Below are 72,089 nucleotides of genomic sequence, written 5' to 3'. Positions count from 1 at the left end.
GCTCACTTTATATTTATTTTCAATTACAAATATTTGCGCTGTAAAAAACAAAAGAAATAGTATTTTTAATTCACCTAATACAAGTACTGTAGTGCAATCTCTTTATCGTGAAAGTTGAACTTACAAATGTAGAATTATGTACAAAAAATAACTGCATTCAAAAACAATCGCTCAGACAAACAAGTTTGTTTACATTTGCAGAAGATAATGCTGCCTGCTTCTTGTTCACGTCACCTGAAAGGTCAATTGGTAGTTTGTTTAACAGTGCAATTAAAACTGTGATTAATCACAACTAATTTTTTTAATCACGATTAATTTTTTTGCATTAATCGCATGAGTTAACTGCAATTAATTGACAGCCCTAGTAATAATATATTTAGTTTTGGAGAGGTGGGAAGTAATGCTACAATCTGAGTTAGATCAATATTTAACAATTTTGTGGTTAATATTAATTGGCTTCAATTCTCCATATGGTTGGGAAAGGCTCAATTGTGGTACTTTTACTATGTAAGAATTATGATTTGACATTTCAAAAACTGGTGAAATGAAGGCAGGTGTGTTTGTGTGTCCAGTGCTGCGCTCCTCCTCTCCCCTCCCCCCAGTTTTCACACTCTTTCCATCCTAGAAACCTGGTCATATCTTTTAAAATAAGCAGTATTCTTTAGGTAAATAAAGTAGGCATGGTAAGAGAATCTGAGCTGGCTTGCTCTTACGCTGGGCGAGGGGAGATTCTGAAAGGCACAAAGGGTAGTACAGACATCCAAATCTTATTGAAAGTCAGTGGAAGTTGGCTGCCTAATACCTATTTATACCATTGAAAATTTCCTCCTGAGTATCTAGTATTTCCACTTATTCAACCTGCTGATTAAGTTCCCAACCGGGGAAATTGGGCTAAAATAAATTCCTCTATACCCATAACATTTTGCTTAATAAATTAGTTTTCTTATTTAAATTATATAAAAGAAAAATGCTTCCCCTGAATATCTTTTCTGTACCTTCTGAATATTTGTTTGAATTGGTTTGCTGTTGTGTGCTTTACAAATCCAGCTATGTAGGGTAAGTTTTTGGGAGCTTGCCAATGAACTAAACCCCATAGCTTAGCTTAGTTTAGCTTTGAAATCAATTTTCTTTTTGGACATGAAGTCATTCAAGATCAGCTCCATGGCCTCTTTCTCAAGATGACTAATGATGTCAGAGATATAGGCCTCTTTGTAGATGGTATCACGCTTAAGACCCCTTATATGAAACATTATTCCCCTTCCATAGAAGAAATGCCCTTGATATAGGCATGGAACCTTGTATTTACAGGTAGCAAAGTACAAAAGCAGACAATTTCCATAAAGTCTTACAAGGAAACTTTTCTCTTCTAGGTGAAACAGAAGGGAAGTTATCTATCCTCAGCTTATGGTTATGGACATAGGCATGGTTATGCTTGTGGATTTGGCCAGAGAGGTTTCTGTTGCTCAGCAACTTTCTTCCACCCTTTAGAAACATATCAGCAAAGTGGAAAAAAGAAGAATAGAGGCTTTAATATTTACTTGCCATTTTTGAGACATTCATGATTGATGTCCTCAGCTTTCAAGAGAACAAATTCATTTCACTAGACAAAGGGTTACAATTTGAACTGATGCACTTAAGAGTCCCCAGGCAAGAATATGACATTTTCAGACATCTAGTCTTACTGAGGAGCATGAAACCACAACGTACCCTCAGGCTTTTTGATAATTCATAGGTAGAATGGTTATTACCTAAGTTTACATCACCTCCACCTGATTAAAAAGTGAAAGTTTAAGTCATACACCTAACTGTATTTCTGGCATCTCAGATTTTCAACAAGACTATCTGCATTCCATCAGTGTGTGGCTTCTTACACACAGACAATTTGGATCAGTTCATGTCACTGACTCCAGGTTTAACATGACAATAGTCAGAATCTGAGAGAATAGTGGAATTATATTTAAACCTGTTGGGAAGCAACCTGTATAGGTTGGATAAGCATAAATCTTGTGGTACAAATCTCAGTCAATCAGGCACAGGTTGCTTGATATATATTTCCATTCTTATTTTATTAGCAAACTGTAGTACAGATATAGGCATGAACATCTCTAAAGCTTACTATATCCTGGGATGATGGATGGACTGTGGTTATTAGCAACCAATTTAGAATGGAAAAAAACTTGACTTGTAAATATCACACTTCTATGTCAATCATTAGAAGATTCTGTTAGTTATCTGCATCTTAATTTTCACATGATCTGTCAAAGAGACAAAACGGGCTTCCCCAGAACACGTGATTTCAGCCTATATTAGATAACTAACTTTTAACCAATAAGAGATAATATGCATCTAGGTCACTAGCTAAATAATTTTCTTTTCCTATTCGAGATTCACACAAGAAATTCCTTAAATTCTGCATTGGAACTGATGAGCATCAGTACAATATAGGTCCCTTTGCCTATGCTTGAGTCTTCATGAAATGCATGTCTATTGTGGAAGTATTGCTTGCACTGGTATTTCAAAGAATAAATGGCTACCGCCTGGATTATTGTGGGCAGGATAGTAGAAGAAATGGCAAATTCTCTCTCAGGGCTCACCTTCCAGTGACCCTCTCAGGTTTGTTCTGTGCTGCAGGCAGCGTGGTGGAATCCAGCACCTGCTGCAAGAGAGAGGATTCTAAATAAATAACCTAACCCTGAAGAAGCAGTTTGTCTCCTGCCTGGAATTGCCACTGTGCCCGCCCCACCCCCCCAATTTTGTATCCCTGCAAGATGGGTCAGGTGGTGCTGACATTGCCACAGACCCTGGGAATCTGGCCTGGCCCTCCCATCCAGAGGGTGCAGAAGGAGAGGTTTGTGCCCTATACACTCCAGCTGCCACTACCACTGGATTGGAAGGGTTTCACTTTGGCCAGGAGCTGGTTTCCCAGGAGTTCTCCACCAATGGGCAATCTGACAGGCTGCGAATGTCCTGAAGAATGGCAGGAAAATGAAGGGAGCCCTTCAGCAGCCAGAGGTGGTTACATCAAGGGGCAGTGGCTTGGCATGGGGAAGCCATAAATGGCACTGGCTAAATCCACCAAAAGCATAGCAAAGAGCAGCCGGTGAGACCGTTTTGGGTGTGTGCCCTCCTGCAACTCAGGTCTCATCATTTTCCCCCTCCCTCCTTCCTTCCCTCATATTGGGCAATTCAATCTTGTTTCTCTGAGCCCCAGAGGAAGTCAGGAATTCTGCATGGAGGGGAGAAGAAGGGAATCTCCCCTCAGGAATAAAGTCCCTCTTGAGCTAGGAAGCTCTTGGATTTGGTGTGAAAACCACCTTTACCTTGGAGGCTACAGTCTAGGGAGTTACATGCAGCAGCTCAGAGGCTTTCTATCCATTCTCAAAGCAGCAAATATAAAGGGATGTCTGTTAGAAGAGATTGCAGAAGAGATTCGTAGAACTTGTCATCTGACTCAATCTCCCCATAGGAGTAAAATTTTAAAAAGGGTTCAAGAAATTACCTTGGAAATGTAGGAAAAAGACTGGCCTATGCTATCCTCAGAAGACGTTCATCTGACTTCTCACCAGGGGGTGCCAGACCTAAAGGCTCTGCTCACAAGGTTTTCATAGATGGAAAGAAAAAGCTTAATAAAAGGAATAGAATTGAGTCTGCTGGTTCTTCATCTTCCTCATCACATTGCCGTTGTGTCTCTGGAAAAAATAATTAAGACCAAATGGGAAACACCAGCAAAGTCTATGAGATTGACTGGATGTTCCAAAAAATTCTGCAACATACACCATAGCAAAGAAGATTTTGTGTCTCTTCTCAAAGTGGACAGGGCAGTTTCATCACTAGTCAGATTCTGCTATCCCACTGGAAGGGGACTTTCTCCTCAAAGAAACCAATGACCACTCAATGGCAGTATCACTGAGCTGAATGTTTCTGAGGCTGCTGCTTCACCGCACTAGAAGCCCTCAGAGGAAGGTGTTTGGCAAGAGCAGTACTAACCTGGACTGACAATTTGGCAGCCAGACTGCCAAAAAAGGCTAAGAAATCATTGAAGTTAGGTTCAGTGTTAAAGGAAATCTTTATGGCTCTAGCATTCAGAGCTGATGCAATCAGAGGTGCTTTCTTGTTTTCAGCACATGTCATGGCCTCCAGTGTGGTGACCAGATGGCACTTCTGGTTACAAGCCTAGAAGATGATTTTAGGACCATACAGAAAAGGGCATAGCATTTGCTACAAACATGTAAAATTGTTTTCTTAGCGGGAATGATATTCAGGTTCAGAGTGGGCTCTTAACATGAAGAAAATTTCTTTATCTACAGCACGATGAAGATTGAAATAATAAGCTTAGTTTCTTTAGTGAACGTGCCTAGCCCTAAATGTATTGGCATCCTTTCTCTCTGTGCCCCTCCATAACTTTTCCCTAACCCTTCCTCAGCCTCTCCATCTCTCTCGTTTTACTTCTTTGTTAGAATTGGGGCACTTGTCTTCTGGCTGGCTAGCCTCCTACAGCCTGTGTTCCGGAGTTTGGGAGACCGGAACGCATAGTCCTCTGCCCAAATGGTCTCTTAATGGAGTTTCATGCTGTTGGTGGCCTCCTTATATTTGGATGAGGGTTCTTCTGCATTTTGACAGGTTTCAGAGTGGTAGCTGTCTGTATCAGCAAAAACAACGAGGAGTCCTTGTGGCACCTTAGAGACTAACAAATTTATTTGGGCATAAGCTTTCAGGGGATAGAACCCACTTCATCAGATGCATGGAGTGGAAAATACAGGAGCAAGTATAAATACATGAAAAGATGTGAGTTGCCTTACCAGTGTGAGGTCAGTCTAATGAGACAAATCAATTAACAGCAGGATCCCAAGGGAGGAAAAATAACTTTTGAAGTGGTAATGAGAGTGGCCCATTTCAGACAGTTGACAAGAAGGTGTGAGTAACAGCAGGGGGAAATTAGTATTGGGGAAATTAGGCTCAGGTTTTGTAATGACCCAACCACTCCCAGTCTTTATTCAGGCCTAATCTGATGGTGTCCAATTTGCAAGTTAATTCCAGTTCTGCAGTTTCACGTTGGAGTCTGTTTTTGAAGTTTTCTTTGTTGAAGAATTGCCACTTTTAGGTCTGTTATTGAGTGACCAGGGAAACTGAAGTGTTCTTCTGCTGGTTTTTGAATGGTATGATTCCTGATGTCAGATTTGTGTCCATTTATTTTTTTGCATAGAGACTGTCCGGTTTGGCCAATGAACATGGCAGAGGGGCATTGCTGCACTCTGTGCCACAGTAATGGTGCTGCCCATGAAATATGGCACCCTCTATGTTATCACAGCCTCCCTGTTAACCAAATTATACCTTTTGATTTTCCATTGTAAACATCATTACCCTGGAAGCATTGGCTATCCACCATTTTCATATCTTCCCCCTTGCCCATTTTCCTCACTTCATCACATTGTCTTTCTTCATGAGGAACCTCTACTTTTGCCAATTTATTGAAATTGGTATGCATTTTCAGAAAAGAATACTGAATTTTAAAGATTGTAATTGGTGCAGTTATAGCTTTAAAATTCAGTAACGTACATACTAAACAAGGAGTGTACCAATACCTGATGAGCCAAGAACAATCACATTACAAATCTTCTCACAGGGATGGCCAGGGAAGAGCACTGTGCAATAAAAGCAAGCGAGTCATGACTCATGACAGTTTGCAGGCCTCTGACATATGAGCAACACATTAGAACTACAGTGGAAATTCACTGATACAACACATACAGAAAAAACATAGGCAGTTTAGGCTGTGAGAAAGCTAACAAAAAGGGAAATTCTCAGTTGCTCATGTCTACCAAGGCACAATGGGGTACAGCCAGAGGTGAAAGTAAGCCGGTATGCCCCAATACGGTGTACCAGTAAGGGCTGGTGCGCCGTACCAGGACCGGCTTTCAGAGAGGGCAATTTAAAGCCCTGGGGTAGCGGCGGCGGGGCTGCGGTGGGGATGTAAAGGGCCCCGGAGCTCCAGCCGTTGCTACCCCCCCCCGGGGCCCTTTAAATCCCCGCCTGAGCCCTGCTGCCCAAGCCCGGGGTAGCGGTGGCAGCCGGGAGCCCCCAGGGCTTCTCAGTGATTTAAAGGGCCCAGGGCTCTGCTGAGGTAGCGGCAGCTGGAGCCCTGGGCCCTTTAAATCACCCCGAGCCCCGGGGCTCCCAGCCGCCTCTGCAGCTGGTAGCTCGGGGGTGATTTAAAGGGCCCCGGGCTCCCAGCCGCCACTACCGCAGCTGGAGCCCTGGCCCTTTAAATCAAGCTTTAAAGGGCCTGGGGATTTAAGGCCACACCTCTTCCGGTTGAGGCCACGCCTCTTCCGGTTGAGACCACGCCCCCTGCTCAGGACTCCGGCGTACTGGTAAGTCCTCTAACTTACCTTCACCCCTGGGTACGCTTTAACTGTTTCACTGATGAACCCCTTTGTACCCTTTTTTCAGATGTAAGTCATAACTGCCAAGTTCCTAGTTTATATTAGACTCTCTCAAATAGTTATGTGCTGTCAAGATGTCTGCAAATTTGCATAACGTGACATTTGCAGTGGGGAGAGAAATTATTTATATATATTTTTGATTTTTTTTAAGTGCAGAAGAAGAACAAATTTTGCACATAACTATCCTGATTTAGATGCAGTGAGGGAATCTTAACTGAAAGCTAGCTTCAGAAATAAGGATAACACTCTTTTCAAGTGGTCACTAGCTAACGTTAAATTACAGCTGAATTCCTATGATAATAAATGTGACATCCAAATGATTATATGGTGAATTAATACTATTACTCAGAATCCTAAGTGAATTTGTGTTGATGTGACTGTTTCTACAGTACTCCAATACTGTCTATAAATCCATATATGTAATGGAGGCGTGTGAAAAGTTTCGTACATACAACAAATCCTGTTGGTTAAGAAAAGGAGAACAATTTATTTCCCCCAAACATTCTAGTCATCGGCTAAAGCAAGTTTCAATAACAAAACAGCTTTGATTTCACTACCTCGGAGTGAAAGGCTCTGTGGAATTCCTGGACTGCTGGACCAGAGCTGATGTCAAAGCATGGTCATTTTGTGGGATGCACTTATAACTACCCTGCTGTAAGGCTAATCACAGACCTCTTTTGCGTACATCCCTCAGCTTCCTCTGCAACGGAGTAGGAATGACTTCATGACCTCTTTGCTGGAACGGGGTTGGTCACAGAATGCACAGGGTATGTCGACGCAACCTGTGGTAGTGAGCCTCCCTGCCGGGGTTGACAGACTCAGGCTCACTGGATTCATGCTACCACACTAAAAATTGCAGTTCAAGCTGGAGCTCAGGCTCTGAAGCTAGGAAGGAGGTGGATGTCAGGGTCCAAGCCCTAGCCTGAGCCGCAACTTCAAAGAGCTATTTACACAGCTATTTTTAGAACACTAGTGTGAGCCCTGCAACCCTGAGTCCATCAGCCCAGTTTCAAAGATGTAGGCTATGCAGACATACCCTCTGCCTATGATGTGCCGGCTTCATCTAATCTAACTTGCTGCAGGGTCAAAGCTGCTGTGAGGTGCCTTCTTCAGTCACCTCACCTCATAGTCCTTGAAATGCTGGCCTCATCCACTTTTATCTTGCTGCAGGACCAGTGTAAGGGACTGATGCTGTCTGGGGTGACTGCTTCATCCACTTTTTTTTCCTACACCAGGGCAGATGTTAGGACAAAAATCCTCTGTGATGTGCTTGCCTTGCGTACCTCTACCCCAACATTGCCAACCCCAGTTATTCAAATTCATATGAGACTTGGAACAACATTGGGAAAAAAACAAAAATGAATTGCATTATTTTTTACTTGCCTTCTGATATTTAGCCTTTAGTAGGAAGCTACCAACCCCCAATTTATGTGTGATTAACAGTATTGCCAACCCCAAATGTCCAAAAGTCATGACTCAGACCTCAAAAAACCATGAAATTGGCTTTAAAATTATGAGATTAAAAATAACAATTTTGAGGGTTGATATTATTTCTTTTCTGGTTTCTGAGCCTTTAAGGTCCACTTGTTTCACGAGTTCAAGCTTTGCTTTGCAATTATGAAGGCTAGAAACTTTATTTTTTAAATGAAAGCAAATATCCATATGCGATTTCCTGATTCCAGCAGCTGGGGCTTTAGGAAAAGCAACTAATAGTGTGAGACTGTGGATAAAAGGGGGAGGGGCGACATCACTGGAGTATTTCACGTTAAAAAAAAAAATCAGTGTTAAATGCGTTCATAAAAAATGTGGCCTCTCTGCAGCCTGCTGGAGGAGAATTTGTTTAACCTCTCCTAATCATTGAACTGGAAGCTGCCATTCTGTCCATCCTCTCTGTTTTCTTACCTCATTCTCTTCTTAGCTACCTCACTGTACAATTAAGTTTCCTGACTCTCATGCCCCCTTCATCTCAGTTTTATGCTTCCCACTTGCAAGTCCACATTAATTTGTGCTTCTTGTAGTCTTTTTCACTACATTTTCTCTGCCCCTTTCCCCTCATTTCCCCCTCTTTTTTTGCCCCTCAGCCTTGCTAATGCATCCCTTCAGTCTTTCTTACACCCCACATTCACCTGTTCATGCAGACTCCCTCCTGCATTCCAGGTTCCCCTGGTATCTCCCCTCAGTCTCCAACCTGCACCCAAGCAACATTTTCTTGTCCTTTCAGAGTTTCCAGTCCCATTTCCAAACCACAGAGCCATTTTCCCTGAGAACGGTTGGGCTTCACTCACTTTGGAAACAATGGGAGATGGTGGCCTTCTTTAATAGGAGAAACATTACTCCCTCATTAAAGGGTGGAAGAAAATGGCAGCCCCCTTAGCTGAGGATAGCCTTACTTCACTCTTTAATGGGAGATGGTGACCATTTTGAATGATGGCAAAATTTCACGAAATTGCTGCAAAAGATCATGAGCAACAACAACAAAATCTCCACCTCATTCAAGATCATCAATAAAATGATGATGAGAAAATTTTTATTTTTGTGTAGGTGCGTGTGAGAGGATTGGGAAACATTCCCTTCCCGCCCCCCCCCCCCATCCAACATTTTTCTTTCCCCTTATTGTGAATGGAATACTTAGACGCATTTGCGCACACAGTCCCCTTAACTCTTTTAATTGTCATCACATATTGGGGATTGAGCGGGAATGGAGGCTTGCAGCATTCCAAGGGCTGGCTATGTTAGTTGCAGCATGAATGCAATGTGTATTATTTTAGCTTTGGGATTAACAGTCTTTCAGCCTGCGCTGGGCAGAATTTGAAGTGAGCATAGTGATCCTCATGGTGAAGGAGAGACGGGTTGGTTATAATGAACACAAAGGAGAAACTTCACTGAGGTTACTAGACACCGACATGGTTTCTGACTTCCAGACTAATTAAATACGATTTGTGTTGCTGGGGATTAGCACACAAGCATAACAATAGCCACTGGAGTCTCTGAATGCTGATCCTTGCAACACGATAGAGCATTAATCTTTTGTAACATAATCTGTGTCAGGTGATTGGGGCCAGGTAATAAAGTTCAGTTTCTCTTGCGCATGTTTGTGTGTGTTATGTTTATTACGGTTTTTGCTTTCAAAAAGGGCAGTTTGGTATCTTATCTTTCTCTGATCCTGCAGCAAGTCTAACATTTTCTCTTATGTGCCAGTTTTATGGAAAACAGTAGAATCTGGAACTAAATGATTGGAGTATGAATGTGAGAGAACATGCCACTCTAAAAAGACTTTTTCATTCAAATTAATCAACATGGCTATTTTCTGTCTTTGGATATGTGTGTGGAAAGGGCAACTTTCTGAAGCCTTCATTCCTATTTATTATGTTTCCTTTTATATTTGTATGTTTTTCTCTGTGTACTCCTGAATGCGTATAAATAAAATATGCAGGAGGAGAAAGAGGTCAAAGCAATCAATAAAGAGAGTTATTAGTAACATGATACACATTATTTTATTACAGCTATATTTTCAGACAAAAGAAGTCCTTTTATAAGCAGTCCAAGAGAAGAATATAAATATCTAGCACAACTTCAATCATTCCTTTAAAAAAACAAACAAACAAACATGATCTAGAAATGTCCATGAAGCCTGAACATTAGGTATGATGGTGTGAAGGAAGCAACCATTGTAGATTTTAGAGAGGACTGTGTGTGTAAAGCAGAGGAACCTGATGTACATGGGGAATTAATGTAATATTTTCCAAATGTGGATATCCATCTTAGAGAATAAAATAGCGAAATGGATATAAAAGTCTGAGTGCTTGATCTTCAAAAGCGCTCAGTACCCATATCTGGGGCCAGATTTTCAGAGTCCACCGCCTATTTAGGCACCTTAATGAAGTACCCAGATTTACAACGGTACTCCAAACCCAGCAATCCCTATTGAGGTGGGTGCTGAGCTCTTTGGAAAATCTGTCCTTTACTCTGTTCTACTGCTTAGTCCATTAGTGGACCCGTGAGAGATTTTCAAAAACCGCTGTGCATTGGCCTGACTTTGCTCCCGTTGATGTCAAAAGGCATTTTACCATTGATTTCAATGGAAACAGCATTAGGCCAATGCTGAGCACTTCTTAAAATTCCACCAATATGATCTGTAATAACGGTGTTACCCTCAGCGTGAATTTCCTTTATTTATTTTATGTTAGAATCTGTTTCCTAATAGTTTGTGGAGGGACGACCCCAAACATATTGATGGCTATTTTTTTCTGCTTTAATTAATCTTTTTTTTTTTTTTTTTTAAATTGACAGACCTATCTTGAAGGGTTACCACATCCAAGAAGTGATTGCAACCAGAAAGCATCCATTTGTTTTTCAAATACTCAGTAGTTCCAGAATTTAGGCTAAAATGTAGTTTAAATTAGCAAAGCTAATGGAGTACTCCAGATTTGGGTCTTAAACATCGCTGCACAGAATGAACAGAGCTGTACTTAAACTCTAGGGTAAGAGCTAATTGAAAAGAAACACAAAGAGCAGAAAATGCTGAGTTTGAGCCAAGAGTTTATGCTGACTCCTCCATCAGAACACAGTACAGGTGATATTTATTCACTCTGAAAGGTAAAATATATATGGGAATATAAAAGGTCCCAGGATTAATGAGTTTGTCTAGTCCAAAAATGTTGTGCTTATCCTTGAAAATGAAGAGATAAATAGATCACGCCACAAGAACCTCTATTATGTTGTTTAGTAACAACATACATACTTCGGGTTTTTTCCATTAAAGGGTTCAGCTATGTTAAGAAATTCAGTAAATACAAGGTGTTTCATAGTTGCCATTTTATCTCATTCTAAGAGGCAAAATGATTGTAGTTAGATCAAAGTACAGTCCATGTGTTCTAAAAATTAAATTCAAGCATTTTAAAGTGTACAGATAATATAATAGCTGACAATACTTCAAGGCAAGTTATAATGCTGCACAGATTTTCAATGCGCTTGCAGAAAGAAAAGTTATTTTACAGTGATGAGTGCAATATAAAAGCCTACATACACAGAGAGAGCATAGAATTTTGAAAAATCTTAGCACTAAAAGCATTAAAATCCTTGTATCAATCAGTGTAATTGCTTCTGTCATCCTCCAGTTTAAGTAGTATCATTTTACAAAATCAAACATTTCAGACATTTCCTGATGTCAGTCTAGTCATTCTGCATTTGACGATACACCTTCTGTATGAAATGTAATGTTTTAAATAGCAAATTAGCTCAACTATTCATAGTAGCTTGCCTTGGTATCTTACATAAGGAATAAGCTTTCTTGTGACTACAATTTTTTTGTGGTACATTCACATTTCTTCAAGATGGATTATTAGAGAACTGGTTGAAAAATGTTTTTGTAGAAAATGTTGACTTTTTCTAGGGGAGAAAAGACCCTTTTCTGCTAAAATGTTTTTGATGAAAACTCAAAATGTTCTGGGGAAAGTAATCACCTTTTTGTGGGAAAAAATAGTTTGTTTAGTTGAAGTCAAATGCAATTTTCTTTTGAAAAATATTTTTGATGGAAATTTTTGTGATCAGTCTTAATTATTAGTGAAAGTTTATCACCTCCCCTATCTTAACCTGTTTAAGTAAAATGAATGATACATTGTATGACATTCTGGTCCCATTAAAGTCAATGGGAGTTTGTCTTTGGCTTCGATGCAGCCAGAATTTCACCCATAGGATACAATTCTGCATCCAGTATGCACTCAGATCTTCCACTGAAAGAATGAAAGCTAAAGTGTGCAGAAATGCAGGATTGGGCTCCTTGTGGTTAAGAAATTATATGTGAAACGGGGGCTTTTGGAACTTTTCATAGCACGGACCATGCCTTAACAGAGAGCCCCACAGCCAATCTCACATCCCATTCAAGATTGTATGACACCCTATACTAACTACAGCAATTGCTTACGTGGAAAAACAACTCTTATAATCAGTGCTTGAAGTGGTCTGAAAAAAGTGGGAGGTCTTTCATAATCACATTCCAAGTAAATGTTTATGCACTTGATACACACAGTGCAAAATTTCTTTTAATGCATTTATGTAATATATGTATTTTTAGCTCAAAAAGCTATTTATATTTATGCTGTTTTTTTTTTAAATCAGGCAACAGGTCTCATGCAAATATTAAAATACATCCTGTGAGTTTGGGAGAAAGGGCTATGGGGAGTGCAGTGAGATTCTGTGAGGTTTGGAGGATCTCTATGGGGGTACAGGGTTAGGGGTACATTTGGGATTGGGATCTCTCTGGGAATGAGGGTCCAATGAAATTCAGTTAGGATTGGGGCTTCTTAAATTTGCATGGATCTCTCTGGGGCTGGGGGTTGGGGTACAGTGAGATTCAATGGTGCGTGGGGGGTGTTTCTGTGGTTGGGGGGTGCAGTGACATTTGGTGCAGTTGGGGGGTCTCTGGGGACAGCGGCCTGGGTGTGCAATGAGTTTCAATGGGCTGTTTGGTCTTTTGGGGGTGTTTGGGAGTGCAAGGACATTCAGTGTGGTTGCAGGTCTTTCTGGGCACTGTGGTTCAGTGAGATTCACTGGGGTTTGGAATCTCTAGTGTTAAGGGTCTGGGCGTAGGGTGAGATGCACTGCATTTTGTGGGATCTCTGGGATTTAGGCTTTCTGCAGTTTAAAGGGTTTATCTGGAGATACAGGGCTGGGGGTTCAGGGAGATTCAGTGAGGATGGGGCTCTCTGGGGTTGATGGCTGTGAAGTGAGATTTGGTCAGGCTTGGGGCCTCTCTTGGGGTTAGGGGTAAAATGACAGTCATTGGGGATGGGAACTTTGTGGCTGGGTAAAGCGACAGTCAGTGATCTTGAGAGTCTCTTTGGGAATGAGGGTGCGGTGACATTGGGAATCTGGGGTTCTCTCTGAATCCTTGGGGCCTTTGCCGGGGGTGGTGCCTCTACTCTCCGACCCCACCAAGTGTTCCCCACCTCTGCTGCTGCTCCCCATTCTATCCCATTCCTCTGTGCTGGCATGGCAGCAAGCTTGTCCCTACATGGTGCTGGGCAGCTGGTGGAGCAGGGTCAATATCCCTTGCAGCTTACCCCATTCCCTCCACAGCTTCTAGGCTCCATTGCATGTTCTCCTCCCACCCCCCTTCACTCCCTTCCTCCAGGGACACAGGCCACCTCTGGGTGCAACAGACGGGCAGACAAGGCAGTGAATAGGGAATGGCTGCCAATGGGCCCATGCCCTCTGGCAGAAGCTCTACTCTCCACAGCGATCGTCCTCAAGCTTCATAAATATCTTGTGGGAGTGTGGGGGGTCTGTGAGTGACACAGCCCCCTTCCCCCCCCCCCCCCCGCGCACACACTAAGCACTGCTGTTAGTACAATTTGGTAATGGGAAATAAGGAAGACCCAGCACTTTGTGGCTAGCAAGTGCTCTTTGAGTTACAGTTTGAGAACCACTGTTCCAGAGTTGCTATTACAAAAATAGTTATAACAATGGTATAACTTAAAACAAGCAGAAAAGAAGCAATGTCATAGACCCATTTAAAAAGTGATATTTTCAGCTATCAAGTTTTACTTCTGTCTTGTTTGTTTTTAATAGACTTCATGTATTTTTAAATATTGAATTGTTGATCTTGATTACCTGTTACATTCAGATAATATCTACAAGTTCATAAAATGTGGAGCAAACAAAGTTATTTTGAGTATTTTAGTTTTTCTCTTGAATTCCAATTGTGTACATGTCTCTGTCATTCTGGATGGTTCCTATGGAGATGCCCTATGAATTAAAGAAAACGGTGTGCACATATATGGAATGATAGTTTGGTGTTATGAAGGTTTAATCAGCATTTGTTTGGGATGCTCGCATTACTCTTGAGTGGTGAAACCATTTATGAGTTAGGCAGGTCATCTGAAATTAGCTTCACAACTTTTATAGCGTGCTATACCATCATATAATCTGAATATAGCATGTCTTTTACAGAATTTTTTTCTAGAAAACTAAGTTTTGTTATTACTATTTTTCATAACCCTCTGGAAAAGGTAGGCCAGTTTGGTAGCAAGATTGAGATTCTTGGCTTTGGAAAAGAAAATGGTAATATATTATCACCCTCTAAAAATTTGACCCATGTTGTTCCATGAATAAATCTGTGATTTTAATGTCCAGTATTTCAAAGCCTTCTAGGATTAAAAGCAAATCCTGTGTTCCCAACTAGGTGGTTGGAAATTTCTCCACTCCAGTGACATAAAGTTCCCATTTCTACCCCTCCCTGAATGGTTATAGGATAATGGAACTTAAGTTTGGTGGTGGACCATGGTTAAATGTTGCCCATAGTGCAGTTCAAACGAGTAATTTTAGGTGGAAATTCCATATTTGGGAGTAAATGTTTTCAGGTCTTTCTTTCCAACTATCAGGGCTAGACACTTTAAAAAAAAAAATTCAGATTTTCATGCAGTCTGTTGCTTCTGGACGCTGAGGTGTTGAGACAATAAAAACACCAAATCTGTTGAGATTCATGATCAGATTGCTGGAATTGGCAACACTGTGCATAACACTTGGTCCAATTGTTTGAAATGATTTAATAGAAAGTAGCTATTGCAGCCTCTTTATGATCCTGTGTTTCTAGAAGGGGATGAAGATACTGGTGTTGCTAAAAGCAGTAATCAGTGCATTAGCAAAAAAATTTTCCCTGGGGATTTTTTTCATTTTATAAACAATGTAGCTTGCTTGTTTCTAGCACTGTCATGCAAAATGTGGAAATTATTCACAGAACTAAATATAACTTGCATGCAAAGCTAAATGCAAACAGGCCTAGAGTGGAAGGAAAGATTCAGTATTATTCATTTTAAATGCAAATGACTAAACCTGAGCAATGTAAAGAAGGGTTTTTTTTCCCCCAGGTCAGAGAAATAGTATCCTGTTGACTAGGAGTCATAGGAAGTAATTAATTTTAAAAATCCAGGCAGGCAAATTATTCTAATAATAATTTTATTTAATTGTTCTGAAAGACATTGGACTATACATGATGCACCTACAGCCTGATCTAGGGCTTGTATAAGTTAATGTCAGCTTTTCCAATGACTTCAGTAGGCATCGGATGAGGTCTACTAATGTATACAAAAAACAACTTACAATTTGGAGATTCCTGTAGAAGTGTGTTAGATAGAGCATATCGACAGACATGGAATATAACTGAGTCATAATGAACTATCCAATTTATTTGAGCATAAGCTTTTGTGAGCTACAGCTCACTTCATTGGATGCATACTGTGGAAAATACAGAAGATGTTTTTATACACACAGAACATGAAAAAATGGGTATTTATCACTACAAAAGGTTTTCTCTCCCCCCCCCACCCCACTCTCCTGCTGGTAATAGCTTATCTAAAGTGATCACTCTCCTTACAATGTGTATGATAATCAAAGTGATCACTTTAGATAAGCTATTACCAACAGGAGAGTGGGTTTGGGGTGGGGGGGTGGGGAGAAAATCTGGATTTGTGCTGGAAATAGCCCACCTTGATTATCATACACATTGTAAGGAGAGTGATCACTTTAGATAAGCTATTACCAGCAGGAGAGTGGGGTGAGGGGAGAGAAAACCTTTTGTAGTGATAAACACCCATTTTTTCATGGTCTGTGTGTATAAAAACATCTTCTGTATTTTTCACAGTATGCATCTGATGAAGAGAGCTGTAGCTCACGAAAGCTTATGCTCAAATAAATTGGTTAGTCTCTAAGGTGCCACAAGTACTCCTTTTCTTTTTGCGAATACAGACTAACACGGCTGTTACTCTGAAACCTGTCATAATGAACTGTGTGTGTTGTCCTTATTGGGATTTACCTTACATGTTTACAGCTGATTATTTGGTTCCCTTGACGCCCATACCAGTATTGTTCACATTAATTTGAGTTATTCTTAAATCTTTTACAGACCTTTTCATTAGCTAGTTTCACTCAAAACGTTTTCTCTAATCAAATAATCAAAGCATTAGCTTATGTAAGGATCATACTGACATGAACAGGGAAATACTAATTGAAAATCCACATTAATTAAAATGGCAACAAATATATTCAGCAGAGAATATAAGCCTCTGTATATCTGGGTGGACAAGGAAGAAAATTCATTACATGATGCAGTTTATTAAACAAGTTTAAACCACTAGGTATCCAGAAATTCCAGTAGCTGTCTGCTTGGAATTAGAGAAGGAAAACATTCATTTGGTATTTTGAATCCCACCAATCTTGCCGTTAGTCTTATTTGGGCTGTAAGAGCTCCTTTGAGAGAGAGTTTGAGAAGCTGAAGTGGCTGCAGGCATCTGATTCCTGAGAGAATGTTTCCTGAATCAGTCACATTATTGAATTGAAGGTTTCAGGAAGTGCCACTGGTAGAAAATATCTAGGTCTGGGGGAAACAAAGAAGCAGGGTGCAGATCATTCAGTGTTCTGTGGTTTTTTGCTCTGATGCTGGCACATTTTGAAACAAGATTTTATGAGACTCTCCCAAAGCTCTCTGTGTGTATATGCAAATGTGATTTTTAGCATCATGATGAGCATGGAGAAAAATGTCCTTATTTCTGCAATAGAAAATGGACATGGATTGGGGTGCAGTAGCTATTGCCATGTTTCCAAAATGCGGACTTTCCATTGGACTAGATGATGTGCAAACGTGTAAGTAGATTTGATCCTTTCCCCAAAGAGTTTACAGTCAGGATTTCAAACCTTCACTGTCCTTGACAATGAGGATGTTTAATCTAAATAGTGGAACAGGGATACCATAGCTGAGTAGTCTTCTGCAACCTGCCTATATGACCTTCACAAATATGAATCTCTGTTTAGAGAATCTCTGTGAAGTAAGGAAGTAATCATCCCATTTTATAGATAGGGAAACAAGGCATAGAGAGATTAAGCAACTGTCCAAGGTCACATGAAGTCTGTGGCAAAGGCATGGATTAAACCCAAATCTCCTGATTTGCAGTCCAGGTCCTATCCCTTCCTCTACAGACTTTTGCTATGCCAGCTTATTTATCATATCTTAATGAGCGAGGAACTTATTTGACTTGTTTGTGTTTTTTATGAATTTTGTTGATGAGTTGATGTTGTAAAAGTATAAAGCTGAAGTTTTATATCTTAAAGAATATCTGGGACTATAGATGCATTTCTTTCAGTTTTAGTTTATTCTTTCATTATGTGTCCCACTATATCCAGGGCAGAAATGCAGCAATATATTCGACTTTGGCCAAATTATGCAGTCCTCAATTAAATAAAACTCCCTTTGATTTTGCCTCTTATCTGAAAACTGTCTGTATAAGTAGCGATCTACTGATTATTATTATAAATGATTTGCTTTGCAAATTGCACATAAAACAACATAAAAATGTTTTAGGAACATTTTTAAGTCAATGGGTGTTTTGCCTGAATAGGATGGTAGGACTATACTCCTAAAGTTTTATCTGTTGACAGCAAAATAAAGTCTGTAAATTAATGCAGATTTCATGCTTAGGCATTTTCAAACACTTTCGTCATAAATTAGGAGTAAGGTCTGATAATATTCTGCCAGACGTTCCGTTGCCTCTAGGAGTCCTATCTTTAATGATGCATACGTTATTTACATATGAGAATTTTCAGAACTTGGAAGTGCTTTAATATGTGTTAGATACTTGAGTTTAATTGCATATTATATAACCAGATATTGCTTTGAGTGTTTTTACAATGAATTAATTGTGAGACCCAGTTATTATTGGTTACACATGAATGTGTAATGATTCATTTATTTAAACATGCAGGTTTCCACCCCATATGATGGACTTGAAAAGGATTAATTTGTAAAATTGTTGCAAGGCCTGTTTAACACCGAATTCATAACACAGGCCGTCAGTGGAATATATTTTTAATTAAGGGATTATAGATGAATTAGTAGTATTATACTACATGTGAGCTCAGTAATCACCATTCACATTTTAATCGTTCTATATTTCAGGTAAAACATTATGAATGTATCTGAATTCAGTTAGACCCATTACTGATTCTTTCTTGTGTAAATTTAACAATTTAAAATGAAGGTCTAAGAATGATCTAATCCTTTGATGATACCTTATATTCATTGTATGTGTGTTGGTTGTGGATTTCCATTGAAAAAGTTCTCACTATATTGTAGCAATTATAATTCAATCACAAGCCTATTATGTACTAATTTTGTATTGTGCCACATTTTAACCCCCAGTCTTGTACATCCTTCTCTTGTCTTCTCTTTCTGTCTTGAGGCCCCTGACATCATACAGCAAAATCTCTCAATTTCCCACTCTTCCTGATAAGAATGGGGAGTTGATCCTGCAATCATATACTTAGATAAAACTCCTACTCAAGACAGTGGAAGTTCTACCTTCTGAGTAATGAGTTTCAGGATCAGAGCCAGAATAAAAAATCATGTAACTGTCCCCTGGATAAGCCCACTACAGTGTTGCCAGCACAGAGTGCCCGAAGCAAGCAACAGCTGGGTTCGTTGCCCGGTATGCATCGTGCCAAAGACCACAATGGGGTGGAGAAGCAGAGAGATTTATTTGGAGCTCCAAATAGGGTGCAGGGAGACTGAGCTGTCTCAAATCCTGCAGCAGTGCAGCAGATTCCAGTATACATTTTATACCTTTGCCTATTTCACTACACAAGCTTATGCAACCAATTACCTGTTGTCTCATACAATACCGTAGCCAATCAACTAAAGCAGCCAGTTGTGTTTTTCCTCAGTAGCATTGCCCAAGCCTTGCCTTATTTGGTCCTATTTGTTATTGGTTTTTGCTAAACATTTCTGCCTTATCTGTCTGTTTCCCAGGCCGAAGCTGGCCTTGGCTGGCAAGCCGTGTGCAAACCTGTCTGTTTGTATGCTAGCTTCCTCAGAGTTATGCAGGATCACAGATGGTTCAAGGACCAAAGGGGCCTTGGTTTATCCGGGCCTAGAGCAGGAGGGCTTCCTCGACACTCGTGGTCTTCTACCCTCCCGAGTTACCTAGTGTAGTGCCCAGTGTCCCCAACAACAACAAATAGCAGCTTTGCTGTTTCAGTGCAGTTATGCTGATTGCTGGCTCCCAATGGCTGCTATCAGGGCAAATCCTTGGTGTAGAGAATGCCTTGGAGACTGCTCCACATCAGTGTTGAGCTACAGGGGGAAGCTACAGTTTCTTTTTGGAGTATCATTGCAGAAGGAGCACTAGGTATGGGACTTCAAAGAGAAACCACCACTTCCTCCTTGAACTCCAACATCAGTGGCCAGGTAGCTTTTCAGTTAAACTTCACTGTGAAAGAAGGGGGGATAAGGCAAAGGAGGAGAATAGATGGGGGCAATAGGGTAGAGGGAAGAACAGCAGGGAAGTCGGTTTTAAATTGTACCTTCTCCCCCAACCCAGGCTACTCTTTCTGAAAAGGGTCAGCTCCAGGCTACTTCAGTGTCTCTTCCTATTGTTAAAACTAAATGGGATCCCTAATTTAGTTTTATAAATAGAAAATGGCTCTTTGGGCCACAGACTTGTTGATGGTGCACCAGAGGAGATGGTGGTTGGCAGGGGAAGGAAGTAGGAATTTAAATAGTTTATGTAACCTCAAATGAAATAAACAAGCATTGAAAATCATGTAAGACTAAATATGTTCAAAACAAATGGTATTTAAAACTTTACCCTTGTCTCGTCAACTATGAACTGTTTTTCATAGTGGAAAAACACTTTGTATATCTCTTCAACACCCCCAGAAAAAATGAGTTAGTTATACAATAATAGTAATAAATTGCATCAGTGTATATCTGTAGTCACCTGAGGATTGTACCAACAGCCTATGTATATCCCTGTGTGGCTTAATGTATTTTCAGATATTGTGGATGAAAACATTGTGGGACAAACCCAGCTGATCTAAACAACATAAATAACCCTGTTGATGACAGTTGCATTACTTGTCTGAAGAAGGCCAACAGGATTTGTCTCTGTGTCTTGAATATTTCAAACTACAAAGAGGAAAATATGGATTAGCTGATGACCAAGCAAACCTGAGCAAACATGTACCCAAATTCTGGCTAACTGTCTACCTCTTCTTTTTGAAGCTGCTTGTTGTTACCCAAACAAACCCTGCTCCACCAACTTTTGAAGTTAATGGGGGCTACTCAGATATTTAAGGTTAAGCAGATGCCTAGGTGCCTCGTTAAATAATGACCTAAAGGTACATACCAGGAGGAGCAGGCATTTTTGACAATTTCCTAAATCAGTCTGTGTTCTGCTTCCTCCCCAGATCTGAAGAAGAACTCTGCGTAGTTCTAAAGCTTGTACTTTCCACCAACAGAAGTTGGTCCAATACATGTTGTCTCACCTACCTTGTCTCTGTGCTCCTATGAACATGTATTGTCCACATTCTCCATTACATCCAAGCTGTGCTAGGATGTAGTGGGTCGTGGTTGCTGTTAGGAACCAGCTCTGACTCTCTGCTCCCTGGTTGTTTGGCCCCAATGGATGTTAGGTCCCTTGTTGTTCTGCTCCAACTTTCACCACCCCTGATCAGGCCATAATGGGTTTTATGTTGGTATGGGATCAAGTGTAATGAAGCTTTCCCTTCTATGTCCTTGCCTCTACTGTGCATTACCTCCAAACTTGCCCTCACACGCTTCCTCCTACCCTTTTCACTGAGAGAATGAAAAATTATACACTGGAGAATCCAGCCCATATATGCTCAATGGTAAAAATCCATATTTAAATTGTTACATTTTAAAAACCCATTTTTGTGATGAAATAGAACATATACTTTTTTCCATGTCTGCATTCTCCACATTATCACAAGAATTAGTGAAAATTGGCAGGGTGACTTTTGAGTGCATGATTATAGGTGCACGGTGCACATGACATGTTTGGAAAGGAGAAGAGAAATTAATAATTAATAGAAACTGCACACACAATTATTTCCTTTCCCCCCCCCAAACAATTAATTAAGTAGTGAGATCTTTCAGTGAAAAATTAAAATGAAATAAATACAGAGAACATTAGACAAGCATATAATGAAACTTTCATTTGTTCTTAATATAAGCTTGTTAGAAAGCAGCTATTTATTAAATATTATCCGTAACTCATTATCATTTACAATATATATTATCCACCATTTATAAACTTCTTTTCTAAATGTACAAAACAATAAAAAGATGAGAGAAAAAAGTTCATAAAGGATTTGGTGATATTAATTCAACAACATCAAAACATTCTTATATGTAACGTATATAAATGATTGAAATTGCCTCTTTTTTAAAATGTGAAAACTACAAGCACGTTTAATTAAACAATCATTACCAGAAGAAAAAATGGGAATAGCAAGAGGACTGTTCCTGGTAGGCAGATGCAGATTATTTTAATCTAGATACAGTGCAGGACATTAAATATACAGGTGCTAAAACAACAGACTTGCTAAACTATCAGTGAGCATGTTTGCTGTGAGTGCATTCAATCTCATTTTTACCTCTTGCAAAAAGACCCCCAGGAAATAAAATCCATTACAGTACATACTTCCGCACAAAATTCATGCAACCTTCTCTATGTTCTGTTTAAGCACTTTTTCACCATCTGCTCTGCTTGGAAACATTCAGGTATGTTTGCTCATATATTATTCTAGTATTGATGTGTAGTTTGTCAAATCTGTACTATAAACAGCAATAATGTGTGACAGAAATCCCAGCTGGATTGATGATGCCCAAGTAATAATCATTACAGAACAGTTAATTGTAGTTTTTTATACCAGACAAAATGCAGAGAATATTCTGATTCAAACATAATTTTGTAGTGCACTTATCTCATGTACTTTCAAGGTTGACCATTAAGTTATTTGGTATATGTTATGCCATATCACAGACCTTCTGTGCACTTAATGTTTATCTTTGGGGCTGAGGTAATGATTTCTTGTGGAATCACTAGCTTCTGCTGTCTGCATTTCTATGGGTTCTCGCAGTGTGATGGTGGTAGACAAATTCTCCTAATGGCGGTAGGAAGCTCTGTAATTCAAAAGCTGTGATGCTTTTTGACTGTTTCGTTTTTGTGGGAAGGGAACATAAGAGCTGAAATAACTACCCAACATTCAACTGGTATATCCCTATTTTAATAATAATCTCATTGGTATAACAGTGTCCGGTGTGTACTCTGACTCTAAAACTCAGGACTCTAAAACAGTCCTGACCATTGTTTTATTGGGTTAACAGAGTTAATGCTAATTTAGGAATACATCATAGAAGGTGTCCTTGTAGCAGAACTGATGACCTCAGTATGAAAGGAGCAGGGATGCGGGCCACATAAAGGGTGTGCACCATTCGGGTGTGTGGATTAGACATAGATAGACTGTAGCAGGGGAAAACCTTGTGAGTCCTTTGCTACACAAATATTTCACCCCCCTCCACCAAGGATAGGGGTTGTGTAGAGGATCATGAAGCCTAGTCGAGTGCAGAACGGTTCTGCATCCTCTCTGCAGCTTTTCTGCTACTTAAGCACCTGCCAGCTTCCAGTCTCACTACTTGGGATAGGCTCAGGGTTCAGCCTTTATAACATTGCTGTTATAATCGTAATGTCACTGCCTTCCCTTCCTCCAGTAGCACGTGACCTCATTTTAGCATTGAAGATCATGTGGGTGAATGTGTGGATGCATTCAGTAAGAGGGAGCTGATAGGAGAATTGTTGCCAGTAATGATAATATCAGAGTATGTTATTGAAAGGCAAACAATCATGTATCCTGATCTGGAAATAATTTGGATGACCTATCACAAGGATTCACATTGTTTTACATATACACTTTAGTGACATTCTGTATTTTGAAACCCATATAATGATTTTTGTTTAAACATGTTGCATGACTATTTTTGACTTTACAAAATGAGTGGCACAAAGCAGACTTAACAGGACTGAGGATCTGGATCACTAATTATAGATAAGGTCCTGAGAAAATTGCTGATTTTTATTTTTAAATTCATGGCAGCCTTATCGGTAAATGTTTGTATTTCACAGGGTTTGCAGGGCTGCTGAGTCCCCCTCCCTCCAAACTGCTTCAATTTTCCCAACAGCAGGAAGGCCACAGCTGCCCTTGGGCAGTCTGGTCCCATCCTGGGGTGGGGGTGGGGGGATGGGGAAGTGGTGGCCAGTCGTGTCCCAGAAGGGAAGGAGGGAGGGTGGGCTGGGGTTTGAGACACTAATGGCCAGGATGACAAACACCACCTGAATGAGCAGCGAGAGGCAACTCAGTGTGCAGATGAACCATGTGGCTCTGACTGGTCTGACCTGGGACAGGAATTTGGGTCTGACATACTCCATGCTTAGCTCCAGCCCAAGCCACCATTGCTGCTTCCCGTCCAGCTGGTGGGAAGAGAGAACCGATGATGACAACCTGGTGATTCGGAAACCTGGCTTGCGCTGCCTCACAGCAGCCCCCACAGGCCCACCAGCTATCAAGGAGTTGAGACCAGTATCCATACACCAGTAGGGCAGGGCCCCCTCACACACCTGCTCCTGTTTCAAACAGTAGCAAGTCTGGCTACTATGCTGGTTACAGCACGGGGGTGGATCCTGGTCTCAGCTCCTTGCCAGCCAGCACTCTGGTGTCTGCCCCAGGCCTGTGGGGGCTGCTGTGGGGTGGGCTAGGGTTCCTAGTCACTGCATTGTCAGCACCACCCCCTTCTTCCTGCCAGCTGAACAGAAAGCAGCAGTGGGGGCCTGGACTGGAGCTGAGCATGGCGCACACCAGGATAGGATTGGCTGTGCACACCCCACTCCCGGGATACATCTGGCCTATCCCCTGCCCATCTTCCTTCTGGAACTACTCTGCTAACTACCCCATGAGCCCCTGTGGCCTCATCAGGGAGATGGAAGCAGGGATGGGTGCTTACGCCTTGGAAAAATTGCAGTATTGAGCTAATTTTGCAATTTCTGTGCAGTCCATAAAATCGAGATTTATACAGGCTCTTAATTATCTATAATATGTTGGATGTTTTTATACAGTTCTATCTGTACCTCTTCCCCAGCCAATTTCTATCCAGGTTGCTCCCAGTGTTGTGCAAGTAGTCCTCTTCAGGTTTGGCTGCTACCTCATACAGAATGTTGGTGAATTGAGAGGGCTCAACGAACTTAAATATTAAATACTAGATTTTTAAACTTTTTGGAGTAAGATCATAAATTAGAGCTATCCAGGAAACATATTTCAATCCTGCAAAAATTTTTGAGATTTGAAAATATTTTCCTGTCTCCAATTGAGATAAAAAGTCAAAATATTGAAAATTTTCCTGATCCAAATATCCCCCCAAATTTTCGTTATGGTCAATCAAAACTGACCAGAAATATTTGGTTTGTTTTGATTTCAACCATTTTTCTATTTGTGTCCTACTAAGCTTAAAATTCAAAATGAAAAGTCATTTCAAACTAACAATTTTGTACCTTTTAAAAAAAAAAAATTGAGTTGAGAAACTTTCCCATGGAAAGTTTCTGTTTTGATGAATCAGCATTTTTGCTGCAAAACATTTCATTGAAAAATTCCCAGCCAACTCTGTTAGTAGTAATATTGTTGTACATTTTAGTATAGTGCATTTTGTATTTCAAAAGCAAATGGGAATTCTTATATGTAGTGTGCATAACCACTTTAACAATGTATTATGCTATACTTAGTTGCAATTGAGAAGATTCATAATCCTTGTGTCTTTGATATTTACCTTATTCACAAAAATGAGAGCCATCTTTTCTGGTTTCCATTCTGTTGCTTATTTACCAGTTCCTTATAAACTTCTGACCTTAGAAACCTAGGAAAAGAGTCCTTGGCCATGAGACTATAGATCAGTCTCTGAGCATCATCAAAACATTTCAGGGTTGGTTCTGAGATATTCTGTGAAATGTGGTCTCTGGTAGCGAAGTCAATATTAATCTGTGGAAGTAAGGTGTCATAAAATTAGTTTAAATTTTACTGGAGAATTGAAGTTTGTATTCGTGAGTGGTGCAAATACTATTTGAATTTTTTCTCAGAATATGCTCTCTGATGCAAACTAGCATGTAGTTAGTGCCTTTATTTTCTAGTCTATTGAATATTAGTTTATTTTGGCTCCCTGGGCTTAAAGAGATCCTATCACTACAGAAAGAAGTTAAAAATGCTTTTGATTATCTAAGTGTAGATCAAGGCAAGAAATTCTAGCTCTTTATAATACCAAAAGGAAAGCATTTGCATTTCCTTTCAGAGACCTACCCTTTGCAAAAAATGTTCTATAACACACACAACTCAATCAACCGAGATACCTTAATTCTCCAGCCATTCTAGGGCTATCTGAATGTTAACTATTAACTAAAGGGAGTTCTGTTCTCCCCATGAATCACAGATGTGTAACTTATTAATCATAAAGGAAGTAATAAGAGTCTTTTGAGGTGAAAATAGACTCCCTACTTGTTCTTTAATTGGCTAATTATTAACAATAATAATAAAACTGTGGTCCATGAGAGCAGGATGAACACACAGGATTGCCTCTGGGAAGGGTGTAATGCAGTGTTCAGCAACATTTACAACTGTGTACCTGGACCAAGATACAAATGGTCTGCTCAGAGTTGTGTAGTGTATGAGGGGGTGCTCATTCTGTGTGGGCACATAGACCAAGTCACTGTCTAGTCCATAGTTAGTGCACCATTACACCCACAGAAATGTAAAATTAGACCAATAAAATTGATTGATTTTATTATCTGCTGAATGCTTGATAGGCCAGGGACCAAACTGTAGTTGAACTACACACAATAGCTGAATAATTTATCTGCTTCTGAATCTGGATTGATAAACTGTTTTTCTGTTTATGAAAGCATGTATTTTATCACAATTTGGTGCATTCCTTGGATTTATCAGTGTGAAGATTTATTGATACTTTTATCATCAGGCAGGTATTTTTCTCCAAATATTTATGAAACTATTATTTCTAATTTTCCATTACAGGAATAGAACTTTTATTTTTAAAACAGTTAACTGTTGGTGACTTACACTCCTCCAGCACTCAGAATGGGTCACTGTCACCTGACAGCCACTGGAGAGAATAGACCAGCAATATTACTTGACCAGAACCCGCATCCCCAAATAATCATCTCTCCTGTCACAGAGATGGGACACAGGGCTTGGGAGTCAGAAGAGTGCCAGGGTCTCTGTCCAGTAGGGGAAGTGCATTGGGCTCTGTGTTCTGGGACTCCTGTCTGGGTGGTATCACCTAGCTAGGGCTGTGCTGAAATCATGGAGGCCAAAACTCATAGGATGCAGTGGGCAGGGAGTGGGGACGAAGTGTGCCTGGTGTCATGTACTCCTTGTACACAGTACAATACCATCTAACATTCTATTACATCTCCCCTTTAAGTTTTATATTTCTACCATTTTACATAATCATGTTATCTTTAGAGTTCAGTAGATCAGTCTGTTAAGTATCTCTGAATCATACTGGTTTTCTAATTATAAAACTCAAACATATTTCAACATGGTCCCCGGCTGTCCATTAGTTTCAATGACTGGCTATGTTCCGTGTCTGCCATCTGTAGAATTTGCTTGCTCTGATTATTTTTTAATGAGGAACAAACTGTAGATGTTGAGAGTTTCTGTTGAACTCTCCACTGTCTGTCTCAATCATATATGATGTAGGTAATTAATTCTTTTTCTTTGTGACAGCTGGAATTGTCTATCCTTTTTCTCCATCCACTTTGACACAAACACGGATGCCAGGTTCTAGATCTGGTAGTTCTGAGAGACATCTGTTATGAAATTTGTTTGGAAGCTCTTTTTTGCCTTTTTATCTGATTTGGCTTCTCTCTTTCTGTCCAGCTACTTTGGAGATAGACTCTCTTCCGAAGTTGGAACAGTAGTTCTGAGTTGTCTTCCCACCAGGAGTTGTGCTGGACTATATCCAATAGCTGCTATTGGTGTTGATGTACAGCTCAGAAGAGCGAGGAATGGATCTTCCTGTTGCAGGATTTTCTTGGCTGTCTGTACAGCTGTCTCAGCGTCTCCATTCACTTGTAGGTTGCTAGTAATATAATCAAAATCATATTTGATTCAGAATTATTTGAATTCTGCTGTATGAATTGCTGTCCGTTGTCCATCACTAGTTGTTCTGGAATACTGAAATGAGCAAAAGTGCACTTCACTTTCTCAATAACACTGTGATATGTTATGTCTTTTCAATACATTATTTTTATATACTTGGAAAAATAGTCCACTACAACCAGGTAATGATGTCCTCTGAAATCACACAAATCTGCAGCTAGTCTCTTCCAGGTCTGTCTGTGGTAGAGGAGGGTTTATTAAAGCTTCTTTATGTTGTTTTGGTCTATTAGTTCTGCAACTTTCACATGCAGACACTTTATTCTTTGTCTTTGCTGATGCCCGGCCACCACACTGACTGGTTGACCTGTTCATGGTATTTAGTTAATCCTTGATGTTGTTCATGGATGAGGTTTAGAATTTCACCTCTCATTTTGTTTGGAACTACAGTGTAATCGCCTTTAATCATTAGTCCATCTGGCTCGCTTAATTGTCCATGTACTGCAAACTAGGCTCCTGTCACTTCCTTCATGCTGTTTAAGGCCAGCTGGCCCAAGTAGCTAATGTAACTTAGAACTTCTTGAAGCTGCATGTCTGCCAAGATTGTTTTTTTGTACCTGGTGTAGTCTCTTTTCTGATACTGAGACTCTCTTATCCATAGCATCCATGTGTGCCCTTACATCATCTTCAAGATCACAGGTGATGCTGGGCTCTGGAACTGTGTGTCTGCTACTATCTGATTTTTGCCAGGAACACATGTAGCAACTGGGTTAAATCACATTAATGTTATTGATAGATGCTGGCATCACAGTGGTGCTTGATCCCAGTCTTTTCCATTGATGGGAGTTACAAGTGTCTTATAGTCTGTTATCAGTGTAAAAGAATCCAGTCCATACAGATATTTGTAAAAATTCTCACATATCCTAGGATTGCCAGACACTCCTTTTCAATCTGTGCATATAGTTTTTCTGCTTCTATGAGTGTGTGAGAGCAAAATGCAACTGGCTTCCATTCAGATCCATGTTGTTGCAATGATACACCACCTGCCCCATAGCTGCTTGCATCTGGACTGACCATTGTGGGTTTGGTCACATCACAGTACTTGAGTACTGGAGCTGTTGAGGTAATTTCTTTTACCTTTCTGAAGGCAATTTCTTGATTTGATCGCCATAGCAAAGATGTGGATTTTAAAGGTTCATTCGGTGGTTTTGTCACTATAGAAAGGTCATGTAGGTATCGACCAAAATAATTTACCATCCTCAGTACACGTCTCAGTTCAGGTACATTTGTTGGTGCATTCAATTCTCAAATAGCTTTTACTTTCTCAGAGCTAGGACTGATTCCATCTTGGTTCATTGTCTGTCCTAAAAACTCAATTTGAGATATTTGGAAAATGATTTTTTCTTTGTTTAGCTTCAGTCCAGACTGACAGATTAGGCTTAGAACTTTACTAAGGGTTTTGTTGTGTTCTTCCATCAAAGGACCCATATATTAAAATATCATCCATGAAAACTACAACTTCATTTGTGTTTCTTAACAGTTCTGCCATCTTTCTTTGGAAAATTTCAGGTGCACTGGTAATCCCAAAAGCTAATCTTCAAAAGCAAAATCTCCCAAAGGGTATGATGAATGTAGCCAGTTTAGAACCCTTTGGCTAAAGGAAGTAGCCAGACTCTGTTTGAGGCATCCAGTTTGGAGAATACTGTGGCTGTTTTGCTTTGGGGAGGAAGTCATCCATTGTGGGAGGATCTGTTTTTCTCTCACAGCTGTTTAATTAAACCTTTAAGATCCATACAGATTTGTATTTTTCCATTTTTCTTTATAAACAGGATTACTGGAGCATATGGTGTTCGTTCAGATTTTCTCAATAATGCCTATCTGCTCCATTCTCTTTAATCTAGTTTCTACGTTATGAAATAATGGGATATGAATCCTGCAAGGTCTATGTACATTATATGGTTCAGCATTGTCTTTTCAGGTTATTTGTACTGGATCTCCTTTTAAAAGCCCAATATCTCCAAATATTTTGAGTTCTCACACCTTTCTCACTAGGCCTGCCATGATGTGTCTGGGAAGATTGTTGATCTTTGATCCTTTGATCATGTACATTCTGAATGCAAAACTTTTGTCTTCGTAAATTGTTTCTGTGGTAAACTGGCACATACAGTTCAGATTAGCTCCGGAGCTAGTCAAGGAGATATCAGGTAATTTCAGCTCTGGGAGAGATTATAGGTGATTGTAAGTCCCTTTTGAGAGGATGGTTACATCTAATATTTAGTCATTTAAAAGTTAATAACCTTTCCATGAATATTCCGTTTCACTTTCCAGGCAGGCTATGTGTCACCACGTGTGATAGATCCCAGAAACAATGGCTCTTGATTGTCTGAAATATTAGTCAACTCCCTGACTGCCTTGGTATGGCAAACAGCTGCAAAATGTCCATATTTTGTGCATTTATTACATATTTCATGTTTAGCATGACATGCATCTTAAGCTATGAATTTTTCCAAATCCTCTGCATTTAGTCTGAAATTCTTGGTAGCCTGGGACTCCCTCATAGCCTCAGGGCTTCTATATTAATGATTTTTAGCTCTCATGGTGTGTCTGTTTATAGCTTCTAAGCTAGTTTCAGGTTTTTCAAGTTGCTCCTGCCTCTTCTTCTGCTGTTTGACTAGTTCAGACTGTTTTGCTAAGGGGATAGCAGTTTGTAGGTTTAAATCTGTCTTTAATTGTAGTTCCTGTGAAATGCTTTTATCTCTGGGTTCAATGATTAGTCTGTCTCTGATGTTTTCATGTTTTGCAGTCCCAAAATCAGAGTTTTCAGCCAAAGTATGCAGAACTCTTATAAAAGAGTCAACATTTTCTCCTGGTTCTTGAATTCTCTGGTGAAAACATGCTCTTTCATAAGCCACATTTCTCTGAGGTGTAAAGTATGAAATCAAACACATACAGAACCCTTTCATAATAATCTTTGTGACAATCTTCAGTAAAGGCAAAAGATTTAAAGATATGCTTTAACTGCTTCCCCATAGCATAAATTAAAGAAGATACCTGAATATCTCCAGTTTCCGGTGGAGTTTTGTAGCAGTTCAAAATATTGCAAAGTACTGCTTCCAGTCTGTCCATTCTAAAGTTCCTTGAAAACGGAATTTCTCAGGGGCACTGAGAAGTGGCTTGTTGATTAGATTGATCCCGCAATATTTGTTGCTTTGTTCTTTCTGTTTGCAACCTTGTTGCTAATTTTCTTCTATTTGTACTCTCCTCTGGCACCAGTTAGACTACCTTTACTTCTGACACAATGTCATGTGCTTCTTGTACTGAGTAGGCTGCAGGGCTGCTACTAGAATGTCAGACTCTTGCACCAGATATGGACTGGGTACAGAGTTTCCTTCTTAGAGAGCCACACCAGAGATGTGTTCACTAAAAGATACTCTGTTGCACTGCTAGGAAGGATGGCTGTTGTGAGCTTAATGAAAGTATGTTACACATGACACCTCCTAGTGAACAATATAATACAGTTTAGCATTCTGTTACATCTGGCACTCAAGGGGGGCAGCAAGCAGGGGCTGCTCAGTGAGGGTAGGTGCCCTGTATTCATGGGAGGCAGCAGGCAGGTGGTAGGGGAATGTCTGGAGGAGAACAGTGTGCGAGGTTCTCAGGAGAGGCAGTTGGCAGGGACTGTGGGGTGCCCGGAGGAGGAAGGGAGCATAAGGTGGTGGGGTGCCTGGGGATAGTGGGTGAGAGGAGAGAAGTGCCTCAAAGGGGAGGAGGGTATCTGGTACTCACAAGGGGCAGCAACCAGAGGAGAGAGAGTGTTGAAGGGGTGCTCAGTACTCACAGGGGGCACCAAGGAAGAGGTGCCTGTTACTCACCACAGTTTAGCAGTTAAGGAAGCCTTCTGTTCCTTGTGGACCTGTTGCTGCAAAGGTCAGGTCAGGTGGTCTTTGCTGCCAGGACCCAGCTCTCTGCTAATTTTGCTTACTAACTTCAGAGCAGCGCAACCAACCAGAATATCCGTCTCTGCAACGGCACACCATGCCATCTGGCAGGGACTCTGCATGGAGGGACCAATCCACCATGTCTCCTTCCTGATTGAGGAGTTGGGTCCAGGGACTTCTGGCATGTCCAAAATTTGGGTGAAAATTAGTAAAAGTCAAATAATTTTTTTTAAACTCAGGAATTTTTCGGGAAAAACGGGTAAAAACTGAAAATGATAGACCTTATATATAATGTAGTCTTAAAGGACATTTTAATGTTTTGTTTTGCTTTTAAAAAAAGTAAAGTCTGAGTGTTACTTTATCTCATGCAGAAGAAAGGACATGTCATAAAATAATTTTTAAAAAGGGGGATTCATGAGCAGATAAGTACTAAATTAGAGGCCCTGTCATTTAGTTACTCCTACTTGGCGCTACCAGCATTTTATTATAATAATATCCTTTTTGCTATCATCTGCAGTTTCAGCTAGATAATTTCACTCATGGTTTTCATGCTCCAAATTCAGAGGTATTGAGTCCCTGCAACTCTCATTGACTTCAGCAAGACAAAAATTATAGGATTTGGCCTATCATTTTTGTAATATTGTTTGTAATAATAATAATATAAAAGAGCTTTGATCAGTCATAAGACATCAGGACATTCAAAACACTGTCACTATCCAAAGCAGAAGGATCAGTGCAAAGGCCACGGAGGGAGCACACATCATAAGGTAATTAATTCACATATTTCTTCATTCACACAAAACATTTTCTTTCGTGATCAAATTGAACATTGTGGAAGGAGTATTTCAAAGGGACTGTTTCAATATTCATAACATCAAAAATCTCTCTTAAAGGAAATGAACAAATAGTAGCCAGTAGCGCACTTTAATTTACTTTGTGGAAGGAATGTAGTTTATCGTACCATAAAAAGCATATTGTCAATGAAAAGCAAAGAAAAGTAAATGCACAGCCACTATTGCCAACCCCAACCTTTCAAATATCATGAGGTTGGCTAAATAATCATGAGATGCTAATGTAAACTAAGACGTTTGTGAGGGTTTTTATGTGCCTTATGGGTTTTTGAAGCTTTAGGGGGATGCCACCTGCCCCCGAAGTGTGTGAGAGCTTTTAAGGGTCAAAATTCAGCCTCAGATATACATGCAAAAATGTGTCCTTCCCCTGATTACTCAGAGAGGGCTCTTCTTGCCCTCCTCCACCCCTAACGTGAGGGAGCTGCCATCTAATCTCTCTACTACCCCCATCACTATCACTCCACCTTCTTCAGCCTCCCTTTACCCTTCATTAGAATTGCAGAGGAAGTCTGCTTCTCCCCCACCCCACCTGCCAGTGTCCTGCTCCTCCCACATTCTGCACATGAACCTTTTATAGGGTCTCTGATGCTCCTCACAGTCCATTTCCTAACTCTCTTGTCTAGGGTGGGAGCCATTTTGCCTGTGGGAGGTGGCAGCCACATTTATTACAGGCAGCCTCACTTCAGCAAGCAGATAGACTGTAGGGAAATTGCCATCATACTCTTTTCAACCCCCTTGAGAGTAATGGGACAGTTATTCCGAGTAAGGGAAAAATCACGAGTTAACATGATGAAAGGCTACCCTCATATGAGAGGTAAAAAAAGCCCCCAAATTGCTAGAGTCATGATAAAATTGAGTTTGCAATAATGCATACTTCTCCATGCATCAAAATGAGAGTGCATGCATTAAGAGGTAGCACTGAACCCAAATCCTGTGTAATGTTTACCTGAAGTGTATATTCAGACACTAGATGTCTCTGTGTGCTTTTAAGAGTTCTAAGAAGGGTGTATTCTCTCGTAAATGAGAAAAGCAAAGCTGGAACTCAAGCTATTTGGAAGCCTGTTTGGTTGTCTGTAGTTGTAGTTACTTGTCTTTCATAAATGCATCCTGTTGTAGACACACTGTGATCTTGAATATCATTACATTCTGGATCTGAGCTTTGCAGCTTGAGGACTATCCCTGGAAACTATCTGAGGAAAGTAAAAATGACTGTTTTACCTCCCTTGGAGCATCAGCCTGGATAAATTCTGAATAAATCTTTTGGGCTTTTGAGGCAATTTTAGCAGAAGACTTAGTTTTCTTGAAGTCCTCACAGGCCATCCAGAAGTCAATGTTCTCCTCACTGAACTCGGACTTCAGGAATGTTCTAAAGGCAGCCAAGCCATCTGCAGAAATAGAAAAATAAATTGGAAGACCTATATAATCTATGTAGCAGTCCAGAGGGTAAATCATGTTAGGGTCCAAAAATTGAATCCTTCTGTCCTTATTCAGTCTACAAACCCCTGGGACAAATTCAGCCTTTTGTTAGACTCAAACAAAACTGCTTCCATTTCAGTGTAATTGTACGAGTATAACAGAAGGCTGATTTTGGAACTTCGAATTTAATGGGAAACTTGTCTGAGAAAGGACCACAGGATTTAGCTATATCAACATAACCAAATGTCAACATTTGGGGATTGATCACTCAGACAAACTCCCATTGAAGAAAGATAGTTGGTTTCTGTTTGCTTCCCCCCCTCAACCCTTCAAAATTCAAAGTAATCAATGAGAGTTTTTTCCAACTCAGAACTGCAGAATTTGACATGTGAAAAGTAATTTTAATGGGAAGATATTTACTTGTATTAGAAAGATGGACTAATTCATGAAAAATCTTAACTTTCCACTATTTACAGTATTACCTGTAGTTCATATGAAAATTATACACCATCAGAAAAGGTTTTGAGATTTAAGCAGTATATTGGGACCTGGGAGATGCCCAATCAGTTCCTGGCTCCGCCACAGAATTCCAGTGTGGCCTTGTGAACTCGCTTAATCTCTCTTTGCCTCAGTTCCCCATTAGTAGACCAGGGATATCCAGGAAATCCAGTTAATCTTCTCTATTTAGATTATAAGAACTCCAGGGTTTGGAGTCTCTCTTTCTGTGGGTTTCTCTAGTGCCAACTGTAGTGGAGTTTTAATCTTGGTTGGGGCCTGTAGGTACTACAAGGTAATACAGATAAGAAGTAATAATCCTGTATTCCATATCTTGTCATTTGAAAAGAATTTTCTCCCATTCAGGAAATCCATTTCAGACTGATCCTGAGATAGTCTGTGGAAACTGAAAACTTATTTGGGGAGAGTGAAACTGTAATTTTATTTAAAGTCCATGTAAATGAAAAGGGAATATTTAAGAATGCAATTTAAATTCAAGTTTTAAGACTTTATGCCTTTCAATTGAAAACTCCATCTGGCAACTGTACTTTAAATGCAGAGAATTTCATTATGTTCTTGAAAGCTGTACAGGATTTGTATTGAAATTGACACCGAGATGGGAATGATGATGGGAATTTTGTCTATCAGTAGTTTCCTTGTTACAGAACTCTAGACTGATCCTGCTCCCACTGAGGTCAATGTGACTTTTACAATTAACTTCAGTGAGAGCAAAATAAAACCTTCTGCTAGGTCACAACTAGTGGAAGAGCCAAGATGGTACAAAAAGGGCAGCTCTTTGGGGCAAGCGCTGTCTTTTATTCTGTATAGATAGCACATAGCACCTCTCGTTATCTGGACTAAATCAGGTCCTGGGCCACGGCAGAGGATGGCCAGAAACAATGACTGATAAGTTAGGAGTGGTGTATGATCTGAATTGCAGAGACCAATTGGAAAGCTGCTGCTTGACACAGCATGTACCACTTGAGACAGGCATTCATTAAATCCTGAGGAACTAAGGCCAAAAAACACAAACAAACAAAAAAAACTCTTCCACCGGCCATACAAAGAAGCCACCAAACAAAGGAGCCCCATGGAAAAACCACACAACCCAGGAACAACATAGGCCAATGTAAGGGTGAAATGTTGCAGGAATGACAGCACAACCCCTATAGTTAACTGTTTCCAGGCTATCCTCTTGCTTTCAGTCATGATAACTTCCCTAAATTTTCACCTTTTGGCTGAATGTTTTGTTTTTGTTCTATCTCTGCATGAAGATGAACTGGGGAGTAGGGGGCGGGCAGGATGGTTGGAAGGGAGGTTTGAGTAAAATCAGTTCAACTGCAATGGAGGATGGGCAAGGAGAGTGGAAAACATCCCCAAGTAAGAGTTGGCCAAATTCTGCCCTCCATTCTGCCCGTGCAACACCATTGAAATAATCTTAATAGGTCCAGATTCTTCAGTGAGGTTCTAATTTGTGTATTTTTTTAAAATGTAGCTAGTAATTTTTAAAACTAACCAGAGGTGTCATATTTAGATCAAACTGCCATTTAATTATAACATCTCTGGGCTGGAATCTGCTCCCACTGAAGCTGGTGCCAAAGCTCTCCATGACCTCCAGTAAACAGTCAGTAGATATGTTTTTACAGTACTTCTTACCATTATTTTCCAGTAGTGTATCCACAGTCTCAGACCATGCCATTGTTTCCTTAGGGGTTGACCTGTGGAAACAACATCTACCCTTGAAAATAGCATTGTGATCTTTTGCCTATGCAGTCTATGTTAGTTTTTCTGTTGCTTGGAACATGTCATCATCACCTCATTAACGAAGCAAGATGAGTAACTTACAGCATTGCACCATATATCAAACAGTAAAAGGTTAAAAGAAAGCCTGACTTTTTTTAGCGTACAGATAACCATAGAGTACTGCAAAGTAGAATGTAATTTGACACTGGCAACTTGATTATTAATCTAGGAGACAGTAGTAATAATGTTTGCAATTGGCTGAACTATAATAAAGGTGCAGGAGATATATTAGTCACTGTTCTGTAGTGGAGTGCTGGATTTCTTCTCAACTTTGAATGGATTAACCATTAATTTATATGACACTTTTTGCTTGCAATAACTAAAATTATCTAAAAGGTTATCACACTAGCAATGGTGTGATAAATGGACTATTTCTCAGTTTCTTACTAGTATAAATATCTGGATCCGTTCATAGTTTTGCTTCTTAACAAGGTTTTGATTAAGTATTTGTTAAAGCTGTAATAATCTGTCTTTTTTGTTTCCCACTGGCGTTGGAGGCTCCCCCTCTCCCATTTCTAAGAAAGCACAAGAATACAATTACTTAATAAAATTTCAATTCTGGGCTGATGTATCTAAATTTAGGAACCTGTCAGGGCAGAATAAGATCTTTTCCAAACTAGTTAATAATAATTTTAAGTGCTCCTTCCTTCCTTCCGGACTTGGTGCATGTGGAATATGGTCTAAAACAGACTTGCTGAACACCTGAACTGTTATCCATTGTCCCTCCAATGAATAAAACCCATTATTATGTAAGTCTTACACCCTAGGGGGTATCCGATGCAGAGCGGTCAAGTGGTTGTTTGTTTATATGTTCTATTTATTAGGCTGGCTCCATTTTTTTTAAATGATCAGTTTCTGAAGATTTTACTGGACAGCAATATTTATAGCACAATCTGTCTAGTTAGATAATTTTAAGCCACCTATCACTATATTTTAGGATTTCATCAAGATGTGCTTTACATATTGATATACAGAGTGGAATGACTGTGCCACTCACATGTATGGCCAAGTCTACACTGAGGCCATGTCTACACTAGAAAAAAAAGGTTTATTGTTAACTAAAATGTTATAATCTTAGCATAGACAAGGCAAATTGTATATTTAACACTTTAGGGTTTTCTTCAATCAGCTAAAATGTTAAAACTACAATTTGCCTTGTCTAAAATAGCATTTTCCCCCCTCATGAAGACCACGCTGTGTGCAGTGAAGATGAGGATATGTGTAAATTAGGCTTGATCTACACTGAAAATTTACATCGACATAGCTACATCTCTCAGAGGTGTGAAAATATACACGTCTGAGAGACATAGCTATGCTGACCCGATCCCCTGGCTAGACAGCACTAGGTAAACAGAAGAATTCTTCCATCAACCTAGCTATTGCCTCTCGGAGAAGTGGATTAACTACAGCAATGGGAGAACCCCTCCTGTCACTGTAGTGAGTGTCTACAGTGAAGCCCTACAGCAGTGCCTCTGTAGCATTTTAACTGTAGACATAGCCTCAGAATATTTTTCTATTAGTTAATTGATTGCAAATGGCAAATGTTTGTGACCTGCCCAAGGGATCAGCCTAGGTAAATGACAACGAACAAAGAGTTGGGGAGTGTCAGTAAGAGCCTTTTCAAGTGTGAATTGTTCTGAGTTAATAAATTCAAGATAAAAATCTTAGTGAACTGAAGAAGTAGATGACTCCTCAGATAAAGAGAAACCACCAGCACACAGAATCACATTGGCATGAGGGAGAGTTTGGTTACATACACCAGAGAAAACTCTTACTAAAATTTCCATGACATTTGTAAAGGCTCAATTTTTAACGATCGTGAGAGAGGATCTAGGCCTCATACCCTAATTCATAGTTCATAACTAAAAATTAGTGGGAGAGGTGTGTTGTACTGAGCAAAATGCCAATCTGCCTATTTGAAAGGACAATGCAGAAACTGTCTGGAGCAGACGTGCAATCTGGTGTCTGAAGTATGTAAGCTAGTTTCTTAAGCCTTTCAAAAGCAATTATTTGGCATTGTTAAAGGGTTTTGGTATTGTCAGTGGCTCCTAGAGAAAGCAGAGAGTCCAAACTCTCTTGTTTGTATAGGTTACTGGTTTGCAAAGCCGAGGTAGCTGCTCTGGATCAAGGTGGGCTTGTTGGACCTACAAGCTGACCAAGATGTGGGGTTTAATAAACTGGCTGAGTGAGGTGGGGAGTCACTCATCTCCCTCTGGGCACAACAGCAGGATCTCACTGACAAAGAGATGTCAGAGCAGGAACTTGCTCTTTAGTCATATAAAATATTTCTTTTACATCTGTAGCTAAGCTGAGATAGCCATATTTGGTTTAGCTTATCAGAAGGGTAAATCAAGATATGTTAAGCAAACAGCTTGTTTTAATTCCATTTTATCTCCTTTTTTGTAAAAATTATTTACAAATTTAGTTAGTATTATTGGTCTTTGGGTAACTTCACTCTCATGTCCACAGGAGAAAAGAAAACCTCCTCACCTCTAAGAAAAGGTGCTGAAGGGTGATGAGTTTCTTGAACCTATACCCTTCTCTGGCTCAGTCTGGACAGAGGTGTTTTATCCCACTGATTTGTGTTGATACTAGGCTACCGCTGGCAAACACAAGGGGTATATCTTCAATGCACAGTTAACCTGCGTGATTTCAAAGTTGCTAACTCTCTGAAAACCCCCATCTGATTCACTGCATGTCCCATTTGCCCACCTCCTTGGGCTGAGCAACCAGTCAGAGCTGCTATAGGAAGACCTCCTTTCTTTTTCCCCCTCCCCTGGGCAAACCAAAGCCATTCTCACAGAGGGGAGGGTGAAGCAGGGAGCTAAAGAACCCAGTAGCTCTGGGTAGCTCTGCTATTTAATCCCCACTCCCTCCTGGGACCAACAAGGATGGCACAGCACCTCTGCTCCTCCCCCAACCCTGGGAAGGTTATACCTCCCAACCCTTCAAGTGGCTAAAGTGGGGATGGCTCCTTCCCCCAGGATGGAGGGAGGTCTGGGGAAGAAATTGCAGAGTGAGTCCACCCCACACTCATCCCGTGTTGACACCTGGAATGGGTGGAAGGGACCCTGCTGCAGCTCCCTCAAGCCTGGGTGTGTGTGTGTGTGTGAAACCCCGGGAGGAGTGGGGGTAAATTGATGGGGGGAGGGGACTGGGCGGAGGATTGTCTTGGAGGTTGGGGGCAGAAGTAATTGCTGTGCAGGGGATGGGCAGATGTGGCAAGCTCATGCAGCAGGGGCCAAATTCACTGTACCCGGTACAGCTAGGATAATGGGGAATACTGTCTGTCACACATACACAGGGTATGGGCTGGGAGGAGGGGAGGTGTGTTAAAAATATTTTAAAAATCTAAACCACAATATAATCTTTAGAAAAAAATCTCAAGATTTTTTGGGCAACTGACTCAGGATTTTTGATCTCTTGAAGTTGGTAATACCGAGATTAGCACCCAGTTCTGAGCACCCAGGTTAGTGTAGGCTGGGTGTGAGTACCTCTATAGCAAACTCTCAGTGTTACTATATCCTCACTGTTTCTGCACTTGCCTGTGTGTGTCAGGGGACATATCTCACAGTTCTTTGTGCTGTGATACTCTCGTATTCTTTCCCAGTCGGTTATATCAGTTGTGGGAGACACAAAATGTCCTTCCAGAGAACTGTGGGAAGGGGATTGTATGACTATCAGCACTTGAGTGATTTAGCCTATGTCCTTACTGCAAAGTGGGCAGTTTCCAGCCTGAGGTATAGCCGGGGCTCAGGTTCTAGGTAAGCTAGCCTGGGCTTAAGCACCTCCAAACCCTGGTCAGAGGTTCTTCTGTGTGGATGGTAAGGAAGTTTGGGCTAAACCTGGTAGGAACCTGGGTTAACTATGCAGTGAAGACTTACCCTAGGTGGGAAATCAAAAGACCAAGGAGGAGATGTGAGTTGGAGGAGATTATTGGTAACAATGTCTTCATCCAAAAGACTCCCACAGAGTAAATTGGGTAAGGAAATCACTCATTTTATTCAGAACAATGAAGGGTCTAAATAAACCCTGCTAGATTCCAAATATGCAAGTCCAGTTATTTCCTACCTCATGCTTAGACCACGAAGCTATGGCCCCTAATGAGGACAGGTGCTCAGTCCAGCTAAAATTAGACTTGGTGATTGTTGTCTCACCAAAGCACTGCCGGCCTTCTGTGTGTATCAGGTATGGAGGCTATTCATAATTCTTAATGGGGAGGAATCTTTCCTCTGCAGGTGCATAACACCCAGTCAAGAATTCTATGCTGCTTCTTTCTGAGGAGTAGAAATGCGAGGGCAGATTCTTTCAGGGTTGATTGGACATTTTATAGTAACCTTTAATGTGAAGTTTATGATGCTCTTGTCTGACTGACAAATCTGTTCTGAAATCGTCTATGGAACATTCTTTATGCCAGTCGTTGATCCTAGCAGGGACTTATGCTCCTATCATGATGCTCCTATATATACTATAGATATTGACTTAAAAAGATGTGTTTCCAGAGACTAAACAGCTGGTAATGGCTAAAACTGGTCAAACTCTTCATTCTGAATAATATATTGAGGGGCTTTTTAAAATTTTTGACTCAGTCATGATTACTATAAATATATATGATATTCTTAAATATTCCCTGAGATCTAGGTTCTCACAGCTAGTACTGAGCTGCACAGGGGAGTTTGTGAGTTCTCATCCACACAGAGTTATGAAAGTATATTACAGACAATAATAGTATTCATTAATTGCATACTTATCAAGATGCAACATGGGAGCATTAATATGTTATAATGTAAGTGCCATTGTTTTCAGAGGAGTTTCTATAAGGTTAGTGCATTGATGCTATAAAATCGCAAGCATTATATTGAAGTAGCTGTCAATTTACTTGCATCATAACTGTGCAAAATAATACACACAAAATTAATAAAATTGCATATGTATAAATGGAATCTAAATATAGTCAATATATATTAAAGCGCAAATCAAAACCATAAAATATATTATATGAAATTGTGACATTGTCAATTGTCTGACAATCTGTGAGCCTGTCACCTCTCTGCTCCTGCTCACCAACTCTCTCCCTTTGGCGGAGTTATGCCAGCAGAGAAATTGGATCAGTAAATGTAACAACTTTAATCAAATATATAACAAATACCTGGGAAGTTCAGTGAATATATAACTGCTTTCAAATCTCATGGGGAAGCAGAATGACAGACCTGGGAAAATCAGAAAGAATGGCCCTAATCCTGCATGCTTTCCTCCTGAGAGTAGTGCTGTTTGCTTCACTCAGAGTGATCTTACTGACTTCAGTTGGATTACTCTCATGAGTATCGTGAGCAGAATTTGCCCCAAGGACCAAAATCAGCATATTAATTATAAATGAGGAAGGAAATAAAAACTGTCCAGGCTAATCAGATGTCAGCTGTCCCATTCCATACATCTTCTCAGATAAAAATAGCCATAAACAACAACTCACTTCACTGGCATTTTTCATTCCACTGTCTGACTGTCACAGGTAATGCAGATTTTTTCTTTCTGACTGATCTTCAAGCTGAAGGTAATGTGACAGCAGGAACATTACAATTAGTATGCAAATAACCAAACAGCGGGTTGCAAATTGACATTCTGTTTTTACCACTTTCTTTCAAATTATTTCTGTTTCACAATCATGGCTTGTTTTTGATCATGGCCAGCCTAATTTAATCCCCCCAGTGCAAGAAATAGCTATTTAATTAAACATGGTTTAGATGGAAACATCTCTCAAACTTTCTTTATACTCTGAGCAACATCTTCACAGAGACATCATCTTGTGGGTCACTTCCTGGTCTTGAACCCGTGTTGTTATCAGCCTACCGATCATGAAGAGAAAGGTGGCAAGTTGTGCCTGTTCCTCTTGCTTCTCTTTCCTTTTCCTACTTCCTTCCTACCTACCAATAAACAAAACAAAAACAAAAAACAAACCCTATACTGCATGCAACTAACAAAGCTGTGCCAATTTTTTTTCCAAATTCATTATAAGCCCTCCAAGACAGGATTGTTCCTTTTGTGTGTTTGTACAGCATCCTGAACAATGACGCCCTAGGCCTTTGTGTACTATAATAATATAAGTATTTAGTCCTACTACTGCTACTACTTCTACTACTAGTAATGTGATCATGCAACATCCCAGTGGCAGCTACAGCAATGCATTCAGAGTACATCTCTTTTCGACATAAACTCTTAATGTATTTTCAATGGTGCTATAAGTGTATTTTCTTTCTGGGAAAACTAATTGCACTGTCTCCTTCTGCTTTTCGTGTTCTCTCTCCTTTCCCTCTGTTCTTTATCCCCGAGCTTCCCTGCATGTGCTTCATACTGCCTGATTCTCCTCCTTCTCCTGTACGTTCCTCTGTCCTCCTGCCGGTCTCTCTGTCCCATACTCCTCTGAACATGTTGGTCTGCAGACTGGTTTCCTTCTCCTCTCATCTCCTCTCCTCATCTCTCCTGCTGTGTCGTCCCCTACTCATTCTGCCCAGCTGAATGCTCAGCGATAGGTTTTCTTGGGCATATGAGCTGTATGAATGAATTAATATTGTTTTGAGCAATTTTTAAGCAAGTGAGACCTGCACGAAGGACTGTCTTAAATAAGTAACCCCCTGCATTAGGGACCACTTCAAAGTACTATTATGCAGTTTCCAGTACAATTTTGGTTGACCTTTATTCAAAGACAGATTTTGCTAGGCAACCAATATTTGCTGGTATCCTGGAAAATCAATTCAGACAAGTTTTCTTGTTTTGGCTTTTAAAGGGTAACTGTAGGATGGCCTTAAATAACTTACCCTGGGAGAGATTAGTTTAGTATTTTGAGACGTTGATTCAGTATTCCCCTTAGAACTACTTAAATATTTTGAAAACCTTATTAGTTCTTAATGTCTGTTTATTAAAGAAAATTTAAGATCTCAAAATTTTAAAAATTACTTTAGCTAACTGAATTTGTATTAAGTACTTCAGCAATACTTAACAAGATCCTCAGCACAAAGATACTAGATATTTTCATTGATAAGAAAATGTAGATTCTTCTCATTTTGATGGCAATGCAAGTTAAATGCAAAGGTATCACACACACCAACAAAATCTTATCTTTAAAAATAATTATAAAATCTAAAAATTCAACATTGTCTAGAAATTCTTTGCAATTTTACCAGCCCAAGACCAAATAAATAGTGGCTTGTTAGTGAGCTTAAAGAGTATTCTGAAATATTTCGTTTGTTTGAAAAAAGCAGCTTGGTTCCCACAGGCTATTGGTATAATAGAAAAAAAATCATTGCAATATGTCTTTGTGTAATTATACTGTAGCGGGGTGGTTACCCGCTCCGGCCCTGACAGGGCTGGGGCTGTGGTGAAAAGCCCAGGACCATTAAGGGAGCAACCGCAGCTTTGGCCAGCTCAATCAGGCTCAGCTGGCCCCTATAAGAGTCTGTGAGCCAGGAGCCCTGTCACTCTCCCTGTAGAGGGAGAAGGGCCTGGCTGCAAGGTGCCAAGCAGGACACCTAGATTGGAGCAGGGCTGGGGAAGGGCCAGAGGAGCTGGGAGCTCCGGCCTGGAAAGCCTCAGGCTGCAGGCCTGACTACAGGCCAAATAGGTGTAGGGTTGCAGAGGGGCAGCCCATCAGTAGGTGGAGGCAGCAGGTCCAAAACCCCCTTGCCTGTGATGAGTGGCGTATACACTTCAGTCTGCTCCTGATATAAGGGGCTAAGTGGGGACTGGCAGTAGCCCAGACTAGGCAAGGTGGAGTTAGAGGGTGGGGAGACCCAGAACCTGAGAGGGTAGGGGTACTGCCAGGGGGGCAGCACCCCAGAGAAAGGGGCACTGGGTCCTGGGAGGGACACGGGGGCCGGAGGTAAGGCGAATCACCAGCCTGCAGAGGGTGCTCCGGTGGCTGGACGAGCTAATTCCCAACGACTACCAGCAGGAGGCGCCGCAGGGGTGAGTCTGAACCTTTACATATACATATATAAAGAAAATGAGAGTGAGACAGTAGTTAGGGAAAACACAAAAATATTTAGGAAAGTATTCAAATGATATGGATAAACAAGGATTTTCTTTTGCTTTCTAAGGCCTATATGTTTAGTTCAAAAATTAAGCTTACTTTTAATAAATTTTTTAAAATGCTGTAGTAAAAACAGACAAACACGTAAGTATTTTGGAATCTCACCTTGAAGCTCTGTTCTTGGGTGTGAACAGCGCAGCGATAGCAACTCAGAAAGTTAGTATTAGTATATTCCAAAGCTTGTACAGGAGTTTCTCCATATCTTATTCCATTGTCACAAGCACAGTGATGTTTTCTTCAAGTACTTCTGGGAGACAAGGGGCCAAATTTTGATTACAGTTATCAGTATTGCCAATCCTAAACCTTTAAAAATCATGTGTGTGTTGTCAAAAGCATGATACCAGCTTAAATGATGTGATAGAAATGTGCATAGAGAATAAGGACATGGGCTGTGTCCAATCAGATTACCCTGATGGGCCGCATGCAGCCTGTGTGCCGCAGGTTGCCCACCACTGGTATAGTTTATTTCCATATGGGAAAGGGAATAAGCTATAGTGGTATAACTGCATCCATACTGGGAGTTGTACTAGTATAACTATGTTGGGGGAAAAATATCACTCCTAATTGACATAGTTGTACTGGTACTAAAACTGTACATAACAGGCCCAATATACTTGATGTGACTATTTCAGTTGTCATTGATACTTTGTTTCACAATCATCACACTTATGGCTTCCTTCCCCGAACATCCCCAAACATTTTTATTCCATTTACTGTTCATCTTGGGTTAGTAGCTCTTGTTTGTCAACATCCTGTGTCAATGCTACGCAAGTGCACTTTCCCTTTCAGAATACCTTCAAAGCAATTTCTGTGTTAGTTTAATGTTGTTTTTCATCGATTTGCTTTATTATACAATTTTCATGAATTTCTAGGACTTTAACAGTCTAAGGGCTTGCCTACATGGCCCCACATTGCAGAAAAAGGCATGTGAGTTGCAGCGCGCACATGCTAATGGGTTGCACTGTGACGGCCCTATGTAGACCCTGCTAGCGGAAAATAAAAGCGTACCTAGTTCACATTAATGTAGTCCTGTTCCATAGATGGGGTCAAGATGGGGAAATCATAGGGCAGTGCTTTAGCTTGTGCTGCAGCTCATCCCCCCTATAGTCTGCACTGCGGGGCCATGTAGGCAAGCTCTAAGTTGCTCTCCATAAATGTTACTTGCATTCTGTGGAGACCAATATGCTTTAGTACTTTTAACTGGTTCTTTCTTTTTTACTTTGAATGATGGGAGATGTCTCTCATGGAAGCTGTTTAGCATTTTAAATTAAACTGGCAGCACATCCACGTTTCTGCACAATGTGATAGGGTGAGATTTTTGTGCCAGCATAAATGTCCTGCTTCTTCCATACACAATATGTAGATGATCAAATGGAGAGCTAGCTTTATATATGCATGACTTACAAAAGCCATTTATTGAGCACATTACAGGGGAGAACAGTTCCAGTGAACTGCAAGTAAATGTTGTCGCTTCATTTAGCACTAGGCCATTAATCCTAATGTTTGCTCACTGTGCATTTAGGTGCAGGCTGAGCTATATGGCAGTGTTTGAAATGCTAGTTCTCAAACCTAAGTTTGCAGAGGAGATAGAATGAGATTTCACTATGAGCAGGCCTTCTTCAGAGTGAGATACAAATGCACAGTCCTCCACACACACTAGCCCTCAAATTGTCTGATCTCTCTGAGGGGTGCTTGTCAGGAAACTGCTGGATTGTGTGTGCGGGTTGGGGGAGAGGAAAGGGAGGGTCTGTGTGATGATTTTCCTGTCTGATCTTGGAGCCGTCTGGGCCCTGGGACAGACTCCAACATAAATTAGAACAGCCTAAGGGCTGCTGTAAAATTCATTGGTTATTGATATGGCAATAGCATATAGTGACTCATTGGGATTCCATGACCATGTCTCCTTTTCCCTATCCATAAATCCTGTGCTGGTGGCCAGGATCGAGAAGTGGTGTAGGATCTACTATGTCAGCTCTATGCCACCGAAGTCTTCCCTTACACACTGGCCAGTTAACCTAGACAGTCTTATCATATAGGTGAATCAAGATCTAGCCCTCTAGTAAGAGTTCTGTCTCCTTTTGTTTGTGCATTCAAACGTGATAATAGTCTGCATGGAGAGCACATAATAAGATAATTCTGTTGACACTAATGAAAATTTGAAATAGTGATGAGATGAGCACTCCTCTTTAACACTATTCAGATTGTTAAAAGAATTGGAGAATAATCCCTCTGTACAGTCTTCTCCAATCCTGCCATTATGCAGCTGCTGGATAATGGTGGCCATTTTATCCAGGCATCCAAATTTTCTCAGGACCCAAGACCTTCCCAATACAAGGCCAGCTGACTATGTCAAAAGCTTTCATCAGGTCAAACAGGCAATAGAAAGGTTTGTATTTTGTTCAATGTATTTTTTATGTAATTGTTGAGCAGAAACGTTCATACCAGAAGTGTAGCATTGTGATCAAAAAATCATTTCAACCCAGGTTCTGTCCTCATTTACATCCATGAAACTCAGCTGAAGTGGAGACTGATTTTGGCCCAGTGATTTCTGCTCACAGTGTAGAGCTGTTTCTTACTATCTCTTTGCTCAGTAACTACAGGAAATGTTAACAGAACATGATAGAGACCTTTACAGGAAATCTTACTGATCTTATACAAAACTTGGGGATGCCCCCTGTAAATTGTAAGTTACTGGAAAATAAATCAAAAGGCAAAGTGCATTATTACCCCCAACATTTTGAAAATAACATTTAATAAAATAAATAATCATCTGCAAAAATGTGTAAGTCCTTAATGATTGTTGTTTAAATCATTTTTGAAAAATGACGTAAATGATCCACAATTAAACAAACAGCTGCAACATTACATAACAAAATAAATGACAATTGTTAATCTTTGAAAAAAATTAAAATGAATACAATAAACACACTGAAGGTATTCTCAAAGAGACATTGACAGAGGATGTTGCCAAACTAGAGCTACTATCCAGCTAAACAAAGATGAACAGTAAATGTAGGAGTAAAAGTGCTTGGGAGAAAAGGATCAGAGAGAAGAATTCTTCCCAATAGTTTCTGAGAAGGGAAGTGTTGCCCAGCAGGTGAATGACTACAGTCTGGAGTGTTTCATTATCTATTAGAATGACATTTTTGTTAGCGATAGGTTGATTTAATCTAAGTGGTAATCAGTTTAATGTGAACTGTTTTATAGGAGAAAAATGACACTGTCACTCGAGATTTCCTCCCTCTTTTCATCCCTTGCTCTCATGTGAAGGACAGGGACCCAAGTCTGGACCCTTAACAGGTATATCACAAAGTGTAGAGTTTGATATGGACTGTAATCTCTTTAGGGAGGGACAGTATTTTCCTTTTTGTTTATACAGACCCAATCACACTGGGGGTACTGAGTAGATTATTACTATACTTACAGCATGCACAGATAGTACCCTGGAAATTATTAAGAAAAAAAAAAAAGTAAAATGAGCACAGTACCCCAGCTTCCCATAATGTTTCACTGTTGCAAAAGGGGTTTTCATTTTAAGCACATCATATCTCAGTCATTCTTCTGCAGAGTAACACTTCCTTTGTCACAAAGGTATGTCAACACAAGGGACATTGTCAGCACATTTTCTCTATAATGATGATGTTAATGAAGAGACCCCAGTCGTGTAATTATTGTATTTGTATTTTCAAAAGTTCAGGGTTTCATTCATATAGTCTTAATAGGTAAGTTCATCCCTGGCAACATGGCTAACATAAGGCCTGGGTACCACTTAAATTCTCAACTAGTGTGTAAATGGGTAATGAAATGATGTATAGGCCTTGTACTGGGCCACTGCATGAGATGATTTTATTCATATAGTGCATAACTAAATGATTATGATCTCTATTACATCTAAGCATTACTATTTTCCTTTATACTTATTTTTCTCTTTCTTTATACTAAGTATGCTGTGTTTCTTTCCTAAAGATACAATTGATAAAAATATCACTAACAGAGCACCGGAGTGGGAAAAAGCAGTTGTACAATCCTTATTCACATTAAAGAATACTTCTGTAGGCAAACAACCTGTTAACTTTGAGTGGGACTAATCACACAGCTTGGGTTGCCATGCAGGACCTTGGATTTTGAACCTTTATCAGATGTGTGTGTGTCTGAACTCTATTGAGTTCAGTGGGACTAACTGTGTGAATGAGTAAGTAAGCTCAATGTGACTGTCAGGGTTTCAGAATCATGTCACAATTAATGTTTTACTTATTATCTGATTCCTGTTTTACATTGTAAATAACTTCTCAGTACAGTAGCTTCAGCCCTACTCTGTAGGAAAAGGACAGAATTAATTTTGTGTAAAGGCAGAAATGTAGCTTTGGAATTGTAAGGGAAGAAATCTGAAAGGAAACCTAGCAGGCATCCTCTTTACAGGATCTTCAAACAGAGCACACAGTAGATTATGGACTGGAACAGAAGGCTGTTTGAAAGAAAAGTACACTTTGTAAAATTGCTTGTATTGATTTTAAAGCTTCCTTTTTATGTTAGCTGGCAGAAGTAGTAGCATCACAACAGCAGTGTTGTGAAGTGGCAGATATAAAACAAAATATGGCTAAGTAAAAAAAATCATTGAGACTAAATCTTTCTCTGAGAAGAGAGTTTGATTTTAAGCCTAAGTAGTCCATTCCCTGACATTACTGGCATATTTCTGACGTACAGTGCTCTATGGAAAATACATATTTCTATTTCTAGAAGGGGCAAAACAAATAAGAACAAAAGTTCTGATATGTCATTTTGTAGTGCTTATTCTGTTTAATCTCCCCCCCTTATCAATGGCACCCCATATGGCAGTAATTAACCAAGGGCTACAATGTCTAGTCCCAGAGGACCAAAAGCTTTCCTTCCTTTTTTATTTAAAGTACAAGGAACATGCTGACAGTGCTAATAGCTTTAGCTATTCCCAATTGGAGGGCTTACAAAATTTCATTTACTTTAAATCCTGGGTGACTCTAGTTCCAGGTTGAGGCTCCGGTGAGAGAGGGGGGAAATAACCCTTAACAGCATTTATGGGTACAGTTTCTGGCTAGGCACCTATAAATAGTCACAAATCTAATTTTCTGACAGAGTGAGAATGAGTTTTTCTTAATTTGTCAATTACTGCTGGAATAGCTCACTGTCTTTAACATTATAAAGAAGACTGGAAGTCATCAAGTCAGAGTACTCCATTGAATCAGGTAGTAACAACTCCTTCAATCGATTTTGTCATTTGTTGACCACTTTAGGTTTTCTAATCTTCTGATTTGTGATCCCTGAATGGCCTTTTCCAGGTTGCAAACAGGAAACTCTGCAAAGCTGTACATGTATTTATTTTTGACCAATTGGCTTTCCAACAATCAATATATTTTTCATGAAAAGATGCTAAATGGTTAGCTTGTCATAGTTTGGATATTAAGCTATTAAATTCAGGGAGGGCAGAGTGTGCTTTTGAAGTGCTAAATGTGTGTGAACAATCTCAGGTGCATACATGTTTGCAATACATATACACCACGGGGGAGATTTTCAAAAAGGAGTTAGGCATCTATCTTCAACTGATGTCTAATTAGGGTTCTGCAGCTACATGTGTTTTGTACCTTTGAAAATTTCCCTCTATACCTTTGAAATAAAGCAAAAGATATTGAATACAACTGCAGAAGTTTTCTAAGTCTTTAAATGCAAGAGAAAAAAGGAAGAAGCTAGAACATTATACAAGATGAGATGTGAAATGAAGTCATGCAGGATGACAGAACTGCTCAAGCATTAAAAAATTACTTTCTCAATGCATTTACATGTAGCATGGCACAGCACCTGAAGAATGCCTTCTCACAAGCAGTGAACTGAAAAAGTTTGATTCAGAGCTGTATGTTAATGAATAGTGATATTTAGTGGCCCAGATGCAATGGCAGGTATATTTAATGTAGGGAGTCTTCCAAATAGATTATTATTTTATTTGTTTTGAGAAATAAAATGGTGTCATACTTGACTTCACTAATCAGGGAATTTATATAAATAAAAATAATTCTGGTGGCATAGTAAAAATGGCTGCTGGGTAAGTCAGATGAGGTGAAATTCATCCCAGTTCAAAGGACCTGCACATGTCCTGTTACCATATAAATCCTATTTTGAGGTCTTAATTGGTACATAGGACCAATGTGGGTGAATTTGACTTATCAAGAATAGCTCTTTATATCTGAGCAAGCTATATAATTCCTAACATAATAGTGTTTTCTGGCACCTTTTATACACTTCAGTTTGAATATCACAGCTAGATAACAGAAACATATATGACCGGATTGGTTTTTGGGACAGGAATTGTCATTTTCTGTGTTTGTACAGCACCTACCACAGTGGGGTCCTGATCCATGACAGGCACTCCTTGGCGCTATGATGCTACTGCTGTTATTGATGATAGTAAATGGGTATATTTCACCATTTTTAAAAACTATGGTCATTTCCCTTAATTGTGTGCCACATCAAAGTTATGTATGCATTGTTATATGTTCTACCTGAACCTAGGCTGTCTCATTGTTAATTATCAATCTAACCTTAACATATATTTTAAGAAGTAAAATCAAGTCAATAATGTGAGTGGGCATCCACAGTCCACCAAATTAGGTCATCTTAAGTAAAATTAATTGAACTAGAGTAGCTCCTGTATCTTGTTCCCCAGAGACTTAAGGTCTGGTGAACAGGTTTCTCTATGCTTGCATGAAAAAGCTTGCAGAATTGCTGTCTTTAATCAAGCTCTCAGGATTCAAAGTAAGCTTTAAATCTGCCAATACTTATTAATGTGTACTTGGAGTATGTGTTGTTGTGTCAATGTGTATCCAGTCAGGGTTGGGAGTGGGGAGCAGAAGAAGATGGACTAACTTTGCAAATCAAGAACTAAAACATTAGGCCAGATCCACAGCTAGAATAAATTGATGTAGCTCTACTGGCTTCAATCAAACTAAGATGATTTGCATCAGCTGAGGATGTGATCCATTGTATTTAGATGTAAGTTGGCCTGTTTTTTATCAGAGATGATGAGATCACACCATGCCTAAGAGACTGATCTGTGCTCAGCATCTCTGTTCACATTGTGGATTTAAGTACATAACTTTAGCCACCCAGTCTCTCCATAAAGTCACAAGCTTCAACGACCCTTTTGAAATGTGAGAAACTAGCTCACTTAGGGCCTATTTTGCATTTGCCTTTCCATAAACCATAAGGGATTGGTCATTGCTGTATGCAGGATGCCACACAAGTTGGACAATGGTTAGATCTGTTACAGTAAATCTTTTGCTTTTATGTTTTTTTCCCCAGTTTCATTATTTTCTATACCTTTATTGTAGATCTATGACTAAAGGAAAGTGACAGAAATGTTCCAGTGCTGGTGGTTAGAGCTTGCTCCAGCCTATTATTATTTACAAATAACATCTGTTAAAAATTCTGGATTTGTGTGGTTAGACGTATTTGTGAACTGATCCTGATTTTCTTCAAATTTATGAATTTCATTGCTGAATAATTTGGATCAATAATGTTCAGACTGCGGATCATCCACCAATTGCTCATACTGAAACTGTTTGCTTAGTCTTATGTGGTTGGTTACTCTACAATACATGGTTTCAGAGTAACAGCCATGTTAGTCTGTATTCGCAAAAAGAAAAGGAGTACTTGTGGCACCTTAGAGACTAACCAATTTATTTGAGCATGAGCTTTCGTGAGCTACAGCTCACTTCATCGGATGAAGTGAGCTGTAGCTCACGAAAGCTCATGCTCAAATAAATTGGTTAGTCTCTAAGGTGCCACAAGTACTCCTTTTCTTTCTACAATACATATTATTTGAGCTCCCTGGTCAGATGTCTGAAGTATTTTAAACAAGAGCATAGCGAATAGTGACTAACAAATAACATCCTTCCAGTGTGTGCTTTCAGTGAAACAATTGTTGTGTGCTGGAATCTGTGACACAGTGAGGACTAAAATATTTTCATGCATACACAGGCAGTTGTCCAAATGTATAAAAATAATAAATTTTATCCTGTGAGTTCTAAGAAATCGAATTCCCTGGCTAATATTTTCCAAAATATAAATGATCTTGGACCATTTAGTTTTTGGGTGACCAGCTCCAGCATCTTAAAGGGCCCTGATTTCCAGAAGGTAGAGGCTGTACTCTTCATGAAAACTGAGCCTGTTTTTGGTCTCTCAATTTGAACACCAAAAACAAAGGCACCCAAAATCAATACTCACTCTTGAAACCATTGATTAGTGGTTTTATTATTGAAAATATCTGTTTTACATTTTTGCTGTGAGTAGCAATGGTTATTACAAAATTTCTGGGACTTGAAGAAATTTTGGAGAATGAATTTAAAGAGTCATTATTATGTTGATAGCACAAGGTAAAAAAAGAAGAGGAAAAAAAGAAAATAATCAAAAGGAAATTAAAACTTTTTGGTTTGATGGGAAGAACTGATTTTCAAGATTGTGTCTTACAGAACCTGTGTGGAAATAGGCAAAAACTATGAAATTCCGATGTATTTGCATATTTCAATTTACCTATTGTGACAGGGCTATAGTAAAGTAGTGAGGAACAGGTATGTTAGCCGCTAAACAAATACCTGGTTCCATGGTAACCAACTGGCAGTTGCTCCAGGCTTCAGGTAGGTTGATTGGAACACCTATCAAGGGCTGGCTGGAACTAGTTAAAAGCCTCCCAGTTAGTCAGTGAGGCACGCGTGTCAGGAGCTGTAGGAGGAAGCCATGCTGTTGGAGGAACTAAGCAGTACAAATCCATATGAGGCACAAGGAAGGAGGCCCTGAAGTAACAGAAAGCAGAAGGAGACTCCGCTGGTTGGAAGGCATGAGATGCGATGTCCTGAGGTTGGGGGTTCCACGACCACCACTCCCAAGAGGAGAAGGCGGGTGGTGGTGGTCGGGGACTCTCTCCTCCGGGGGACTGAGTCATCTATCTGCCGCCCTGACCGGGAAAACCGAGAAGTTTGCTGCTTGTCAGGGGCTAGGATTCGTGATGTGACGGAGAGACTGCCGAGACTCATCAAGCCCTCGGATCGCTACCCCTTCCTGCTTCTCCACGTGGGCACCAATGATACTGCCAAGAATGACCTTGAGCGGATCACTGCGGACTACGTGGCTCTGGGAAGAAGGATAAAGGAGTTGGAGGCGCAAGTGGTGTTCTCGTCCATCCTTCCCGTGGAAAGAAAAGGCCTGGGTAGGGACCGTCGAATCGTTGAAGTCAACGAATGGCTACGCAGGTGGTGTCGGAGAGAAGGCTTTGGAGTCTTTGACCATGGGATGGTGTTCCATGAAGGAGGAGTGCTGGGCAGAGACGGGCTCCATCTTACGAAGAGAGGGAAGAGCATCTTTGCCAGCAGGCTGGCTAACCTAGTGAGGAGGGCTTTAAACTAGGTTCACCGGGGGAAGGAGACCAAAGCCCTGAGGTAAGCGGGAAAGCGGGATACCGGGAGGAAGCACAGGCAGGAATGTCTGTGAGGGGAGGGCTCCTGCCTCATACTGGGAATGAGGGGTGATCAACAGGTTATCTCAAGTGCTTATATACGAATGCACAAAGCCTTGGAAACAAGCAGGGAGAACTGGAGGTCCTGGTGATGTCAAGGAACTATGACGTGATTGGAATAACAGAGACTTGGTGGGATAACTCACATGACTGGAGTACTGTCATGGATGGTTATAAACTGTTCAGGAAGGACAGGCAGGGCAGAAAAGGTGGGGGAGTAGCACTGTATGTAAGGGAGCAGTATGACTGCTCAGAGCTCCGGTACGAAACTGTAGAAAAACCTGAGTGTCTCTGGATTAAGTTTAGAAGTGTGTGCAACAAGAGTGATGTAGTGGTGGGAGTCTGCTATAGACCACCGGACCAGGGGGATGAGGTAGATGAGGCTTTCTTCCGGCAGCTCATGGAAACTACTAGATCGCATGCCCTGATTCTCATGGGTGACTTTAATTTTCCTGATATCTGCTGGGAGAGCAATACAGCGGTGCATAGACAATCCAGGAAGTTTTTGGAAAGCGTAGGGGACAATTTCCTGGCGCAAGTGCTAGAGGAGCCAACTAGGGGGGGCGCTTTTCTTGACCTGCTGCTCACAAACCGGGTAGAATTAGTGGGGGAAGCAAAAGTGGATGGGAATCTGGAAGGCAGTGACCATGAGTTGGTTGAGTTCAGGATCCTGACGCAGGGAAGAAAGGTAAGCAGCAGGATACGGACCCTGGACTTCAGGAAAGCAGACTTCGACTCCCTCAGGGAACGGATGGGTAGGATCCCCTGGGGGACTAACATGAAGGGGAAAGGAGTCCAGGAGAGCTGGCTGTATTTCAAGGAATCCCTGTTGAGGTTACAGGGACAAACCATCCCGATGAGTCGAAAGAATAGTAAATATGGCAGGCGACCAGCTTGGCTTAATAGTGAAATCCTAGCGGATCTTAAACATAAAAAAGAAGCTTACAAGAAGTGGAAGGTTGGACATATGACCAGGGAAGAGTATAAAAATATTGCTCGGGCATGTAGGAATGATATCAGGAGGGCCAAATCGCACCTGGAGCTGCAGCTAGCAAGAGATGTCAAGAGTAACAAGAAGGGTTTCTTCAGGTATGTTGGCAACAAGAAGAAAGCCAAGGAAAGTGTGGGCCCCTTACTGAATGAGGCAGGCAACCTAGTGACAGAGGATGTGGAAAAAGCTAATGTACTCAATGCTTTTTTTTGCCTCTGTCTTCACTAACAAGGTCAGCTCCCAGACTGCTGCGCTGGGCATCACAAAATGGGGAAGAGATGGCCAGCCCTCTGTGGAGATAGAGGTGGTTAGGGACTATTTAGAAAAGCTGGACGTGCACAAGTCCATGGGGCCGGACGAGTTGCATCCGAGAGTGCTGAAGGAATTGGCGGCTGTGATTGCAGAGCCATTGGCCATTATCTTTGAAAACTCGTGGCGAACGGGGGAAGTCCCGGATGACTGGAAAAAGGGTAATGTAGTGCCAATCTTTAAAAAAGGGAAGAAGGAGGATCCTGGGAACTACAGGCCAGTCAGCCTCACCTCAGTCCCTGGAAAAAATCATGGAGCAGGTCCTCAAAGAATCAATCCTGAAGCACTTGCATGAGAGGAAAGTGATCAGGAACAGCCAGCATGGATTCACCAAGGGAAGGTCATGCCTGACTAATCTAATCGCCTTTTATGATGAGATTACTGGTTCTGTGGATGAAGGGAAAGCAGTGGATGTATTGTTTCTTGACTTTAGCAAAGCTTTTGACACTGTCTCCCACAGTATTCTTGTCAGCAAGTTAAAGAAGTATGGGCTGGATGAATGCACTATAAGGTGGGTAGAAAGCTGGCTAGATTGTCGGGCTCAATGGGTAGTGATCAATGGCTCCATGTCTAGTTGGCAGCCGGTGTGAAGTGGAGTGCCCCAGGGGTCGGTCCTGGGGCCGGTTTTGTTCAATATCTTCATAAATGATCTGGAGGATGGTATGGATTGCACCCTCAGCAAATTTGCAGATGATACTAAACTGGGAGGAGTGATAGATACGCTGGAGGGGAGGGATAGGATACAGAAGGACCTAGACAAATTGGAGGATTGGGCCAAAAGAAATCTGATGAGGTTCAATAAGGATAAGTGCAGGGTCCTGCACTTAGGATGGAAGAATCCAATACACCGCTACAGACTAGGGGCCGAATGGCTAGGCAGCAGTTCTGCGGAAAAGGACCTACGAGTGACAGTGGATGAGAAGCTGGATATGAGTCAGCAGTGTGCCCTTGTTGCCAAGAAGGCCAATGGCATTTTGGGATGTATAAGTTGGGGCATAGCGAGCAGATCGAGGGATGTGATTGTTCCCCTCTATTCGACATTGGTGAGGCCTCATCTGGAGTACTGTGTCCAGTTTTGGGCCCCACACTACAAGAAGGATGTGGATAAATTGGAGAGAGTCCAGTGAAGGGCAACAAAAATGATTAGGGGTCTAGAACACATGACTTATGAGGAGAGGCTGAGGGAGCTGGGATTGTTTAGTCTGCAGAAGAGAAGAATGAGGGGGGATTTGATAGCTGTTTCAACTACCTGAAAGGGGGTTCCAAAGAGGATGGCTCTAGACTGTTCTCAATGGTAGCAGATGACAGAACGAGGAGTAATGGTCTCAAGTTGCAGTGGGGGAGGTTTAGATTGGATATTAGGAAAAACTTTTTCACTATGAGGGTGGTGAAACACTGGAATGCGTTACCTAGGGAGGTGGTAGAATCTCCTTCTTTAGAGGTTTTTAAGGTCAGGCTTGACAAAGCCCTGGCTGGGATGATTTAACTGGGAATTGGTCCTGCTTCGAGCAGGGGGTTGGACTAGATGACCTTCTGGGGTCCCTTCCAACCCTGATATTCTATGATTCTATGAACAGTGAAGGAAATATTGAGTGAGGGCTGCTGTGGGGAAGTGGCCCAGGGAATTGTACACGTCCTATTGTACACGTCCTATTTCCAAAAAGTCAGTTACCATAGCTGCTACTATTAGGGTCCCTGCACTGGAGCCCGGAGTAGGGTGCTGGCCTGGGCTCCCCCACTCCCCTCCCTGATTAATCACTGAGACTGTGAGACAACAGAGACTGTGCGAGGGAGGGTTGCTTCTCCTCTCCTCCCTGCTGGCTTATGATGAAAATAGATCAGTAAACTGTGACCCTTGCTTCTAGAGAGAGAAGGGCTACGTGGAGAGTCACAGTGTGCCTCTGAGGCTAGCAAAATCCACCAGGAAACTCAGGACCCACGGAGACAAGGACAGAACTTTGTCACAACTGGTGTCGGTTGTGGGATTATCATTCAGAGTGTGGCGGAAGAAAGAGGTTTTTTTAAAAAAAATGCACTGGGGTTTTAGATTTGTTTTTGTTTTGTTTGCTTTGTACCACAATGGAGGAGGTGGTAAGACCTCTGATACAAGCCACTGCAGCCAAGCAGGAGGCCACCTGAGTACAGGCAATGGCACAACAGGAGTCTATGCCAATCAATCAATTATTAATGGGCCAGGTGACCCAAGGTCATGCCCTCTTGTGAGAGGTAGTGGACCAGCTGAAGATCCTCACCTCCCAGGCCTGGGGGTCTGATGGGACACGAACGCTGAGGGCCACTGGTTGTCTGCCAAAGATGATGTCAGGAGATGATGTAGAGGCATATCTCCTCTCATTTGAAAGAACTGCTCAGCGTGAGACGTGCCCCAGGAGCAGTGGGCCAGCATTCTTGCCCCTTTTTTGGGCAGAGAGCCCCGGAAGGCCTACTTTGACTTGCCTGCAACGGACCCCACTGACTATACCCAGCTGAAGGCAGAGATCCTAGCACGATCGGGGTGACAGCAGTGGTACAAGCCCAGAGGTTCAGTGAATGGAAGTATCAGAAGAACAAACCCCCGAGATCCCAGGTATTCGACCTCATCCACCTTGCGTGGAAGTGGTTATAGCCCAAGGTGTGCAGCCCAGAGGAGATTTTGGAGACCCTGATCATGGACCATTACATGTGAGGACTGCCACCAGATCTCCGCAAATGGGTAGGCCGGAACGATCCATCCACCTATGACGAGATGATCACCCTGGAAGAAAGATGCATGACAGCCAGGAAATTGACCCAACTACCCAAGGAAGGCCCCTTTCGAAGCAAGCATCCAACCCCAACTCTGGAAGGTTGGGCAGCCAAACCCCTGGGGAGTCCTAGGTGGAAGAAAGGAGGGGCTGAAAACCAGCAGGGACCTCAGAAAGAAGGGATTGGCCTGAGTGGGGGGAACCCTGGGACTAAACACGCTAACCCCTGTGATAGGGGAATGATTAGAAGCAATTATAGATGTTATGCATGTGGGGAGTGGGACACATAGCATCACAGTGTCCCAGTACCAAGGAGTCTATGCAATGTAACTTGGGGGATTGGGAAGTCCCATGCTCCTTTATCCACCTTGCGGGCATTGCATTTAGCCCCACATAACTACACCAGGTCGGTGAGAATAAATGGAGCAGAGACAACAGAGCTTGTGGACGCTGGGAGTGCTATCACCCTTATATTGGGTAAGCTGGTAAAAAGTAGCCAGCTGCTACAAGCATAACACGTAGCAGTGACGTGCGTGCATGGGGCTTTGAGCCATTACCCCACCATCCTGGTGGAGATAGAGGTTCAGGGGAACCCCATTGAGGTGACAGTGGGCATAGTTCCTAAACTCCCATATCCTGTAGTCATTGGGAGGGACTATCCAGGGTTTGATAATTTACTTCCCCCGGAGAGGCTGGAGGGAGGTAGGGACCCTGATGGCAGTGACTTGTCACTGAGGGAATGTCAACCCATGATGTTTGCTGAGATTTCTCAGGATCTGTTCTCAGCCCCCCAAAAGACCCAGACAAAAAAAGAGAGGAAGGCTGTGAAAGCTTTGGGAACCCGGATCCTGACCCAGGGCCAGAAGACCGCCCTAGTAGGCAGATAGACATGAGCAGCCATCAGAGAAACCACCACCACGGAAGGTGAGCCGGAGGCTGGCCCCAGCCATGACGGCGGCAAGCCACTGGAAGAAGCAGAAGCCGGCCCCTTGGAGCTCGGGCAGGTTAGTCCTGGGAGAGAGACTTTCAGGCGGGACTAGGCGGAGGACCCTAGATATGATAACATCAGGAAAGAGGTGGCTGAGATAGATGGGATACACGTGGATGGGAGGGTCCAGGACCTTACTTTATAGTGAAGAAAGCTCTCCTGTACCGCGTGGTGCACATGCAGGAGAAAGAGATACATCAACTTGTGGTGCCACAAAAACATCAAAAAGCCATATTGAGCCTCACCCACAGTCACTTATTTGGAGGACACCTGGGGTAGAGAAAACCCAGGCACGGATCCTGCGGAGGTTCTTCTGGCCAGGAGTACACGAAGATGTCCGGCGATACTGCACCTTTTGTCCAGAGTGTCAGCTACATAGCTCTCGCCCACACTTGCGGGCCCCTTTGATACCTCTTCCAATAATAGAGGTACCATTTGAACACATAGCCATGGATCTGGTTTCCTAGAGAAGACAGATAGGGGACACCAACATGTGCTTGTTGTATTAGACAATGCAACCTGATACCTGGAAGCCGTCCCCCTACACAACATGGCTTCTAAGACGATAGCTAAGGAGCTAGTACAGATCTTTTCCAGGATTGGGCTATCCAAAGAGATATTGACTGATCAAGGGACACCTTTCTTGTCCAAGTTGATGAAAGATCTCTGTTCGTTGCTCCACGTATAAGCCCTACAGACCTCTGTATACCACCCGCAAACAGATGGCCTTGTGGAAGGTTCAATAGCACCCTCAAGGCCATGATCAGGAAAGTGGTGAGCCGGGATGGGAAAGATTGGGATACCCTATTGTCTTACCTTATGTTCATCATCCGGGAGGTTCCATAAGTCTCCACTGGTTTCTCTTCATTCAAACTACTGTACAGACGCCTCTCCTGGGGCATATTGGATATAGCGAGAGAAGCCTGGGAAGAGGAGCCAAATCCCAGAAGGAACAGAGTTGAGCATGTACTGCAGCTCGAGTTACTCCCGTTGTATGGGAACACTTGAAGAAAGCACAGGAGACCCAACGAACCCATTATAATCACCAAGCAAAGCTTCAGCAGTTCCAACCAGCGGATTGAGTAATGGTCCTGGTGCCCAAAGCAGAAAGTTAACTGTTGGCCCAGTGGCAGGGACCCTACGAAGCGATGGAAGCGGTGGGAGAGGTGAACTATAAGGTGCGGCACCCAGGCCGCAGGAAACTGTAGCAAATTTACCACATTAATCTTCTCAAACCTTGGCCCAATCGAGAGACATGCTTAGTCACCCAGGAGACCTTCCCCAGGCGGATAACATACACGAGCAAGTGAGGATATCACCCGACTTGAAGCCAATCCAAAAGATCAAGGCAGCCGCCATGGTTAATTGCAACCAAGATTTGTTCTCTACAAAAAGAGGGTGGACGACTGAGACCTATCACCTTATCCGCATGATCCCTGGAGACAAGGTAACATTGAGACCCTAACGAATCCCAGCAGCCAAAAGAGAAGAAATCAAGGCCGAAGTAAAGAGAATGTTAGAATTAGGGATTATTGAAGAATCTTACAGTCAGTGGTCCAGTCCAATCGTTCTAGTGCCTAAACCTGATGGTACCACGAGATTCTGTAATGACTTTCGCCAACTGAATGAAGAATCCCAATTCGACACATACTCCATACCATGGATCGACGAACTGGTTGACCGACTGGGTAGTGCCTGATTCTTGACTACACTGGATCTGACAAAAGGGTATTGGCAGATTCCCCTGACCAAAGAAGCTAAAGAAAAGACAGTGTTCTCCACCCCGGATGGGCTATTCCAGTACACTGTCCTCCGTTTTGGGCTACATGGGGCCCCGGCCACATTCCAGCACCTCATGGATAAGCTGCTGCGCCCCCATACTGGTTATGCAGCCGCATACCTAGATGTCATCTATACACCAGACTGGGGAACCCACTTGGAGAAAGTTGAGGCAGTACTGAGTACTTTAAGGCGGGCTAGCCTCACCGCTAATCCTGCTAAATGTGCCATAGGGCTAGCAGAGGCGAGGTACCTGGGATATACTGTAGGCAAGGGCATAGTGAAGCCCCAAACAAATAAGCTAGAGATGATTCAAAACTGGCCCTGGCCGACCTGAAAGAAGCAGGTCCGTGCTTTCCTAGGCGTGGTAGGCTACTACCGAAGTTCTATTGTCTTTAAACAATTTAAAGTCCCCTAACTGACCTGGTGAAGGCCCGAGGTCCAGAGATGGTGAAGTGGACCGACGCAGCAGAGGGCATTCATAGACCTTCGGACGGCCCTCTGTAATGACCCCATACTCATAGCCCCGGAATTTAAGAAGGAATTTATTTTAGAAACCAATGCTTCTGAGGTGGGGTTGGGGGTGGTTCTCTTGCAAATGGTTGGAGAAGAACATCCGATCCTCTACCTAAGCAGAAGGCTGCTCCCAAGAAAACAGAAGTACACAGTAGTTGAGAGAGAGTGCCTTGCTGTCAAATGGGCCATGGAGACACTGCATTATTACCTCTTAGACCAGCAATTTACTCTTGTGACGGACCATGCACCCCTCTAGTGGATGCAGCAGAATAAGGAAAAGAATGCAAGGGTCACCAGGTGATTCTTATCCTCCAACCGTTCCAGTTCTGCATATGGCACAGGGCTGGATGGCACCATGGCAATGCTGATGGTCTGTCACAAGCACACTGCCTGTTGTCCCAGTTGCCCAACTTTATGGTGTTGAGCAGAGGGTGGGGGATATGTGACAGGGCAAGGTCAGATGGCTCTAGTAAAGTAGTGAGGAACAGGTATGTTAGCCCCAGGCTAAACAAATCCCTGGTACCATGGTAACCAAATGGCAGTTGCTCCAGGTTAATCAAGAAACCTGGGGCCATTTAGATCCTTCTAGAAAGCAGTGGAGATAGCTAGGTTGACTGGGACACCTGAAGCCAATCTAGGGCTGGCTGGAACTAGTTAAAAGCCTCCCAGTTAGTCAGTGAGGTGCATGTGTCAGGAGCTGTAGGAGGAAGCCATGCTGTTGGAGAAACTAAGCAGTACAAATCCATATCAGGCGCAAGGAAGGAGGCCATGAGGTAACAGTGAAGGAAATATTGAGTGAAGGCTGCTGTGGGAAAGTGGCCCAGGGAATTGTACACCTCCTATTTCCAAAAAGTCAGCTACCACAGCTGCTACTATTAGGGTCCCTGGGCTGGAGCCCAGAGTAGGGGGCTGGCCCGGGCTTCCCCTCTCCCCAATTAATCACTGAGACTGGGAGACAACAGAGACTGTGACCCTTGCCTTTAGAGAGAGAGAGAAGGGCTATGTGGAGAGTCACAGTGAGCCTCCGAGGCTAGCAAAATCTGCCAGGAAACACAGGATGAACGGAGACAAAGACAGAGCTTTGTCACACTATGTAAATTACAGCCCAACTGTGGTCTTGCTTCATATACCTCTCCATGCATTTGGATGCAATTTCAGCCACTGTATCAAATCATTATGATTTTATTATTCTCCTGGCTTAACACCATAAATTAATTAATTTGGTATTTTTGAGGATATGCAATGTATTATACCTGGTTTTAATAGCTGATGGACAGTGAACAAAATCTCATATTTTGTTACAAAATCTAGACACATTTGATCTCAAAGAACAATATAACAGATTGAACATTCTTTATGAATTCACATTTGAAAGTGGGAAACATATGGAAATTCAAATAAAGGGGAATGAAAACATTTTGGCATTAATAGTAATCTTTTATATATAATGCATTTGATATATATTATGATCCAAAATGTGCCATTCAAGGGTGCAGACATACAGCCTAAATTTTGAGTGGGCAGAGAGGGGAGGCCTCTGATTTAGGTCACACCGGATGGCTGCATTGGTGAAGGGCTGATTATACCTATGGTTCAATTGTAGCAAGGGGTATCCTTCCCCTTACTCCCCACCCCCCCAGGCTTCTAGAAGTATTATGCCTTTGGCAGGCACAATACCTTTGGCAATCACTGAATGTGCTTCTTCCCAATCCCAGTGCAGGCACAACTGAGAGTTTAATTTTCAAACAGACTATGCCAGGCTTAATCTTGCAAATGCTTGCTTACATGAGTAGTTTTAGCTCATGAGAGTTGACTTCAAAGAGGCTATTCATATGAGGAAGAATTTGCAGGAATTTCCCCTATCTTTTTTTTTTTAAAAGAAATGTGAACACACACTTAATTGAAAGAATTGGAAGAATTAAAAGAAAATGGACACAAGCACTGTAACTTTCTTTTTTTCTAAAGAGATCTCACAGCCATAATGGTAGAGAGATAAGCATTACTTATAGTCTTTAAAAGTATGTAAATTCTCAAACTCAGTCTTAATAATTATTGGGATTGGAGCAAGATTTAAATGCACCAAATCACCTACTCCAATTTAAAATACTGGCTTTATAATTTAAGATGCCTACAATGGATTTTTTCAGATATTTTGGAATTAAATGCATTTAGAAATGTTAAATTTGTTTCTTTCTCATCACATGATTTTCCATAGTTTTTAAACCTTTTAAGCATCACTAAGGCTATTCCACAGTGAATGAAATTAATTGCACAGCAAATCGTCATAGCAGCCATGGTGAGATGCTAATAACAATGAACACATTGTATAGCATACAACTAGTTATTTAACAACTTTGTATATAATCAGATTACTATTACATTTTATAGTGTATTTCGTGCTGGTGAGTGGTGCCTGATTGACTGCTCTAGAGAATAAAGTACTTTATTCACCCCACAGATCTAGCAGGGGCAGCACAGTGAAAGCCTCCCCATTTTATCTGCCAGTGTGCGAAGTTCCTCAGCCCTGATTGTGGAGGAACATCTCTGGTGTGAAAAGGATAGTTCAGAATCCGTAGCCCATTAGTCCTTGACTCTGCTCTGATTGCCAGCAACAGTGCCATTTGTGGTGGTGGTTTAGGGCAGTAGGTGCAGCTCCACCAGGAACTGGACTGGGCAGAGGTGCTGGAACAATTTTTATAGTGGGGGTGTTTTACTCCTGAGGACATTCTGCGCCAAAGAATTAAAATTTTGGCGCCAAAAAATTAAAATTCTGCATACAATATGTTAAAATTCTGTAAATTTTATTTGTCAAATAAATGTGGAGGCTCCAGCATGGATTGGGGAGCACAGCACACTGGCTGCACAGAGGTGGGAGATCACTGTGCAGCTCCCCATCCTGCCCCAGGGCATGGATGTAGGGTGAGGCTGCACCCAACCCTGACACAGTGTAAGCACCTGGCCTGCCCCAGAAAAACCCTAGAGCCCTGCCCTCTGTGCCATATGCACCAGGTATGGGCAGGCAGGCTCAGCAAGGCAGGATCCAAGAGTGGAGGGGCTTAGTGTGGGGGGATCCAGGTGTCAATTGAGAGGGTTCTGTGTGGAGCAATCTGGGTGTGGGCAGCTCAGTGGGGGATCTGGGTTCAGGGGGAATCTGGATTTCCAGGGGCTTGTTGTGGGGTTCTGGGTGCAACGGTAATGGGATGCTGCAGGGTGGGTCCAGGAGAAAGTGGCTGGGGTTCAGCGGATGGGGATCTGAATGTGGGGGGCTCAAAAGGGGAGCCAGATGCTGGGGGAGTGGGGCTCAGTGAGGTTGGGATCCAGGTGGGGCTGTTTGGGGCTCGGTAGGTTGGTGATCCAGGTGTGGGTGACTCGTCGGGGTGGTCCAGGTTCAGGGGGAGTGGGGCTCTTGGGGTGGGGGTTTCTGGGTGTGGGGTGGGTGAGGCTCGGTGGGAAGGTCTGTGTATGAGGGGTTCTGGACGCACAGGGGTTGGACGGATGGGGGAGCAGTTCCCTGTACAGTGATCCCTCCCTCTGCAGCTGAGGAGCGATGGGTACAGGAAGTGCTGGGGTGGGGAAGTTTGCAGACCATCCTACAGCCTGGAGATAAATCTGGGGGTGGCTCTGACCTGGCCCCGGATGCCATGCAGGGGAAGAGGAAGTCCTGTCCTCTCCAGCCCAGCTGGGACTAGCAGGTGAGCTCGGCGCAGGGTAGGAGCCACCACTCAGGTCTTCCCCACTCCCATCCCTGTCCCATAGTGATTTACCTCTCTGCTGGCTGTCCTGGGCACCTGAAACATACTTATGGGGAGGGTTGCATGACTACTTTTGTGGCTTCCCTTTGTTTCCCTGTCAGTCATTTTTCTGAGGGGAAACAAAGAAATCTACTGGGGGACATAAATTCTGTGCATGTGCAGTGGGGCAGAATTCCCCCAGGAGTAGTATTTGTTGTCACTAATTCAACACCCCCAGTTCCAGCACCACTGAGACTGGGACCCTAGTCTCAATTCACATAGGCTGCCAAACAGCCATCAGAAGTTCCCATAATTTTATCAAATGTAGTTATTTGATAAATGATTATGCTTTAGAAATACACTCAGGAGCAGAAATCTGATTGCATTTCAGGCTAAACAGCAAAGTGGAATATTTTCACTTTTCTTGGTGATCCTGTGATTCCTCAGTGGAGCATGTCACATGTTAATATGTCACAAATATCATAGTAGATAATATGGCTACATTATTATAGTAGAACTCTTGTGTGTACAGTGACAACGTTAATTCTAATCAATTTCTCCTATGAAAAAGTAACCAGGAATATGAAATGTATTTACTTTTAGAATCCAAAAACCTAGAAGAGTAACATTAACAATCCTTGTCATGTATTTGCTCCATTCAGAGTTTAATGAATTATTATTAGTAGACTAGTATGAAAATAATGAAAGAGAATAATGCCTGTTTATAATGTACAGTATCTACATAAAGTTAAATTTATGAACAAATAGTTCATAAGAACATAATAATGGCCATTTGGGGTCAGACCAATTGTCTATCCATCCCAGTAGCCTGTCTTCCAACAGTGGCCAATGCTAGATGCTACATAGGGAATGAACAGAGCAAGGCAATTATTGAGTGATCCATTCCCTGTCATCCAGTCCCAGCTTCTGGCAGTCAGATTTTTAGGGATGCTTGGGCATTTGGTTGTTTCATTGACTATCTTTGCTAATAGCTTGATCAATCAGGATTTAACTCCCCCCACCTCCCACCGAAGCCTGTCAGATGAGAAAGAAGGTAAATTAAAAATATGAATATATTATAATAGAGATGTGTTGGATTCAAATCCCAGCTCTGAATACCTCTGTTCTGTGGAGTAGTTTTCAGGTGAGGTCCATCTATAATTTACCAGCTCAATCCTATTTTAAGACGTTCATCCATGAGAAGTAAGACTTAGAGAAATGTCTATAGCATTACTAGGTGTGCTTGAGAATCTCTTTGCTTTGAGTCTCATGTCCTTGGAAAACCCAAGCTAAAACTTTAGGAAAGAAAAAGTAATATTAGTGTATCAACTGATAATGCATTATTTCCTGCAAACATGGTGCTTTATGTTTTAAGAAATATTTAGCTTTTCTAAACTTGCTCCACTTAACTACTGTATAATATTTGACTACTTTCAAAAATCTTCATTTTAAGTCAAGTGTATTTATATTGCATGCCTAAAAATACTTCTTCATACTCACCTAGATCAGATGTGGGAGAAGGATCTGCACTTTTCTACTCTTTGCTTTGATTCTTTACCTGGTTACAAGGCTGCTGTATACTTTGTTTTGTTGGTTTTGGGTCCAAATATGCTCTTCTTGCCTAGGTCAGCTTTGCCTTCTTATAAACATCTGTTCAAGTGTAACACGTAACCAGAGCTGAATCCATTCCATACCCAGGGTTGTTTAGATTTTTGTTTTTGTCTATGATTCACATTAAAGGAAACGTTCTATTTGCCCCGATTGATCAAGTGAACCATGAGACCTTCACTGCCTTTGTTATGTCATTGAAATGTAAAGAGGCACTAGATGCTCAGGACACAGTTAGCATCTTAGCAATGTGGAGCCACCTGACATGTGCCATTCAAATACATTTTTGTCAAAACACTATGCAAATCTCCACATTGCGGTTGCACTGCACAGATTGAGAAGAGCAAGGTCAACTTAGAAAACTATTTTTTTTCTGTAGGCATAATTTGCCTGTCTTCAGTATGTCACAAAGTACTTTTGCATAGGAAAATGAGCTCTTATTTTGCACTCAAGTAATGCATGTCCTTCAGGTAAAATGTTTTGAAAGCCAAATGAAAAGAACTCTGGTTTCAAGTAAAATATTTCAAGAATATTGAGTAGCATTCTCTCTCTGTGTAAATAAAATAAACAATTTCAAAATGCTTTACTTTGAACACATTTTAAAAGAGAATTTGAAAAATTTCCCAAGAAAATATGTCATTCAGAATTCTCATTGACTTTCAACTATCAAAATGCCAACACAACTCATGCCTAGGATATATACACTGTTTATATAGGATGTCATTTAACAATACATGCAATTTGCACAAGAATCTCAACACAATACAAATATTTAGGGCCAGAATGTGCATTTAGGGATAATTCTGAGCAAGATGAAAACTACATCAACCCAGGAGTAGCTGTGGGAAGCATTGTTCCCTAGACACCTTGCTGAGCCACAATTCCTTCCCTGCTTCCCTCTTGCTTCGGGGTAGTACCTTGTAGATGGGCTATACAGGCCAGGCTGTAGTAGCTAATACGTGGGAGAGCAAAGCCAAGGTTCTACCCCCACCTTGCCCCTCCCCATCCAAGTGCTCCAGAGCCAAGGAGCACTGAGTATGTAACTCCTGACTTCTCTTGTGGGCCCAGAACCAATAGTCTGTGCAGAGCATGTGTGTGTGGTAAGGGAGGGTTCTTACTCATGTCCCTTTACATACATCTTGGAAAATAAACCATAAAGGCTTTGTCTTTGGTGTGTTCTGATGTTGACCTGCTCACTCAAGTGAAAACTACAATCTGCCCTGTCTTCCCTAGAATTTTGCCTCATGTTAGTTAACTTGAGTTAAGAACACACCTTTTTTCAGAGTGAAGTCAAGACAGACCATCATGAGATGAGTGATTTCTTTATTTTAGCTAAGGCATTTGGCTAGTTTGGAGATATGAGAGGCAAATAATCTGAAAAGAGAAGATAACTAGCTAGGGCAAGTTCAGTCAAGGTATGGACCAGACTATTAGCAATTGGGACGGATAGAAAAGAGGGAGATTGCGTGGAGAGCCTGGGATTGGAAGCTGAATCATAAGAGGAAAAAATATTCTTGTGTTGTAAGCCTCAGAGAGAATAATGAAGGTACAAACCTTGATAGAGAGGTGAGGAGGAAAGAGGTCCGGGGAGATTTCAGATTTTTTTATTTATTTATTTTTTACATCAGTTCTTAACAGACAGCTTGGTCCAAATTAATCTATAGCATAACTGTTTAACAGACACACTCTTAGCTGGTCAAGGTTTCCTTTTCTTTTATATTTCTGTACACAATGGAAGTACATATTTAGTACTCAAATGAAAGAAAATGAAAATTCCAGAAATATAAGATATAGGCCAATGAGAGCTACTCTACTGTGTAAAACCATGAAGAGAGAAATGAGTTAATGGAAGAGTTTTTTGATGCTAAGAAGTCTCAACCATGAAATGCAAAGTGCCTCAGGCAGCATTAGTTTTGCATAGACTTTACCTGCTGAGATAAGGGAACTGCCACTTAGCATGGATTTTCCCTATTTCCTCTTGGCCCCACTTGCTTCTCCTGTAGAGATGGTTTTGTTGAGGGAGGGTAAGTGGATATGCAAAGACATGGGGGAGTAGGAACATCCCACATGGCTACTTGCTTCTCTACATGCTCCTACCGCGCAGCTTCTGCAGACTTGCTACCCTCCTTATTTTGGGGGAATGTTCCCCCTGCCCCAGATCCATGCAAAGGAGGGACATTCTGTGTGCCCATCACTTCCTTCCTGTGTGAAATCAGATACTTGTATGGTATTGATCCACCCTTCTTCTGTATCACCCTCTGTGGTGATCTGAAGATCCCTGCAGGAGGAGGAGTCAGTGAAGGGGAGTGAGAGGGTCTGGTCCACCCTCCATCCCCTTGAAACCCTGAACACAGCACTGCTCACAAACTAAAGTTATTACAGCCTGGGGCTGTGTTACCTGTTATTTGGCGCCCCCTTCACTACAGGGAATCCCTATTAAGTTGGCACAAAGGGAGTTACTCTTTGTGGTACAGGGTCTCTGCATACATGGCCCTGACTTCCCGCTTATCCTCAGGAATCTGCAGGGTTTGTGAACATTTTCCACGGCTTATTCTCCAGGGAGTGTCCTATATTCGACTCTTATCCAGTAGGAAGACTCTGTAAAAGCATCCACACAGTTTTCCTCCACTGAGCTCCCCCTGTGGGATTTACCATGTGCGTGTGAGGTGATCCAGCCATGAGCACTTGGAGAAAGGGCATATATGGGCAGTACACAGTAAAGATTTTGGGAAATTTCAAATGATCAAAGTCCTTCATTATTAATGGGAGATGGAGATCTCTGTCTTGTTCTTAGGTTATCACAGGATGAGGTTCCATTAATCTTCAAACATTCACTACTGTTGGTTAATAAAATAATTTAGCTGCCCATCGAATACAGAGATTTTAATCAAAACAAACATAGTTTTTCAGGCTTAATGTTGAGTCCAAAGCCTGAAAATTGTGTGTGTGTGCGCGCATGCACACAAACAACATTATATGGGACTTTAAATATGTAATTTAATACATTTATTTACCTCTGTTTCATAGCTGACAAACCTAGGGGCTCATGAAACTGTGGGCTGAACCTTTTGGATATCCGGCTGAGCAGATTTCTTCCCAGATGCCATGGATTTTAGGACTTGATCATATAGAATGAAATAAAATAAGGTGTTTATTTTAGAGCAGATTACTGTATTTGTGAGATGGTCATTCAAAGACTTTGACCAGAAATTTTAATGACAAATCCTCAAAAAGCTATTACAAAAGCTTTTTTAAAAACTAACAAACAAAACAGCACAATTCCAGCTTTAGGGTTTTTTTTTCCCCTAAAATAAATACTTGCAAAGATTCAGTGCAAATAAATTTTTTTAATTCATCTAAATTTTAGCGCTGACTAGGGCTGATTGAAAATATTCAGTTAAAACTCTTTTTGATGGAAAATTGGAATTTGAAAAAATGATTTTTCAGGAAAACCGCTTGGAAAATGTTTGAAGGACATAAATCTACACCGTGTAGAGGTCAATCATAGGAGTTTATTACGTACAGCACTGACGGAGTGTCACCTCGCTTATTAAGCTCAGACACTGTCAATTAATTGATTACAATGGAATATATAGATTTTCAATGGGTGGGGAAAGTGACTGGGTAAGCAGTCCCACACCCCCAGATAGGTCTAGCTGCAAGACATGATAGCACAGTAGCCAACAGTCAAAAGGTTACATAATGTCTCCGCCCATGGTCTCAATGTTAATAAATTTAGTATTTAATTAGTACTTTAATAAATGTATTAGTATAGAATATATGTTGGATTTAATTTGGGGTCCATAGGAATGAAGTAGCTCCTTGGATTGTCCAACAGATACATATCTAGGAGTAAAAGCAAAGAAACAGTGAAAGTACATGGCAGTAAAGATTATCTTTCAAGTTGCTTATTTGTGTTTTAAGGCAGGCATTGGTTCCTGGGAAAGGGAGGTGGGAGGAAGCCATATCTTATACTGACATGTTCCAACCTTTTCATAAATTCAAGGTTGGATATGTGGAAAGGCCATTTCCCTACAGAAGAAACTAACACAACAGAAACAGGGCTTCTTTGTTCTATTTGCAAAAAGAAAAGGAGTACTTGTGACACCTTAGAGACTAACCAATTTATTTGAGCATAAGCTTTCGTGAGCTACAGCTCACTTCATCGGATGCATCCAATGAAGTGAGCTGTAGCTCACGAAAGCTTATGCTCAAATAAATTGGTTAGTCTCTAAGGTGCCACAAGTACGCCTTTTCTTTTTGCGAATATAGACTAACACGGCTGTTACTCTGAAATTTGTTCTATTTGCAACTTTGAATAAGACATAATTATTGCCCCCAACATCTGGCGTTTTGCTGACCAGGCATATCTTAGCAAAAGCAAGGTTATCTTTGGTTATTCTGCTTTCTCTTAGTTATTGCTAGGCCTCTGACCTCTTGACCAAACTCTGGACTTTGGGCCTGTACACAAATCCCTATACCAGGTTATTACATCAGCAATGGATTTTAACCCTTCAGTCCCTCTTCTTGACCCTAGGGTTCCCTAACCCGCCAGGTCAAATATACAAATTTTAATGTACCCAATCTATTTCGGAGTCACCGGTAAACCGCCAATACCATCAGGAATGTCAGTATAGACACTCCCCACATAACTTGACAAAACAGCACCCAGATCCATCCCCAGGGGACCTTATCACCAGAGATGGCATTGCCCATGTTAGGTTACCCACCATTGGCTGAGTACGGTGGAGCTGCGTCCCGTCAACAGTCAGGGTTACCCTTTGGGGAACCGTCATGCACATGGATGGATGCCTCAAGGGGCAGGGCTTTCCATTTAGCTCAATGGAGTGGTTCTGGGCAGTCACACACCAGTAGGTACAGTACATCTGGACCAGCTCCGTGGGCACCAGGTTTTCAGTGATGGCCACTTCGAACCTAGACCGATTCATTAGAATATTGTACGGGCACGTACGCAGAATTTCCTCATCAGAGTGGGTGCAACATTCACTAGGATACAGTGCTCTCTCAGCGACCTCAGAGTATGCAATGCCTTCTATTTTAATAACATGACCCCACCTCCATACTGGCAGGGAGGTCACCATCCTGGCTCGCTGTAAATGAGGGATGCCCAGAGGTACCAAAAGGTTAAAGAGTATACTGTGACCTGTCTAAACTGGTCTTTGGACTCTCATTGATTCTCTGTTTCCCCATGCCCACGGAGGGGTACTGGGGAGATAAAGTTCCACTACCTCCATAAGGGCTGAGTGGACCCAGCTGTCATGGAGATCGGTTACAATTCCCTGTGTGATGATGGCCAAAGTTTGTCCTGCTCTCCAGCAGCTCTCCTCTAGTGCCTTCATTTTAGTACCATTTAGTAGCAGGCTGGTGACTTCTTGACCCAGGTATTTTGTTATATCTAATGAGGTAGATACAGAGATGGACAGATTCTTCAAACTATCTAGGATCAATCGGCTGGCCCTATTAGTATCCAATCCTCCCCGGGCATTAGAGATGACAGTGTCTGCCAGCCTTGATTCAAGTCGGTCCCTCCTCTCAGCTTGGCGTGCTATGGTATAGGTGTTGCCAACAGAATTACCTGCACCAAACCATCCTGCAAGGGTATCTAGTAATCCCCTCTTCTGTCTGGTTAAGCATTCACCAATTTGGTTTGTTAGGCTAGTAACATTTCTACTCATTCAAGGCCTGACCTTTGCACACTGCCTGTTCACTTCCTCTAATGGAATATGCACGTCAACCCTGTAAGTGTGGAATACCACCAAGGTGAGGACCAGTAGTGCTGGTCCTATCATTACCAATCCTGGTTCTGGAACAGGGATTTGTACAGGGCATGACACACAG

The 72,089-nt window shown here is 41.5% G+C and overlaps 1 protein-coding gene across 1 annotated transcript; it reads right to left on the bottom strand.

Moving 5' to 3' along the window:
• Positions 1-25,112: 25,112 nt before the first annotated feature.
• Positions 25,113-41,430, bottom strand: RGS21 (regulator of G protein signaling 21). The gene is made up of 4 exons (XM_077824380.1): positions 41,420-41,430; positions 35,803-35,879; positions 33,454-33,620; positions 25,113-25,316 (listed from the first exon to the last, which is right to left on the bottom strand). Exons 1-4 carry the CDS (start codon positions 41,428-41,430, stop codon positions 25,113-25,115), a joined length of 459 nt encoding a protein of 152 aa, XP_077680506.1.
• Between the last annotated feature and the right edge of the window lie 30,659 nt (positions 41,431-72,089).

The sequence above is a fragment of the Eretmochelys imbricata genome, chromosome 8 (assembly GCF_965152235.1).
Source record: "Eretmochelys imbricata isolate rEreImb1 chromosome 8, rEreImb1.hap1, whole genome shotgun sequence".
Lineage (NCBI taxonomy): Eukaryota > Metazoa > Chordata > Testudines > Cheloniidae > Eretmochelys > Eretmochelys imbricata.
The sequence above is the reverse complement of the archived record's forward strand: the minus strand, read 5'-3'. Positions and strand labels throughout refer to the sequence as shown.

What these genes read in the sequence shown, in the direction of transcription:
- RGS21 (XM_077824380.1), bottom strand. An exon ending in TACACTACTGGAAAATAATG is followed by an intron (nt 33,621 to 35,802) that starts GTAAGAAGTACT and finishes CTATTTCTGCAG; the next exon opens with ATGGCTTGGCTGCCTTTAGA. An exon ending in AGGCTGATGCTCCAAGGGAG is followed by an intron (nt 25,317 to 33,453) that starts GTAAAACAGTCA and finishes TTACTTCCACAG; the next exon opens with ATTAATATTGACTTCGCTAC.